Source organism: Gallinula chloropus (genome assembly GCF_964237585.1).
Source record: "Gallinula chloropus genome assembly, chromosome: 5".
NCBI lineage: Eukaryota > Metazoa > Chordata > Aves > Gruiformes > Rallidae > Gallinula > Gallinula chloropus.
The window spans coordinates 27397741-27468233 of record NC_140090.1 but is presented as its reverse complement, the minus strand read 5'-3'; positions in this window follow the sequence as shown (position 1 = coordinate 27468233).

Genomic DNA, 70493 nt, shown 5'->3' with positions numbered 1-70493 from the left:
TTTCCATTCCCTCCTTGGTGCCAGCTGGGGCTGGGTATCGTGGAGAGACTCCACCAGCACCTCCAGTGCAAAGAAAGGAGCCGTTGGAAGAGCGAGTGCCCAGAGAGGAGGGGCAGGAGTAAAGCACAGGCTCCTGTCAGAAAGGAGGAGCGGGGACCTGGGGAACCCACACGAGCACATCCACTGGGTATACCCAAACTAGGGAAACAACAACAGGGAACAGAACTTTTGGTTGATGTGGGCGGCCTCTCCAGACCCGCCGGGCTCTGTCAGAACCGACTGCGGTGGTTTGGCCCCGATTGGTGGCCCTTTCCAACCGGACAGGGGAGGAAATAAATACTGAGGCTGAGGAGTGAGATAAGGGCTCTCTCAACATCTCACACTATAAATTGGGGCATGGCAGCCGTGGGGCTGCCAGAAGCCAAAGACCAGCCACAGCAGCAGGAGCCATGGCCGGGTACCACAGCAGCCACAGCTGGAGCCACCGCCAGTGGGGACCTCACTCCAGGCGCACCAGGAGTACCCAGAGAAGGCGGAGGTAGCCCCAGGAACCGCCATCCACAGGTGTAGACGCCCAGGCAGGTGATGAAAACGGGGGCCCGTCCTCAGGTGCCATGGGACGTCCTGGGGCTGCAGGCAGAAGGGCAGCCAGGCAGCAGGGAGCGGGGCAGGGGACTCACAGACTCCCTGTTCCCCCAGGTCACTGCTCCGTCCTTTTGGGGTCAGAATGGGCACAGCAGCTGTGTGGGATGGGGCTGGGATCAGGCCCACAGCATCGGGGCAACCCCATGGGAGGCAGAGACTGGCCCTACGTGTGCGGGCTCAGAGCAGAGCCCAAGTCTGGCATGTCGGGGGCTTGAAACCCAGTTCCCGGGACCAGTCCTGGAGCTCGGAACAGAGACTGGAGTCCTGCCTGTCGGGGCTCCAAGCCGCACTCAGGGCTCAGCCTGTCGCAGCTTTGCGTAGCTGGGTACTGGCAGAGAGTGGGGGGGCTGCATGGGTGGCTGCTGCAAGGAGCAGCCAGAAGCTCTCTGCAGGCTCCACAGAGCAAACACTAGCTGGCTCAAGGCCTGTGCCTTGCTTCTGGCCAGGCCAGAGTTAACCTCCCCAAGCAGCCAGCACTGGTGAGCTGAGTTAGCCTGGGCTAACTCATAACTGGGGAGTCAGGGAGTGATTGGTAGAAACCGCTCACAATGTGGCGAGTGAAGAAGTCCAATGGAGAGTGGAGGCTGACAGTGGGCTATCGTGGCCTAAGTGAAGTCACACCTCCTATGAGTGCTGCAGTGTCAGGTATGTTAGAACTCCAGTAGGAACTGGAGTCAAAAGCGGCCACGTGGTACGCCACAATGGACATTGCAAATGCTTTCTTCTCCATTCCTTTGGTGGCAGAGTGCAGGCCACAGTTTGCCTTCACTTGGAAGTGTCACGATCCGCAACCAGACAGACTGCTTTGGCAGACGTTAAGCCCCCTTGCATTCCAAGTGACCTCAGATTGCTCTGGGTGGCTGGGGGCGGCTGGGCTTAACCCCTGAGTGATGTCCAATTAGGTGCTTTACCGTGAGGAGGTCTTCACAATTCTTGGGGACAGAATTGAGACTCAAAACGGAGTCAAGGTTTAAGTCAGTTTATTTAGCCTGCAACAAGTGTGCAGGAGAAGGGGGGGAAGAAAGAGAGAAGAGTGAGAAAGAGAGTGAGAGAGTGAGAGAGAGAGAGAGATTGCAGTATCTACCACCACGGAGCTGAGACATCCCATCAGTCCAAATTGACTTCATGTCAGGTGGGGTATTCCATTAGTTGCTGGCTGTCATGGTTCAGCGCTGGGTGCATGGGGCATTGCTCCACTGCCGATGTGCACAGGAACGTGGCAGTTCTTGGTTGTGGACAGTTCAATGATACTTATTCATTAGGTTACCTCATACACCTATACATATTAATAACCTGTCCTGCTTCATACTAAAATGAGTTCCAAGAAGTGATTTCCATCAACTCCTCCCAACTGCGCCTGCGCACTGCTGTTTGGTGCTGGTCGTTGAGGGTCGTGGGGATAAAGTCCCCACGGACGTTATTAATAAAAGAACAGCCATGTCTCCTCCGACCAAGAAACAGGAGACACAAGCTTTCCTAGACACTGTGGGTTTCTGGCAAATGCGTATCCCCAACTACAGTCTCATTGGCAGCCCTCTCTACCACGGAACCCAGAAGAAGGAGGATTTCCAGTGGGGCCCTAAACAGCGACAAACTTTCAAACAGATCAAACGGGACAGTCCATGCAGCAGCCCTTGCACCTGTCTGCAAAAAACATGCTTTGCACTGCAGCCCGGGAGAATGGCTCTACTTGGAGTCTCTGGCAGACAGCACCAGAGGAGACTGGAGGCAGAGCGCTGGGGCTTTGGAGTCAGGGCTACAGAGGACCCCAGGCTCATTACACTCCAACAGAAAAGGAAACAGTGTCAGCATATGAAGGGGTTCGAGCCGCTTCAGAAGTGATTGGGACTGAAGCCCAGCTACTCCTGGCATCCTGACTGCTGGTGCTGGGCTGGATGTTCAAAGGGAGACCCTGGTGGGTGACAGGTTGGCCATGAGCCGGCACTGTGCCCTGGGAGCTAAGAGGGCCAGTGGGATCCTGGGGGGGGACAAGAGGAGCGTGGCCAGCAGGTCAAAGGAGGTGATCCTCCCCTCTGCCCTGGTCAAGTCCCCACTGGAAAGCTCCAAAGGCCACAGATGGCACACAGAGAGAGAGAGGCAGACAGGCTCTGCCTGCGAGCTGCTGTTCCTGCCCCTCGCTCCTTACCCTCTTCCATGCCAGATGCTCGCAGCCCCTGGACCCTCTTGCAGCCATGCCCGTTTACACCGGGGGATGAGCAGACAGTGCAACTCATTAAACTGCACCTTTCCCCACCTCTAGTTACGGGGAGGGGTGACCTAAGGGACGTTTTGCGTCACCGCTGCCTGGAACTGATGCGTTCAGACCAGCAGAGTCACAAAACACAGTTATCCAGCACAGAAACGTGACTGCAGGAGAGTGACAGGTTGGGGCAACTCGGGAGAAAACCAGGGATGAGTCAGAGGGGAAAAGCACCCAGCCTGCAGCTGGGAAATCACTGCACTTTGAGGGCTATTTTCAAGCCTTGCCCAAGTTTGGCCACGCTGGCATGGGCTGCCCCAGGACCTGCCCTGAGAGCAGCAGAGCTGTGGGCACCCAGGCTCGCCCCAGCATCCATCCTGGCCGCAGAGGCTGTGGCACAGGCAAGAGGAACATCACACCCTCAGACTGAGCAGAACAAAAAGCTTTTGCAAACCCGACCCTCCCAGCCAGTCTGGCAGAACCCAGGATGAAATGGCAGCGCTCAGGTCCCACAAAACCTGGTTTAGTGCGTGCCAGTCCCCAGCAAGCCATCACTTCGGCCCTGCTGTCCCTGCTAGGACCAAACAACTGCACCTTCCTGAGCTCCCTGTCACCTCCTGACACCTGAGAATCAGCCGTGGGCAGGAGAGACGGCTTCCCCAGCTCCCACCCCTGCAAGCACATTATTCCCTGTCAGATACTGGCAGACCCACCTTTAAGAAAAGGAGGAAAAACAGTCTTGGGAATGGGATGGAGCTCCTTTTCCTCACATTTCTAGCTGAAACAGGAGCCCCTCCTTTACTGCTATGCCTATTCTCTTAAAAAATAGTAATTTAAGAAAAAAAAAAAGAAGAGTCCTGTGTCTGCTGCAGATGGACTAATAAAACTCTGGAGTTTGACAGGATCTTGAATGTCCTGGCTTTGTCCCCATCTGAAAGACGAGTGTCCTGGTTTTCCGCCTCCTGCCCCCCTGTCTCTAGCCAACCAACTGTTGCTAAGCAAACACCCAATAGAGGTCTAGAACAGCAACGGTTGCCAGGGACCTCTGGTGATCAAGCAGTAGACATCTCTGGCAGAGGGGCATCACTTGGGAGGTCACTTCTCAGAGTGGAAGCACCTCTAGTCTTGTCTGGAGAGATCACCTCTAGTCTTGTTGGGGGAGATCACCTCTAGTCTTGTGAGGGGAGATCACCTCTTGTTGGGGGAGATCACCTCTTGTCAGGGGAGATCACCTCTAGTCTTGTTGGGGGAGATCACCTCTAGTCTTCTCGGGGGAGATCACCTCTTGTCAGGGGAGATCACCTCTAGTCTTGTCGGGGGAGATCACCTCTAGTCTTGTTAGGGGAGATCACCTCTAATCTTGTCGGGGGAGATCACCTCTAGTCTTGTTGGTGGAGATCACCTCGAGCAGGTCACACACGACAGCGTCCAGGTAGGTTTTGAATCCCTCCAGAGAAGGGGACTCCCCAGCCTCCCTGGGCAGCCTGGGAGGAATGTCCTTTTCTTATCTTTTTCATTTCTTAAGTTCTCTCTTTGATGGCTCAGCTGGGTGATGGTAGAGATGGTAAAGCCAGTATTTACTCAGTCTGCCCTTTCTCCAGACTTTATCCTACCTCCCGGGTCTGGGATTCCTCAGGGCCCCTCCCAGACAGGTGGATCCTGTGCCTCTCCAATGGGTTGGAGTCACCAAAGAACATCCCCTTGTCGTCAAAGCCAAACCCCTGGCCTTAGTACCAGCCGTGTAGCCCGGAGTTGAGCGGCTTGAGATTTCCCAGCCCGTTCAGAAAAAGGAGGAAAAGCCAACTTGGGCAGCAGTGTTTTGCACTGCCGCCCCCAGAGCTTTCTAGTCTTCCTTGATTCTGCCTGGTGAAATTGTTTGAACTGTAAAGGTGAAGTCAGGTGACATCCAGAAGTCTAGTGGTGCGAAATGTCCAGCTATCCCCAGTCTTAGGTGAGGAACTTGTTGTGTGCTCTCTGGTAGGGACGTGAATTTAAGGGGCGGCTGGAAAAGGACCCTGTTGGTGCCTTCAGGCATTTAGGAACCTTCAGCCTTTGTGTTACTTTCCCGGTGACGATTGTAAGGTGCTTTCTTGTTTCTCCTCCCAGCTGTAATCGCTGAGGCTGTGTGAAATGGCTGGGCGCTTCCACAGAGTCCTCCTGTGTGCCATACCTGGAGTGCTGGCACTTGCTGGCTGCTGGTGGCTGTACTCCCAAAGGAAAAAGTCTGACAGCTCTAGTGGAGAAGAAGAAACAGCCACTGAAGAGCAGCAGGAAGAAGCCCCAGCAGCGAGCGTTGAGGCGAGAGAGGCAGTCGAAAACATGGATTCTGCGGGCAGTGGCTGTGCCATGCGGAAGACGGTGACTCGCCAGAACTCGAAGCCTGAAGAAATCTCCAGCAAGCCCGACTTGCTTAGCTGGGGAATAGAGGTAAGCAGCTGCTGGCCTGCTCGCACATCCTGCCCTGTGCTCTGTACCCATCTCTTGGTTCTTCCAGGCTGGTACTGGCTCAGTGCCATCCCAGGGAGATCAACAGAAAATAACAAGCATGCAGAAGGCTGTGAGGCCACACAGTTACGAAGCACTGGCAACGAGCTGCTTGGGTTTTTTTCTTGAGTTCTTCTGGTGTACTCTTGGCTCCCTAGTTTTCTGCCTGTGCTTTTGTGGAGCAACCACGCGGTTCATCTCCAGATACCGCTGCCTTTCTTTGCAGGCCAGCAATGGACTGTGGTATATGATGGAGGATGTGTCTGTGGAACGCTGCAGCATCAATGCAGTTTGCAGGAAGCAGGCCTATTTCCTGTTCTATGTCAGGTAAGAATCAGCATCAAAATAGCCTCAGAAAAAGTTTCCTTTGTTTGTGGTTTTGCGGTTTTTCTTCCCATCCCTTCAGTGTTTCTCTTTCTGCCACAGCAGACCGTTACTGCCCGCATCACTCAGTGCTGTCAAACCTGACCTACCCCACATCAGCTCTTACCCATCCTTGCTGGGCTTTAAGCTATGCTACTTGTCTGCTCTCTGAAACTGGTCTGTGTAGAGAAGAGGACTTAAAGGGGGCCTCCAGGACAGATGAAGCACGACTCTTTATCAGGGCGTGTAGCGATAGGACGAGGGGACTGCTTTGAAAGTGAGAGAAGGGAGCTTTAGTTTAGATCTGAAGAAGAAATTCTTTTGTGTGAGGGTGTTGAGGCTCTGGGAGAGGTTGCCTAGAGAGGTGGTGGATGCCCCTGGCTCCCTGGAAGTCTTCAAGGCTTGGCTGGATGGGGTGTTGGGCAACCTGGTCAAGTGGAGAGCATCCCTGCCTGTGGCGGTGGCAGGGGGGAGTGGAACTCGGTGATCTTTGAGGTCCCTTCCAAGCCAAATCATGATAGAATGTGCTCCTGGAAAACAACTGAAGGCCAGAGGAGGCTGCAAGAATAGCCCTAACCGGGGATCACTCCTTTTTTTCTCCAGGCAGTCTGAGTTGAAGATCGGAGACAAGGCAGCTTCCTCACCAGCCCCAATGAGGGACCTGCCTAGGGACGCTTCAGTTCAGGTCACTGGCTGCAGGGAATGTCAGAGTCTGCTACTGCCAGGGGAAAGAGGCAAAGGCTTCACCTGTATGAGGTGTGAGCAGGTGGATGACCTGCTTTGCTGGGTTGCTAATCTAGAAGATGAGCTCGCAAGGCTGAGAGCCATCCGGGAAAGTGAGCGTGAAGAGCTCGAACGGCTGAGAGCCATCCGGGAATACGAGCGAGAAGAGCTCGAAAGTCTGAGAACTATCCGGGAATGCGAGCGACAGATCGACGGGTGCTGCAGCTCCCTGGCATCCAAGAAGGAAGAGTGCAAGGAAGACCCCACGCTACTGAAAGTGGTCGCCCTGCCCTGTCCTAGCCAGGTAAATGGGAGTGACCCAAAGCCTGAGGAGGTCTGGAAGGCAGTCCCTACTCGTCGCCGTAGACGCTCCCCCCGCCTACCTACCCCACTCCCCCAGGTTTCCATTAGCAACAGGTTTGGGGCCCTGGAAGTTGATGAGGAGGTATGTGAAGAGATGAATACAGCCCCTCTACCTCAGAGGAAGCGCAAGCCCAGAGCGAGACGAGTATCTGCACGCCTTGAGACGGCCTCAGTGAAGCAAGAAAGAAGGGTAGTTGTGGTTGGGGATTCCCTCCTCAGTGGGACGGAGGGCCCCATATGTAGGCCAGACCCTACACGCAGGGAGGTGTGCTGCCTTCCTGGAGCCCGGGTCAGGGATATTACCAAAAGGCTCCCAGGGCTGGTTAGTTCCTCTGATTATTATCCACTATTGATAGTTCAAGCAGGCAAGGATGCAATCACGAAGTGTAGCCTGCGCGCGCTATCAAGAGAGAATTCCGTGACCTAGGGCACTTTGTTGGGGGGGCAGGAGCCCAAATAATAATTTCTTCTATCCCCACTTGTGGGAGGTGGGGCTCAGAGCAGGTCAGGAGAACCCATGAACTGAATCATTGGCTGAAAGGCTGGTGCCTGCACAAGAACTTTGGGTTTTTTGACCAGGGGATGGTGTACTCTGCTCCGGGCATGAGTACTGCTAATGGGGCTCACCTGTCCCAAAGAGGAAAGCGGATTCTTGCTCAGGAGATGGCAGGGCTCATTGATAGGGCTTTAAACTAGTTAGGAAGGGGGAAGGGGATATTACAAAGGCTGCTGGGGTCAGGCAGGTGCTTTGGGAATCACAGCACGAGTTGATGGTGGCAATAGGTAAATGCCAACAGCACAATGGTAGACTTGGAGATGTTGCTGCACGTGAGAGTAGGGATAACTCTGTGAATTACCCTGTGAACTCCTTAGTGGAGCCAATTTTGCCCGTCCCCTATCGAAAATCTCACTGTGAGCTGTTGGGGATACCTGCTTCTGCTGCCCCACTAAAATGCCTTTATACAAACGCACGTAGCATGGGGAACAAACAAGAAGAATTAGAGATCTTCGTGCGGTCGCAGGGCCACGATCTCATAGCAATGACAGAGACGTGGTGGGGCAGCCTGGACGACTGGCACGCTACCATGGATGGCTATGTGCTTTTTAGGAAAGATAGGTTAGGGAGGCGAGGTGGAGGAGTTGCTCTTTATGTTAGAGAGTACCTAGAATGTATTGACCTCCACCTGGGTAGGGATGAACCCTTCATTGAGAGCTTGTGGGTAAGAATTAAAGGGCAGGCTAGTACATGTGACATTATTGTGGGTGTGTACTACAGGCCCCCTGATCAAGAGGAGCGGGTGGATAGTGCATTTAATAAGCAGCCATCATCTGCCCGTTCCCTCCTCGGTCAGCAGGGGGGCGACTGCACACAGGCGGGTTCTGTGGGACCAGTGGCTCTGCCTCCGAAGACTGAGGTGGCTGACGGTTCCAGAGGGACAGGGGATGGGTTTCCTTCTGGGACTGACATTGCTCTCTTTGCCCTCCCACATGGCAGGTTTCTTCACAGCCGCAGGGCTGCTCCCTCTCCAAGCGTGGAGTCAAACCTTCCTCCCGCTGCCAGGGGAGAAGGGTCAGGGAGAGGACTCCGAGCAGAGCCCCACAGAGGGGCAGTGATGTCTGCAGCTGGTCCCTTGTCACCACGGACTGTGACCCCTCAGCTGGCAAGAGGAGGAGAACTCTGCCACACTGCTACCAAGAACCAAGGGATGATGGCGCTCCAGGGCCCTCCAGTGCCAGCTCCAAGCCAGCTCCCACAACCACGGCTGCTGGGAAGCAAAGCATGCCAAGGCAGAGGGAGCAAAGCAGACTCCCACAGCAGGGCAGCAAAGTCCATGGCTGGTTCATGGGTACCACCAGCTATGAGGCTTCAGCTGGGAGGAAAAGGAGAGCCGTCCTTCCTGCACCGCACAGGATGCCGCAGCGTCCGGGCCCTCCAGTGCCAGCTCCCAGTTGGGTCCTGCACCCTGGGCTCCACAGGCAATAAAGCAGATCAACAAAGCAGGGCAATGAGGTCTGCACTTGGTTTTTTGAAGTCATGGACATTGAGCCTTGAGCAGGGGGGAGGAGGGTTTCAGCACCCCAGGGACATATTTCACACAAACGCTGAGACATTGTGATCATGATGGGGGCAGATTGTGATCCCGGATGGAGATGAAGCACAGCATCTTTCTTCTTCTGTGCCAGAGGAGCAGGAGAAGAACAGGGAGGAGGGGGAAGCCATGAAGCAGCAGCCCTGCCCCTAGCAGGGGCCAAGCTGCACAGGAAACACCTGCAGCCCACCCTGTCCCTCCTCCCAATGCTGCTTCTGGTCAGGAAGAGCTCAGAGAGACCTTCTAGAGACACCCGCAGCTCAGCTGGCTGGCCCACCTGCCCAAGGGCCCTCAAGGAAGAGCATAAACCCTCTTCAGCTCTTTGGATCACCTCACCAGAGCCAAAATTGAAAGCACTTTTTGCCCTTGCAGATGTAATTCTCTGTTTTCTTGGTAATTTTTGAGGCACTTGGTGGCAATACCCAGGGTGGGAGGTTTATGACTTGGGATTTTGAAATATGCCCCAGGAGCCCATGGGGAGACCCCAGCTCTGGGGTCTGTCTCAGCATAACACCACTGTCCCCAGCTTGGGAAGATCTGAGAAGGTCCCTGCCGCTGGCTGGCAGTTCCCCCCCTTGACGTCACCCTCACGTGGCTGTGCCAAACACCCTGGTGCCATCAAGGGGGCAGAAAAAGACACAAAACCCCACCCCGTAGGCATCTTGTGCTGAGCTGCTTTCCATTCCCTCCTTGGTGCCAGCTGGGGCTGGGTATCGTGGAGAGACTCCACCAGCACCTCCAGTGCAAAGAAAGGAGCCGTTGGAAGAGCGAGTGCCCAGAGAGGAGGGGCAGGAGTAAAGCACAGGCTCCTGTCAGAAAGGAGGAGCGGGGACCTGGGGAACCCACACGAGCACATCCACTGGGTATACCCAAACTAGGGAAACAACAACAGGGAACAGAACTTTTGGTTGATGTGGGCGGCCTCTCCAGACCCGCCGGGCTCTGTCAGAACCGACTGCGGTGGTTTGGCCCCGATTGGTGGCCCTTTCCAACCGGACAGGGGAGGAAATAAATACTGAGGCTGAGGAGTGAGATAAGGGCTCCCTCAACATCTCACACTATAAATTGGGGCATGGCAGCCGTGGGGCTGCCAGAAGCCAAAGACCAGCCACAGCAGCAGGAGCCATGGCCGGGTACCACAGCAGCCACAGCTGGAGCCACCGTCAGTGGGGACCTCACTCCAGGCGCACCAGGAGTACCCAGAGAAGGCGGAGGTAGCCCCAGGAACCGCCATCCACAGGTGTAGACGCCCAGGCAGGTGATGAAAACGGGGGCCCGTCCTCAGGTGCCATGGGACGTCCTGGGGCTGCAGGCAGAAGGGCAGCCAGGCAGCAGGGAGCGGGGCAGGGGACTCACAGACTCCCTGTTCCCCCAGGTCACTGCTCCGTCCTTTTGGGGTCAGAATGGGCACAGCAGCTGTGTGGGATGGGGCTGGGATCAGGCCCACAGCATCGGGGCAACCCCATGGGAGGCAGAGACTGGCCCTACGTGTGCGGGCTCAGAGCAGAGCCCAAGTCTGGCATGTCGGGGGCTTGAAACCCAGCTCCTGGGGCCAGTCCTGGAGCTCGGAACAGAGACTGGAGTCCTGCCTGTCGGGGCTCCAAGCCGCACTCAGGGCTCAGCCTGTCGCAGCTTTGCGTAGCTGGGTACTGGCAGAGAGTGGGGGGGCTGCATGGGTGGCTGCTGCAAGGAGCAGCCAGAAGCTCTCTGCAGGCTCCACAGAGCAAACACTAGCTGGCTCAAGGCCTGTGCCTTGCTTCTGGCCAGGCCAGAGTTAACCTCCCCAAGCAGCCAGCACTGGTGAGCTGAGTTAGCCTGGGCTAACTCATAACTGGGGAGTCAGGGAGTGATTGGTAGAAACCGCTCACAATGTGGCGAGTGAAGAAGTCCAATGGAGAGTGGAGGCTGACAGTGGGCTATCGTGGCCTAAGTGAAGTCACACCTCCTATGAGTGCTGCAGTGTCAGGTATGTTAGAACTCCAGTAGGAACTGGAGTCAAAAGCGGCCACGTGGTACGCCACAATGGACATTGCAAATGCTTTCTTCTCCATTCCTTTGGTGGCAGAGTGCAGGCCACAGTTTGCCTTCACTTGGAAGTGTCACGATCCGCAACCAGACAGACTGCTTTGGCAGACGTTAAGCCCCCTTGCATTCCAAGTGACCTCAGATTGCTCTGGGTGGCTGGGGGCGGCTGGGCTTAACCCCTGAGTGATGTCCAATTAGGTGCTTTACCGTGAGGAGGTCTTCACAATTCTTGGGGACAGAATTGAGACTCAAAACGGAGTCAAGGTTTAAGTCAGTTTATTTAGCCTGCAACAAGTGTGCAGGAGAAGGGGGGGAAGAAAGAGAGAAGAGTGAGAAAGAGAGTGAGAGAGTGAGAGAGAGAGAGAGATTGCAGTATCTACCACCACGGAGCTGAGGCATCCCATCAGTCCAAATTGACTTCATGTCAGGTGGGGTATTCCATTAGTTGCTGGCTGTCATGGTTCAGCGCTGGGTGCCCGGAGCATTGCTCCACTGCCGATGTGCACAGGAACGTGGCAGTTCTTGGTTGTGGACAGTTCAATGATACTTATTCATTAGGTTACCTCATACACCTATACATATTAATAACCTGTCCTGCTTCATATTAAAATGAGTTCCAAGAAGTGATTTCCATCAACTCCTCCCAACTGCGCCTGCGCACTGCTGTTTGGTGCTGGTCGTTGAGGGTCGTGGGGATAAAGTCCCCACGGACGTTATTAATAAAAGAACAGCCATGTCTCCTCCGACCAAGAAACAGGAGACACAAGCTTTCCTAGACACTGTGGGTTTCTGGCAAATGCGTATCCCCAACTACAGTCTCATTGGCAGCCCTCTCTACCACGGAACCCAGAAGAAGGAGGATTTCCAGTGGGGCCCTAAACAGCGACAAACTTTCAAACAGATCAAACGGGACAGTCCATGCAGCAGCCCTTGCACCTGTCTGCAAAAAACATGCTTTGCACTGCAGCCCGGGAGAATGGCTCTACTTGGAGTCTCTGGCAGACAGCACCAGAGGAGACTGGAGGCAGAGCGCTGGGGCTTTGGAGTCGGGGCTACAGAGGACCCCAGGCTCATTACACTCCAACAGAAAAGGAAACAGTGTCAGCATATGAAGGGGTTCGAGCCGCTTCAGAAGTGATTGGGACTGAAGCCCAGCTACTCCTGGCATCCTGACTGCTGGTGCTGGGCTGGATGTTCAAAGGGAGACCCTGGTGGGTGACAGGTTGGCCATGAGCCGGCACTGTGCCCTGGGAGCTAAGAGGGCCAGTGGGATCCTGGGGGGGGACAAGAGGAGCGTGGCCAGCAGGTCAAAGGAGGTGATCCTCCCCTCTGCCCTGGTCAAGTCCCCACTGGAAAGCTCCAAAGGCCACAGATGGCACACAGAGAGAGAGAGGCAGACAGGCTCTGCCTGCGAGCTGCTGTTCCTGCCCCTCGCTCCTTACCCTCTTCCATGCCAGATGCTCGCAGCCCCTGGACCCTCTTGCAGCCATGCCCGTTTACACCGGGGGATGAGCAGACAGTGCAACTCATTAAACTGCACCTTTCCCCACCTCTAGTTACGGGGAGGGGTGACCTAAGGGACGTTTTGCGTCACCGCTGCCTGGAACTGATGCGTTCAGACCAGCAGAGTCACAAAACACAGTTATCCAGCACAGAAACGTGACTGCAGGAGAGTGACAGGTTGGGGCAACTCGGGAGAAAACCAGGGATGAGTCAGAGGGGAAAAGCACCCAGCCTGCAGCTGGGAAATCACTGCACTTTGAGGGCTATTTTCAAGCCTTGCCCAAGTTTGGCCACGCTGGCATGGGCTGCCCCAGGACCTGCCCTGAGAGCAGCAGAGCTGTGGGCACCCAGGCTCGCCCCAGCATCCATCCTGGCCGCAGAGGCTGTGGCACAGGCAAGAGGAACATCACACCCTCAGACTGAGCAGAACAAAAAGCTTTTGCAAACCCGACCCTCCCAGCCAGTCTGGCAGAACCCAGGATGAAATGGCAGCGCTCAGGTCCCACAAAACCTGGTTTAGTGCGTGCCAGTCCCCAGCAAGCCATCACTTCGGCCCTGCTGTCCCTGCTAGGACCAAACAACTGCACCTTCCTGAGCTCCCTGTCACCTCCTGACACCTGAGAATCAGCCGTGGGCAGGAGAGACGGCTTCCCCAGCTCCCACCCCTGCAAGCACATTATTCCCTGTCAGATACTGGCAGACCCACCTTTAAGAAAAGGAGGAAAAACAGTCTTGGGAATGGGATGGAGCTCCTTTTCCTCACATTTCTAGCTGAAACAGGAGCCCCTCCTTTACTGCTATGCCTATTCTCTTAAAAAATAGTAATTTAAGAAAAAAAAAAAGAAGAGTCCTGTGTCTGCTGCAGATGGACTAATAAAACTCTGGAGTTTGACAGGATCTTGAATGTCCTGGCTTTGTCCCCATCTGAAAGACGAGTGTCCTGGTTTTCCGCCTCCTGCCCCCCTGTCTCTAGCCAACCAACTGTTGCTAAGCAAACACCCAATAGAGGTCTAGAACAGCAACGGTTGCCAGGGACCTCTGGTGATCAAGCAGTAGACATCTCTGGCAGAGGGGCATCACTTGGGAGGTCACTTCTCAGAGTGGAAGCACCTCTAGTCTTGTCTGGAGAGATCACCTCTAGTCTTGTTGGGGGAGATCACCTCTAGTCTTGTGAGGGGAGATCACCTCTTGTTGGGGGAGATCACCTCTTGTCAGGGGAGATCACCTCTAGTCTTGTTGGGGGAGATCACCTCTAGTCTTCTCGGGGGAGATCACCTCTTGTCAGGGGAGATCACCTCTAGTCTTGTCGGGGGAGATCACCTCTAGTCTTGTTAGGGGAGATCACCTCTAATCTTGTCGGGGGAGATCACCTCTAGTCTTGTTGGTGGAGATCACCTCGAGCAGGTCACACACGACAGCGTCCAGGTAGGTTTTGAATCCCTCCAGAGAAGGGGACTCCCCAGCCTCCCTGGGCAGCCTGGGAGGAATGTCCTTTTCTTATCTTTTTCATTTCTTAAGTTCTCTCTTTGATGGCTCAGCTGGGTGATGGTAGAGATGGTAAAGCCAGTATTTACTCAGTCTGCCCTTTCTCCAGACTTTATCCTACCTCCCGGGTCTGGGATTCCTCAGGGCCCCTCCCAGACAGGTGGATCCTGTGCCTCTCCAATGGGTTGGAGTCACCAAAGAACATCCCCTTGTCGTCAAAGCCAAACCCCTGGCCTTAGTACCAGCCGTGTAGCCCGGAGTTGAGCGGCTTGAGATTTCCCAGCCCGTTCAGAAAAAGGAGGAAAAGCCAACTTGGGCAGCAGTGTTTTGCACTGCCGCCCCCAGAGCTTTCTAGTCTTCCTTGATTCTGCCTGGTGAAATTGTTTGAACTGTAAAGGTGAAGTCAGGTGACATCCAGAAGTCTAGTGGTGCGAAATGTCCAGCTATCCCCAGTCTTAGGTGAGGAACTTGTTGTGTGCTCTCTGGTAGGGACGTGAATTTAAGGGGCGGCTGGAAAAGGACCCTGTTGGTGCCTTCAGGCATTTAGGAACCTTCAGCCTTTGTGTTACTTTCCCGGTGACGATTGTAAGGTGCTTTCTTGTTTCTCCTCCCAGCTGTAATCGCTGAGGCTGTGTGAAATGGCTGGGCGCTTCCACAGAGTCCTCCTGTGTGCCATACCTGGAGTGCTGGCACTTGCTGGCTGCTGGTGGCTGTACTCCCAAAGGAAAAAGTCTGACAGCTCTAGTGGAGAAGAAGAAACAGCCACTGAAGAGCAGCAGGAAGAAGCCCCAGCAGCGAGCGTTGAGGCGAGAGAGGCAGTCGAAAACATGGATTCTGCGGGCAGTGGCTGTGCCATGCGGAAGACGGTGACTCGCCAGAACTCGAAGCCTGAAGAAATCTCCAGCAAGCCCGACTTGCTTAGCTGGGGAATAGAGGTAAGCAGCTGCTGGCCTGCTCGCACATCCTGCCCTGTGCTCTGTACCCATCTCTTGGTTCTTCCAGGCTGGTACTGGCTCAGTGCCATCCCAGGGAGATCAACAGAAAATAACAAGCATGCAGAAGGCTGTGAGGCCACACAGTTACGAAGCACTGGCAACGAGCTGCTTGGGTTTTTTTCTTGAGTTCTTCTGGTGTACTCTTGGCTCCCTAGTTTTCTGCCTGTGCTTTTGTGGAGCAACCACGCAGTTCATCTCCAGATACCGCTGCCTTTCTTTGCAGGCCAGCAATGGACTGTGGTATATGATGGAGGATGTGTCTGTGGAACGCTGCAGCATCAATGCAGTTTGCAGGAAGCAGGCCTATTTCCTGTTCTATGTCAGGTAAGAATCAGCATCAAAATAGCCTCAGAAAAAGTTTCCTTTGTTTGTGGTTTTGCGGTTTTTCTTCCCATCCCTTCAGTGTTTCTCTTTCTGCCACAGCAGACCGTTACTGCCCGCATCACTCAGTGCTGTCAAACCTGACCTACCCCACATCAGCTCTTACCCATCCTTGCTGGGCTTTAAGCTATGCTACTTGTCTGCTCTCTGAAACTGGTCTGTGTAGAGAAGAGGACTTAAAGGGGGCCTCCAGGACAGATGAAGCACGACTCTTTATCAGGGCGTGTAGCGATAGGACGAGGGGACTGCTTTGAAAGTGAGAGAAGGGAGCTTTAGTTTAGATCTGAAGAAGAAATTCTTTTGTGTGAGGGTGTTGAGGCTCTGGGAGAGGTTGCCTAGAGAGGTGGTGGATGCCCCTGGCTCCCTGGAAGTCTTCAAGGCTTGGCTGGATGGGGTGTTGGGCAACCTGGTCAAGTGGAGAGCATCCCTGCCTGTGGCGGTGGCAGGGGGGAGTGGAACTCGGTGATCTTTGAGGTCCCTTCCAAGCCAAATCATGATAGAATGTGCTCCTGGAAAACAACTGAAGGCCAGAGGAGGCTGCAAGAATAGCCCTAACCGGGGATCACTCCTTTTTTTCTCCAGGCAGTCTGAGTTGAAGATCGGAGACAAGGCAGCTTCCTCACCAGCCCCAATGAGGGACCTGCCTAGGGACGCTTCAGTTCAGGTCACTGGCTGCAGGGAATGTCAGAGTCTGCTACTGCCAGGGGAAAGAGGCAAAGGCTTCACCTGTATGAGGTGTGAGCAGGTGGATGACCTGCTTTGCTGGGTTGCTAATCTAGAAGATGAGCTCGCAAGGCTGAGAGCCATCCGGGAAAGTGAGCGTGAAGAGCTCGAACGGCTGAGAGCCATCCGGGAATACGAGCGAGAAGAGCTCGAAAGTCTGAGAACTATCCGGGAATGCGAGCGACAGATCGACGGGTGCTGCAGCTCCCTGGCATCCAAGAAGGAAGAGTGCAAGGAAGACCCCACGCTACTGAAAGTGGTCCCCCTGCCCTGTCCTAGCCAGGTAAATGGGAGTGACCCAAAGCCTGAGGAGGTCTGGAAGGCAGTCCCTACTCGTCGCCGTAGACGCTCCCCCCGCCTACCTACCCCACTCCCCCAGGTTTCCATTAGCAACAGGTTTGGGGCCCTGGAAGTTGATGAGGAGGTATGTGAAGAGATGAATACAGCCCCTCTACCTCAGAGGAAGCGCAAGCCCAGAGCGAGACGAGTATCTGCACGCCTTGAGACGGCCTCAGTGAAGCAAGAAAGAAGGGTAGTTGTGGTTGGGGATTCCCTCCTCAGTGGGACGGAGGGCCCCATATGTAGGCCAGACCCTACACGCAGGGAGGTGTGCTGCCTTCCTGGAGCCCGGGTCAGGGATATTACCAAAAGGCTCCCAGGGCTGGTTAGTTCCTCTGATTATTATCCACTATTGATAGTTCAAGCAGGCAAGGATGCAATCACGAAGTGTAGCCTGCGCGCGCTATCAAGAGAGAATTCCGTGACCTAGGGCACTTTGTTGGGGGGGCAGGAGCCCAAATAATAATTTCTTCTATCCCCACTTGTGGGAGGTGGGGCTCAGAGCAGGTCAGGAGAACCCATGAACTGAATCATTGGCTGAAAGGCTGGTGCCTGCACAAGAACTTTGGGTTTTTTGACCAGGGGATGGTGTACTCTGCTCCGGGCATGAGTACTGCTAATGGGGCTCACCTGTCCCAAAGAGGAAAGCGGATTCTTGCTCAGGAGATGGCAGGGCTCATTGATAGGGCTTTAAACTAGTTAGGAAGGGGGAAGGGGATATTACAAAGGCTGCTGGGGTCAGGCAGGTGCTTTGGGAATCACAGCACGAGTTGATGGTGGCAATAGGTAAATGCCAACAGCACAATGGTAGACTTGGAGATGTTGCTGCACGTGAGAGTAGGGATAACTCTGTGAATTACCCTGTGAACTCCTTAGTGGAGCCAATTTTGCCCGTCCCCTATCGAAAATCTCACTGTGAGCTGTTGGGGATACCTGCTTCTGCTGCCCCACTAAAATGCCTTTATACAAACGCACATAGCATGGGGAACAAACAAGAAGAATTAGAGATCTTCGTGCGGTCGCAGGGCCACGATCTCATAGCAATGACAGAGACGTGGTGGGGCAGCCTGGACGACTGGCACGCTACCATGGATGGCTATGTGCTTTTTAGGAAAGATAGGTTAGGGAGGCGAGGTGGAGGAGTTGCTCTTTATGTTAGAGAGTACCTAGAATGTATTGACCTCCACCTGGGTAGGGATGAACCCTTCATTGAGAGCTTGTGGGTAAGAATTAAAGGGCAGGCTAGTACATGTGACATTATTGTGGGTGTGTACTACAGGCCCCCTGATCAAGAGGAGCGGGTGGATAGTGCATTTAATAAGCAGCCATCATCTGCCCGTTCCCTCCTCGGTCAGCAGGGGGGCGACTGCACACAGGCGGGTTCTGTGGGACCAGTGGCTCTGCCTCCGAAGACTGAGGTGGCTGACGGTTCCAGAGGGACAGGGGATGGGTTTCCTTCTGGGACTGACATTGCTCTCTTTGCCCTCCCACATGGCAGGTTTCTTCACAGCCGCAGGGCTGCTCCCTCTCCAAGCGTGGAGTCAAACCTTCCTCCCGCTGCCAGGGGAGAAGGGTCAGGGAGAGGACTCCGAGCAGAGCCCCACAGAGGGGCAGTGATGTCTGCAGCTGGTCCCTTGTCACCACGGACTGTGACCCCTCAGCTGGCAAGAGGAGGAGAACTCTGCCACACTGCTACCAAGAACCAAGGGATGATGGCGCTCCAGTGCCCTCCAGTGCCAGCTCCAAGCCAGCTCCCACAACCACGGCTGCTGGGAAGCAAAGCATGCCAAGGCAGAGGGAGCAAAGCAGACTCCCACAGCAGGGCAGCAAAGTCCATGGCTGGTTCATGGGTACCACCAGCTATGAGGCTTCAGCTGGGAGGAAAAGGAGAACCGTCCTTCCTGCACCGCACAGGATGCCGCAGCGTCCGGGCCCTCCAGTGCCAGCTCCCAGTTGGGTCCTGCACCCTGGGCTCCACAGGCAATAAAGCAGATCAACAAAGCAGGGCAATGAGGTCTGCACTTGGTTTTTTGAAGTCATGGACATTGAGCCTTGAGCAGGGGGGAGGAGGGTTTCAGCACCCCAGGGACATATTTCACACAAACGCTGAGACATTGTGATCATGATGGGGGCAGATTGTGATCCCGGATGGAGATGAAGCACAGCATCTTTCTTCTTCTGTGCCAGAGGAGCAGGAGAAGAACAGGGAGGAGGGGGAAGCCATGAAGCAGCAGCCCTGCCCCTAGCAGGGGCCAAGCTGCACAGGAAACACCTGCAGCCCACCCTGTCCCTCCTCCCAATGCTGCTTCTGGTCAGGAAGAGCTCAGAGAGACCTTCTAGAGACACCCGCAGCTCAGCTGGCTGGCCCACCTGCCCAAGGGCCCTCAAGGAAGAGCATAAACCCTCTTCAGCTCTTTGGATCACCTCACCAGAGCCAAAATTGAAAGCACTTTTTGCCCTTGCAGATGTAATTCTCTGTTTTCTTGGTAATTTTTGAGGCACTTGGTGGCAATACCCAGGGTGGGAGGTTTATGACTTGGGATTTTGAAATATGCCCCAGGAGCCCATGGGGAGACCCCAGCTCTGGGGTCTGTCTCAGCATAACACCACTGTCCCCAGCTTGGGAAGATCTGAGAAGGTCCCTGCCGCTGGCTGGCAGTTCCCCCCCTTGACGTCACCCTCACGTGGCTGTGCCAAACACCCTGGTGCCATCAAGGGGGCAGAAAAAGACACAAAACCCCACCCCGTAGGCATCTTGTGCTGAGCTGCTTTCCATTCCCTCCTTGGTGCCAGCTGGGGCTGGGTATCGTGGAGAGACTCCACCAGCACCTCCAGTGCAAAGAAAGGAGCCGTTGGAAGAGCGAGTGCCCAGAGAGGAGGGGCAGGAGTAAAGCACAGGCTCCTGTCAGAAAGGAGGAGCGGGGACCTGGGGAACCCACACGAGCACATCCACTGGGTATACCCAAACTAGGGAAACAACAACAGGGAACAGAACTTTTGGTTGATGTGGGCGGCCTCTCCAGACCCGCCGGGCTCTGTCAGAACCGACTGCGGTGGTTTGGCCCCGATTGGTGGCCCTTTCCAACCGGACAGGGGAGGAAATAAATACTGAGGCTGAGGAGTGAGATAAGGGCTCCCTCAACATCTCACACTATAAATTGGGGCATGGCAGCCGTGGGGCTGCCAGAAGCCAAAGACCAGCCACAGCAGCAGGAGCCATGGCCGGGTACCACAGCAGCCACAGCTGGAGCCACCGTCAGTGGGGACCTCACTCCAGGCGCACCAGGAGTACCCAGAGAAGGTGGAGGTAGCCCCAGGAACCGCCATCCACAGGTGTAGACGCCCAGGCAGGTGATGAAAACGGGGGCCCGTCCTCAGGTGCCATGGGACGTCCTGGGGCTGCAGGCAGAAGGGCAGCCAGGCAGCAGGGAGCGGGGCAGGGGACTCACAGACTCCCTGTTCCCCCAGGTCACTGCTCCGTCCTTTTGGGGTCAGAATGGGCACAGCAGCTGTGTGGGATGGGGCTGGGATCAGGCCCACAGCATCGGGGCAACCCCATGGGAGGCAGAGACTGGCCCTACGTGTGCGGGCTCAGAGCAGAGCCCAAGTCTGGCATGTCGGGGGCTTGAAACCCAGCTCCTGGGGCCAGTCCTGGAGCTCGGAACAGAGACTGGAGTCCTGCCTGTCGGGGCTCCAAGCCGCACTCAGGGCTCAGCCTGTCGCAGCTTTGCGTAGCTGGGTACTGGCAGAGAGTGGGGGGGCTGCATGGGTGGCTGCTGCAAGGAGCAGCCAGAAGCTCTCTGCAGGCTCCACAGAGCAAACACTAGCTGGCTCAAGGCCTGTGCCTTGCTTCTGGCCAGGCCAGAGTTAACCTCCCCAAGCAGCCAGCACTGGTGAGCTGAGTTAGCCTGGGCTAACTCATAACTGGGGAGTCAGGGAGTGATTGGTAGAAACCGCTCACAATGTGGCGAGTGAAGAAGTCCAATGGAGAGTGGAGGCTGACAGTGGGCTATCGTGGCCTAAGTGAAGTCACGCCTCCTGTGAGTGCTGCAGTGTCAGGTATGTTAGAACTCCAGTAGGAACTGGAGTCAAAAGCGGCCACGTGGTACGCCACAATGGACATTGCAAATGCTTTCTTCTCCATTCCTTTGGTGGCAGAGTGCAGGCCACAGTTTGCCTTCACTTGGAAGTGTCACGATCCGCAACCAGACAGACTGCTTTGGCAGACGTTAAGCCCCCTTGCATTCCAAGTGACCTCAGATTGCTCTGGGTGGCTGGGGGCGGCTGGGCTTAACCCCTGAGTGATGTCCAATTAGGTGCTTTACCGTGAGGAGGTCTTCACAATTCTTGGGGACAGAATTGAGACTCAAAACGGAGTCAAGGTTTAAGTCAGTTTATTTAGCCTGCAACAAGTGTGCAGGAGAAGGGGGGGAAGAAAGAGAGGAGAGTGAGAGAGTGAGAGAGAGAGAGAGATTGCAGTATCTACCACCACGGAGCTGAGGCATCCCATCAGTCCAAATTGACTTCATGTCAGGTGGGGTATTCCATTAGTTGCTGGCTGTCATGGTTCAGCGCTGGGTGCCCGGAGCATTGCTCCACTGCCGATGTGCACAGGAACGTGGCAGTTCTTGGTTGTGGACAGTTCAATGATACTTATTCATTAGGTTACCTCATACACCTATACATATTAATAACCTGTCCTGCTTCATATTAAAATGAGTTCCAAGAAGTGATTTCCATCAACTCCTCCCAACTGCGCCTGCGCACTGCTGTTTGGTGCTGGTCGTTGAGGGTCGTGGGGATAAAGTCCCCACGGACGTTATTAATAAAAGAACAGCCATGTCTCCTCCGACCAAGAAACAGGAGACACAAGCTTTCCTAGACACTGTGGGTTTCTGGCAAATGCGTATCCCCAACTACAGTCTCATTGGCAGCCCTCTCTACCACGGAACCCAGAAGAAGGAGGATTTCCAGTGGGGCCCTAAACAGCGACAAACTTTCAAACAGATCAAACGGGACAGTCCATGCAGCAGCCCTTGCACCTGTCTGCAAAAAACATGCTTTGCACTGCAGCCCGGGAGAATGGCTCTACTTGGAGTCTCTGGCAGACAGCACCAGAGGAGACTGGAGGCAGAGCGCTGGGGCTTTGGAGTCGGGGCTACAGAGGACCCCAGGCTCATTACACTCCAACAGAAAAGGAAACAGTGTCAGCATATGAAGGGGTTCGAGCCGCTTCAGAAGTGATTGGGACTGAAGCCCAGCTACTCCTGGCATCCTGACTGCTGGTGCTGGGCTGGATGTTCAAAGGGAGACCCTGGTGGGTGACAGGTTGGCCATGAGCCGGCACTGTGCCCTGGGAGCTAAGAGGGCCAGTGGGATCCTGGGGGGGGACAAGAGGAGCGTGGCCAGCAGGTCAAAGGAGGTGATCCTCCCCTCTGCCCTGGTCAAGTCCCCACTGGAAAGCTCCAAAGGCCACAGATGGCACACAGAGAGAGAGAGGCAGACAGGCTCTGCCTGCGAGCTGCTGTTCCTGCCCCTCGCTCCTTACCCTCTTCCATGCCAGATGCTCGCAGCCCCTGGACCCTCTTGCAGCCATGCCCGTTTACACCGGGGGATGAGCAGACAGTGCAACTCATTAAACTGCACCTTTCCCCACCTCTAGTTACGGGGAGGGGTGACCTAAGGGACGTTTTGCGTCACCGCTGCCTGGAACTGATGCGTTCAGACCAGCAGAGTCACAAAACACAGTTATCCAGCACAGAAACGTGACTGCAGGAGAGTGACAGGTTGGGGCAACTCGGGAGAAAACCAGGGATGAGTCAGAGGGGAAAAGCACCCAGCCTGCAGCTGGGAAATCACTGCACTTTGAGGGCTATTTTCAAGCCTTGCCCAAGTTTGGCCACGCTGGCATGGGCTGCCCCAGGACCTGCCCTGAGAGCAGCAGAGCTGTGGGCACCCAGGCTCGCCCCAGCATCCATCCTGGCCGCAGAGGCTGTGGCACAGGCAAGAGGAACATCACACCCTCAGACTGAGCAGAACAAAAAGCTTTTGCAAACCCGACCCTCCCAGCCAGTCTGGCAGAACCCAGGATGAAATGGCAGCGCTCAGGTCCCACAAAACCTGGTTTAGTGCGTGCCAGTCCCCAGCAAGCCATCACTTCGGCCCTGCTGTCCCTGCTAGGACCAAACAACTGCACCTTCCTGAGCTCCCTGTCACCTCCTGACACCTGAGAATCAGCCGTGGGCAGGAGAGACGGCTTCCCCAGCTCCCACCCCTGCAAGCACATTATTCCCTGTCAGATACTGGCAGACCCACCTTTAAGAAAAGGAGGAAAAACAGTCTTGGGAATGGGATGGAGCTCCTTTTCCTCACATTTCTAGCTGAAACAGGAGCCCCTCCTTTACTGCTATGCCTATTCTCTTAAAAAATAGTAATTTAAGAAAAAAAAAAAGAAGAGTCCTGTGTCTGCTGCAGATGGACTAATAAAACTCTGGAGTTTGACAGGATCTTGAATGTCCTGGCTTTGTCCCCATCTGAAAGACGAGTGTCCTGGTTTTCCGCCTCCTGCCCCCCTGTCTCTAGCCAACCAACTGTTGCTAAGCAAACACCCAATAGAGGTCTAGAACAGCAACGGTTGCCAGGGACCTCTGGTGATCAAGCAGTAGACATCTCTGGCAGAGGGGCATCACTTGGGAGGTCACTTCTCAGAGTGGAAGCACCTCTAGTCTTGTCTGGAGAGATCACCTCTAGTCTTGTTGGGGGAGATCACCTCTAGTCTTGTGAGGGGAGATCACCTCTTGTTGGGGGAGATCACCTCTTGTCAGGGGAGATCACCTCTAGTCTTGTTGGGGGAGATCACCTCTAGTCTTCTCGGGGGAGATCACCTCTTGTCAGGGGAGATCACCTCTAGTCTTGTCGGGGGAGATCACCTCTAGTCTTGTTAGGGGAGATCACCTCTAATCTTGTCGGGGGAGATCACCTCTAGTCTTGTTGGTGGAGATCACCTCGAGCAGGTCACACACGACAGCGTCCAGGTAGGTTTTGAATCCCTCCAGAGAAGGGGACTCCCCAGCCTCCCTGGGCAGCCTGGGAGGAATGTCCTTTTCTTATCTTTTTCATTTCTTAAGTTCTCTCTTTGATGGCTCAGCTGGGTGATGGTAGAGATGGTAAAGCCAGTATTTACTCAGTCTGCCCTTTCTCCAGACTTTATCCTACCTCCCGGGTCTGGGATTCCTCAGGGCCCCTCCCAGACAGGTGGATCCTGTGCCTCTCCAATGGGTTGGAGTCACCAAAGAACATCCCCTTGTCGTCAAAGCCAAACCCCTGGCCTTAGTACCAGCCGTGTAGCCCGGAGTTGAGCGGCTTGAGATTTCCCAGCCCGTTCAGAAAAAGGAGGAAAAGCCAACTTGGGCAGCAGTGTTTTGCACTGCCGCCCCCAGAGCTTTCTAGTCTTCCTTGATTCTGCCTGGTGAAATTGTTTGAACTGTAAAGGTGAAGTCAGGTGACATCCAGAAGTCTAGTGGTGCGAAATGTCCAGCTATCCCCAGTCTTAGGTGAGGAACTTGTTGTGTGCTCTCTGGTAGGGACGTGAATTTAAGGGGCGGCTGGAAAAGGACCCTGTTGGTGCCTTCAGGCATTTAGGAACCTTCAGCCTTTGTGTTACTTTCCCGGTGACGATTGTAAGGTGCTTTCTTGTTTCTCCTCCCAGCTGTAATCGCTGAGGCTGTGTGAAATGGCTGGGCGCTTCCACAGAGTCCTCCTGTGTGCCATACCTGGAGTGCTGGCACTTGCTGGCTGCTGGTGGCTGTACTCCCAAAGGAAAAAGTCTGACAGCTCTAGTGGAGAAGAAGAAACAGCCACTGAAGAGCAGCAGGAAGAAGCCCCAGCAGCGAGCGTTGAGGCGAGAGAGGCAGTCGAAAACATGGATTCTGCGGGCAGTGGCTGTGCCATGCGGAAGACGGTGACTCGCCAGAACTCGAAGCCTGAAGAAATCTCCAGCAAGCCCGACTTGCTTAGCTGGGGAATAGAGGTAAGCAGCTGCTGGCCTGCTCGCACATCCTGCCCTGTGCTCTGTACCCATCTCTTGGTTCTTCCAGGCTGGTACTGGCTCAGTGCCATCCCAGGGAGATCAACAGAAAATAACAAGCATGCAGAAGGCTGTGAGGCCACACAGTTACGAAGCACTGGCAACGAGCTGCTTGGGTTTTTTTCTTGAGTTCTTCTGGTGTACTCTTGGCTCCCTAGTTTTCTGCCTGTGCTTTTGTGGAGCAACCACGCAGTTCATCTCCAGATACCGCTGCCTTTCTTTGCAGGCCAGCAATGGACTGTGGTATATGATGGAGGATGTGTCTGTGGAACGCTGCAGCATCAATGCAGTTTGCAGGAAGCAGGCCTATTTCCTGTTCTATGTCAGGTAAGAATCAGCATCAAAATAGCCTCAGAAAAAGTTTCCTTTGTTTGTGGTTTTGCGGTTTTTCTTCCCATCCCTTCAGTGTTTCTCTTTCTGCCACAGCAGACCGTTACTGCCCGCATCACTCAGTGCTGTCAAACCTGACCTACCCCACATCAGCTCTTACCCATCCTTGCTGGGCTTTAAGCTATGCTACTTGTCTGCTCTCTGAAACTGGTCTGTGTAGAGAAGAGGACTTAAAGGGGGCCTCCAGGACAGATGAAGCACGACTCTTTATCAGGGCGTGTAGCGATAGGACGAGGGGACTGCTTTGAAAGTGAGAGAAGGGAGCTTTAGTTTAGATCTGAAGAAGAAATTCTTTTGTGTGAGGGTGTTGAGGCTCTGGGAGAGGTTGCCTAGAGAGGTGGTGGATGCCCCTGGCTCCCTGGAAGTCTTCAAGGCTTGGCTGGATGGGGTGTTGGGCAACCTGGTCAAGTGGAGAGCATCCCTGCCTGTGGCGGTGGCAGGGGGGAGTGGAACTCGGTGATCTTTGAGGTCCCTTCCAAGCCAAATCATGATAGAATGTGCTCCTGGAAAACAACTGAAGGCCAGAGGAGGCTGCAAGAATAGCCCTAACCGGGGATCACTCCTTTTTTTCTCCAGGCAGTCTGAGTTGAAGATCGGAGACAAGGCAGCTTCCTCACCAGCCCCAATGAGGGACCTGCCTAGGGACGCTTCAGTTCAGGTCACTGGCTGCAGGGAATGTCAGAGTCTGCTACTGCCAGGGGAAAGAGGCAAAGGCTTCACCTGTATGAGGTGTGAGCAGGTGGATGACCTGCTTTGCTGGGTTGCTAATCTAGAAGATGAGCTCGCAAGGCTGAGAGCCATCCGGGAAAGTGAGCGTGAAGAGCTCGAACGGCTGAGAGCCATCCGGGAATACGAGCGAGAAGAGCTCGAAAGTCTGAGAACTATCCGGGAATGCGAGCGACAGATCGACGGGTGCTGCAGCTCCCTGGCATCCAAGAAGGAAGAGTGCAAGGAAGACCCCACGCTACTGAAAGTGGTCGCCCTGCCCTGTCCTAGCCAGGTAAATGGGAGTGACCCAAAGCCTGAGGAGGTCTGGAAGGCAGTCCCTACTCGTCGCCGTAGACGCTCCCCCCGCCTACCTACCCCACTCCCCCAGGTTTCCATTAGCAACAGGTTTGGGGCCCTGGAAGTTGATGAGGAGGTATGTGAAGAGATGAATACAGCCCCTCTACCTCAGAGGAAGCGCAAGCCCAGAGCGAGACGAGTATCTGCACGCCTTGAGACGGCCTCAGTGAAGCAAGAAAGAAGGGTAGTTGTGGTTGGGGATTCCCTCCTCAGTGGGACGGAGGGCCCCATATGTAGGCCAGGCCCTACACGCAGGGAGGTGTGCTGCCTTCCTGGAGCCCGGGTCAGGGATATTACCAAAAGGCTCCCAGGGCTGGTTAGTTCCTCTGATTATTATCCACTATTGATAGTTCAAGCAGGCAAGGATGCAATCACGAAGTGTAGCCTGCGCGCGCTATCAAGAGAGAATTCCGTGACCTAGGGCACTTTGTTGGGGGGGCAGGAGCCCAAATAATAATTTCTTCTATCCCCACTTGTGGGAGGTGGGGCTCAGAGCAGGTCAGGAGAACCCATGAACTGAATCATTGGCTGAAAGGCTGGTGCCTGCACAAGAACTTTGGGTTTTTTGACCAGGGGATGGTGTACTCTGCTCCGGGCATGAGTACTGCTAATGGGGCTCACCTGTCCCAAAGAGGAAAGCGGATTCTTGCTCAGGAGATGGCAGGGCTCATTGATAGGGCTTTAAACTAGTTAGGAAGGGGGAAGGGGATATTACAAAGGCTGCTGGGGTCAGGCAGGTGCTTTGGGAATCACAGCACGAGTTGATGGTGGCAATAGGTAAATGCCAAGAGCACAATGGTAGACTTGGAGATGTTGCTGCACGTGAGAGTAGGGATAACTCTGTGAATTACCCTGTGAACTCCTTAGTGGAGCCAATTTTGCCCATCCCCTATCGAAAATCTCACTGTGAGCTGTTGGGGATACCTGCTTCTGCTGCCCCACTAAAATGCCTTTATACAAACGCACGTAGCATGGGGAACAAACAAGAAGAATTAGAGATCTTCGTGCGGTCGCAGGGCCACGATCTCATAGCAATGACAGAGACGTGGTGGGGCAGCCTGGACGACTGGCACGCTACCATGGATGGCTATGTGCTTTTTAGGAAAGATAGGTTAGGGAGGCGAGGTGGAGGAGTTGCTCTTTATGTTAGAGAGTACCTAGAATGTATTGACCTCCACCTGGGTAGGGATGAACCCTTCATTGAGAGCTTGTGGGTAAGAATTAAAGGGCAGGCTAGTACATGTGACATTATTGTGGGTGTGTACTACAGGCCCCCTGATCAAGAGGAGCGGGTGGATAGTGCATTTAATAAGCAGCCATCATCTGCCCGTTCCCTCCTCGGTCAGCAGGGGGGCGACTGCACACAGGCGGGTTCTGTGGGACCAGTGGCTCTGCCTCCGAAGACTGAGGTGGCTGACGGTTCCAGAGGGACAGGGGATGGGTTTCCTTCTGGGACTGACATTGCTCTCTTTGCCCTCCCACATGGCAGGTTTCTTCACAGCCGCAGGGCTGCTCCCTCTCCAAGCGTGGAGTCAAACCTTCCTCCCGCTGCCAGGGGAGAAGGGTCAGGGAGAGGACTCCGAGCAGAGCCCCACAGAGGGGCAGTGATGTCTGCAGCTGGTCCCTTGTCACCAAGGACTGTGACCCCTCAGCTGGCAAGAGGAGGAGAACTCTGCCACACTGCTACCAAGAACCAAGGGATGATGGCGCTCCAGTGCCCTCCAGTGCCAGCTCCAAGCCAGCTCCCACAACCACGGCTGCTGGGAAGCAAAGCATGCCAAGGCAGAGGGAGCAAAGCAGACTCCCACAGCAGGGCAGCAAAGTCCATGGCTGGTTCATGGGTACCACCAGCTATGAGGCTTCAGCTGGGAGGAAAAGGAGAGCCGTCCTTCCTGCACCGCACAGGATGCCGCAGCGTCCGGGCCCTCCAGTGCCAGCTCCCAGTTGGGTCCTGCACCCTGGGCTCCACAGGCAATAAAGCAGATCAACAAAGCAGGGCAATGAGGTCTGCACTTGGTTTTTTGAAGTCATGGACATTGAGCCTTGAGCAGGGGGGAGGAGGGTTTCAGCACCCCAGGGACATATTTCACACAAACGCTGAGACATTGTGATCATGATGGGGGCAGATTGTGATCCCGGATGGAGATGAAGCACAGCATCTTTCTTCTTCTGTGCCAGAGGAGCAGGAGAAGAACAGGGAGGAGGGGGAAGCCATGAAGCAGCAGCCCTGCCCCTAGCAGGGGCCAAGCTGCACAGGGAACACCTGCAGCCCACCCTGTCCCTCCTCCCAATGCTGCTTCTGGTCAGGAAGAGCTCAGAGAGACCTTCTAGAGACACCCGCAGCTCAGCTGGCTGGCCCACCTGCCCAAGGGCCCTCAAGGAAGAGCATAAACCCTCTTCAGCTCTTTGGATCACCTCACCAGAGCCAAAATTGAAAGCACTTTTTGCCCTTGCAGATGTAATTCTCTGTTTTCTTGGTAATTTTTGAGGCACTTGGTGGCAATACCCAGGGTGGGAGGTTTATGACTTGGGATTTTGAAATATGCCCCAGGAGCCCATGGGGAGACCCCAGCTCTGGGGTCTGTCTCAGCATAACACCACTGTCCCCAGCTTGGGAAGATCTGAGAAGGTCCCTGCCGCTGGCTGGCAGTTCCCCCCCTTGACGTCACCCTCACGTGGCTGTGCCAAACACCCTGGTGCCATCAAGGGGGCAGAAAAAGACACAAAACCCCACCCCGTAGGCATCTTGTGCTGAGCTGCTTTCCATTCCCTCCTTGGTGCCAGCTGGGGCTGGGTATCGTGGAGAGACTCCACCAGCACCTCCAGTGCAAAGAAAGGAGCCGTTGGAAGAGCGAGTGCCCAGAGAGGAGGGGCAGGAGTAAAGCACAGGCTCCTGTCAGAAAGGAGGAGCGGGGACCTGGGGAACCCACACGAGCACATCCACTGGGTATACCCAAACTAGGGAAACAACAACAGGGAACAGAACTTTTGGTTGATGTGGGCGGCCTCTCCAGACCCGCCGGGCTCTGTCAGAACCGACTGCGGTGGTTTGGCCCCGATTGGTGGCCCTTTCCAACCGGACAGGGGAGGAAATAAATACTGAGGCTGAGGAGTGAGATAAGGGCTCCCTCAACATCTCACACTATAAATTGGGGCATGGCAGCCGTGGGGCTGCCAGAAGCCAAAGACCAGCCACAGCAGCAGGAGCCATGGCCGGGTACCACAGCAGCCACAGCTGGAGCCACCGTCAGTGGGGACCTCACTCCAGGCGCACCAGGAGTACCCAGAGAAGGCGGAGGTAGCCCCAGGAACCGCCATCCACAGGTGTAGACGCCCAGGCAGGTGATGAAAACGGGGGCCCGTCCTCAGGTGCCATGGGACGTCCTGGGGCTGCAGGCAGAAGGGCAGCCAGGCAGCAGGGAGCGGGGCAGGGGACTCACAGACTCCCTGTTCCCCCAGGTCACTGCTCCGTCCTTTTGGGGTCAGAATGGGCACAGCAGCTGTGTGGGATGGGGCTGGGATCAGGCCCACAGCATCGGGGCAACCCCATGGGAGGCAGAGACTGGCCCTACGTGTGCGGGCTCAGAGCAGAGCCCAAGTCTGGCATGTCGGGGGCTTGAAACCCAGCTCCTGGGGCCAGTCCTGGAGCTCGGAACAGAGACTGGAGTCCTGCCTGTCGGGGCTCCAAGCCGCACTCAGGGCTCAGCCTGTCGCAGCTTTGCGTAGCTGGGTACTGGCAGAGAGTGGGGGGGCTGCATGGGTGGCTGCTGCAAGGAGCAGCCAGAAGCTCTCTGCAGGCTCCACAGAGCAAACACTAGCTGGCTCAAGGCCTGTGCCTTGCTTCTGGCCAGGCCAGAGTTAACCTCCCCAAGCAGCCAGCACTGGTGAGCTGAGTTAGCCTGGGCTAACTCATAACTGGGGAGTCAGGGAGTGATTGGTAGAAACCGCTCACAATGTGGCGAGTGAAGAAGTCCAATGGAGAGTGGAGGCTGACAGTGGGCTATCGTGGCCTAAGTGAAGTCACACCTCCTATGAGTGCTGCAGTGTCAGGTATGTTAGAACTCCAGTAGGAACTGGAGTCAAAAGCGGCCACGTGGTACGCCACAATGGACATTGCAAATGCTTTCTTCTCCATTCCTTTGGTGGCAGAGTGCAGGCCACAGTTTGCCTTCACTTGGAAGTGTCACGATCCGCAACCAGACAGACTGCTTTGGCAGACGTTAAGCCCCCTTGCATTCCAAGTGACCTCAGATTGCTCTGGGTGGCTGGGGGCGGCTGGGCTTAACCCCTGAGTGATGTCCAATTAGGTGCTTTACCGTGAGGAGGTCTTCACAATTCTTGGGGACAGAATTGAGACTCAAAACGGAGTCAAGGTTTAAGTCAGTTTATTTAGCCTGCAACAAGTGTGCAGGAGAAGGGGGGGAAGAAAGAGAGAAGAGTGAGAAAGAGAGTGAGAGAGTGAGAGAGAGAGAGAGATTGCAGTATCTACCACCACGGAGCTGAGGCATCCCATCAGTCCAAATTGACTTCATGTCAGGTGGGGTATTCCATTAGTTGCTGGCTGTCATGGTTCAGCGCTGGGTGCCCGGAGCATTGCTCCACTGCCGATGTGCACAGGAACGTGGCAGTTCTTGGTTGTGGACAGTTCAATGATACTTATTCATTAGGTTACCTCATACACCTATACATATTAATAACCTGTCCTGCTTCATATTAAAATGAGTTCCAAGAAGTGATTTCCATCAACTCCTCCCAACTGCGCCTGCGCACTGCTGTTTGGTGCTGGTCGTTGAGGGTCGTGGGGATAAAGTCCCCACGGACGTTATTAATAAAAGAACAGCCATGTCTCCTCCGACCAAGAAACAGGAGACACAAGCTTTCCTAGACACTGTGGGTTTCTGGCAAATGCGTATCCCCAACTACAGTCTCATTGGCAGCCCTCTCTACCACGGAACCCAGAAGAAGGAGGATTTCCAGTGGGGCCCTAAACAGCGACAAACTTTCAAACAGATCAAACGGGACAGTCCATGCAGCAGCCCTTGCACCTGTCTGCAAAAAACATGCTTTGCACTGCAGCCCGGGAGAATGGCTCTACTTGGAGTCTCTGGCAGACAGCACCAGAGGAGACTGGAGGCAGAGCGCTGGGGCTTTGGAGTCGGGGCTACAGAGGACCCCAGGCTCATTACACTCCAACAGAAAAGGAAACAGTGTCAGCATATGAAGGGGTTCGAGCCGCTTCAGAAGTGATTGGGACTGAAGCCCAGCTACTCCTGGCATCCTGACTGCTGGTGCTGGGCTGGATGTTCAAAGGGAGACCCTGGTGGGTGACAGGTTGGCCATGAGCCGGCACTGTGCCCTGGGAGCTAAGAGGGCCAGTGGGATCCTGGGGGGGGACAAGAGGAGCGTGGCCAGCAGGTCAAAGGAGGTGATCCTCCCCTCTGCCCTGGTCAAGTCCCCACTGGAAAGCTCCAAAGGCCACAGATGGCACACAGAGAGAGAGAGGCAGACAGGCTCTGCCTGCGAGCTGCTGTTCCTGCCCCTCGCTCCTTACCCTCTTCCATGCCAGATGCTTGCAGCCCCTGGACCCTCTTGCAGCCATGCCCGTTTACACCGGGGGATGAGCAGACAGTGCAACTCATTAAACTGCACCTTTCCCCACCTCTAGTTACGGGGAGGGGTGACCTAAGGGACGTTTTGTGTCACCGCTGCCTGGAACTGATGCGTTCAGACCAGCAGAGTCACAAAACACAGTTATCCAGCACAGAAACGTGACTGCAGGAGAGTGACAGGTTGGGGCAACTCGGGAGAAAACCAGGGATGAGTCAGAGGGGAAAAGCACCCAGCCTGCAGCTGGGAAATCACTGCACTTTGAGGGCTATTTTCAAGCCTTGCCCAAGTTTGGCCACGCTGGCATGGGCTGCCCCAGGACCTGCCCTGAGAGCAGCAGAGCTGTGGGCACCCAGGCTCGCCCCAGCATCCATCCTGGCCGCAGAGGCTGTGGCACAGGCAAGAGGAACATCACACCCTCAGACTGAGCAGAACAAAAAGCTTTTGCAAACCCGACCCTCCCAGCCAGTCTGGCAGAACCCAGGATGAAATGGCAGCGCTCAGGTCCCACAAAACCTGGTTTAGTGCGTGCCAGTCCCCAGCAAGCCATCACTTCGGCCCTGCTGTCCCTGCTAGGACCAAACAACTGCACCTTCCTGAGCTCCCTGTCACCTCCTGACACCTGAGAATCAGCCGTGGGCAGGAGAGACGGCTTCCCCAGCTCCCACCCCTGCAAGCACATTATTCCCTGTCAGATACTGGCAGACCCACCTTTAAGAAAAGGAGGAAAAACAGTCTTGGGAATGGGATGGAGCTCCTTTTCCTCACATTTCTAGCTGAAACAGGAGCCCCTCCTTTACTGCTATGCCTATTCTCTTAAAAAATAGTAATTTAAGAAAAAAAAAAAGAAGAGTCCTGTGTCTGCTGCAGATGGACTAATAAAACTCTGGAGTTTGACAGGATCTTGAATGTCCTGGCTTTGTCCCCATCTGAAAGACGAGTGTCCTGGTTTTCCGCCTCCTGCCCCCCTGTCTCTAGCCAACCAACTGTTGCTAAGCAAACACCCAATAGAGGTCTAGAACAGCAACGGTTGCCAGGGACCTCTGGTGATCAAGCAGTAGACATCTCTGGCAGAGGGGCATCACTTGGGAGGTCACTTCTCAGAGTGGAAGCACCTCTAGTCTTGTCTGGAGAGATCACCTCTAGTCTTGTTGGGGGAGATCACCTCTAGTCTTGTGAGGGGAGATCACCTCTTGTTGGGGGAGATCACCTCTTGTCAGGGGAGATCACCTCTAGTCTTGTTGGGGGAGATCACCTCTAGTCTTCTCGGGGGAGATCACCTCTTGTCAGGGGAGATCACCTCTAGTCTTGTCGGGGGAGATCACCTCTAGTCTTGTTAGGGGAGATCACCTCTAATCTTGTCGGGGGAGATCACCTCTAGTCTTGTTGGTGGAGATCACCTCGAGCAGGTCACACACGACAGCGTCCAGGTAGGTTTTGAATCCCTCCAGAGAAGGGGACTCCCCAGCCTCCCTGGGCAGCCTGGGAGGAATGTCCTTTTCTTATCTTTTTCATTTCTTAAGTTCTCTCTTTGATGGCTCAGCTGGGTGATGGTAGAGATGGTAAAGCCAGTATTTACTCAGTCTGCCCTTTCTCCAGACTTTATCCTACCTCCCGGGTCTGGGATTCCTCAGGGCCCCTCCCAGACAGGTGGATCCTGTGCCTCTCCAATGGGTTGGAGTCACCAAAGAACATCCCCTTGTCGTCAAAGCCAAACCCCTGGCCTTAGTACCAGCCGTGTAGCCCGGAGTTGAGCGGCTTGAGATTTCCCAGCCCGTTCAGAAAAAGGAGGAAAAGCCAACTTGGGCAGCAGTGTTTTGCACTGCCGCCCCCAGAGCTTTCTAGTCTTCCTTGATTCTGCCTGGTGAAATTGTTTGAACTGTAAAGGTGAAGTCAGGTGACATCCAGAAGTCTAGTGGTGCGAAATGTCCAGCTATCCCCAGTCTTAGGTGAGGAACTTGTTGTGTGCTCTCTGGTAGGGACGTGAATTTAAGGGGCGGCTGGAAAAGGACCCTGTTGGTGCCTTCAGGCATTTAGGAACCTTCAGCCTTTGTGTTACTTTCCCGGTGACGATTGTAAGGTGCTTTCTTGTTTCTCCTCCCAGCTGTAATCGCTGAGGCTGTGTGAAATGGCTGGGCGCTTCCACAGAGTCCTCCTGTGTGCCATACCTGGAGTGCTGGCACTTGCTGGCTGCTGGTGGCTGTACTCCCAAAGGAAAAAGTCTGACAGCTCTAGTGGAGAAGAAGAAACAGCCACTGAAGAGCAGCAGGAAGAAGCCCCAGCAGCGAGCGTTGAGGCGAGAGAGGCAGTCAAAAACATGGATTCTGCGGGCAGTGGCTGTGCCATGCGGAAGACGGTGACTCGCCAGAACTCGAAGCCTGAAGAAATCTCCAGCAAGCCCGACTTGCTTAGCTGGGGAATAGAGGTAAGCAGCTGCTGGCCTGCTCGCACATCCTGCCCTGTGCTCTGTACCCATCTCTTGGTTCTTCCAGGCTGGTACTGGCTCAGTGCCATCCCAGGGAGATCAACAGAAAATAACAAGCATGCAGAAGGCTGTGAGGCCACACAGTTACGAAGCACTGGCAACGAGCTGCTTGGGTTTTTTTCTTGAGTTCTTCTGGTGTACTCTTGGCTCCCTAGTTTTCTGCCTGTGCTTTTGTGGAGCAACCACGCAGTTCATCTCCAGATACCGCTGCCTTTCTTTGCAGGCCAGCAATGGACTGTGGTATATGATGGAGGATGTGTCTGTGGAACGCTGCAGCATCAATGCAGTTTGCAGGAAGCAGGCCTATTTCCTGTTCTATGTCAGGTAAGAATCAGCATCAAAATAGCCTCAGAAAAAGTTTCCTTTGTTTGTGGTTTTGCGGTTTTTCTTCCCATCCCCTCAGTGTTTCTCTTTCTGCCAGAGCAGACCGTTACTGCCCGCATCACTCAGTGCTGTCAAACCTGACCTACCCCACATCAGCTCTTACCCATCCTTGCTGGGCTTTAAGCTATGCTACTTGTCTGCTCTCTGAAACTGGTCTGTGTAGAGAAGAGGACTTAAAGGGGGCCTCCAGGACAGATGAAGCACGACTCTTTATCAGGGCGTGTAGCGATAGGACGAGGGGACTGCTTTGAAAGTGAGAGAAGGGAGCTTTAGTTTAGATCTGAAGAAGAAATTCTTTTGTGTGAGGGTGTTGAGGCTCTGGGAGAGGTTGCCTAGAGAGGTGGTGGATGCCCCTGGCTCCCTGGAAGTCTTCAAGGCTTGGCTGGATGGGGTGTTGGGCAACCTGGTCAAGTGGAGAGCATCCCTGCCTGTGGCGGTGGCAGGGGGGAGTGGAACTCGGTGATCTTTGAGGTCCCTTCCAAGCCAAATCATGATAGAATGTGCTCCTGGAAAACAACTGAAGGCCAGAGGAGGCTGCAAGAATAGCCCTAACCGGGGATCACTCCTTTTTTTCTCCAGGCAGTCTGAGTTGAAGATCGGAGACAAGGCAGCTTCCTCACCAGCCCCAATGAGGGACCTGCCTAGGGACGCTTCAGTTCAGGTCACTGGCTGCAGGGAATGTCAGAGTCTGCTACTGCCAGGGGAAAGAGGCAAAGGCTTCACCTGTATGAGGTGTGAGCAGGTGGATGACCTGCTTTGCTGGGTTGCTAATCTAGAAGATGAGCTCGCAAGGCTGAGAGCCATCCGGGAAAGTGAGCGTGAAGAGCTCGAACGGCTGAGAGCCATCCGGGAATACGAGCGAGAAGAGCTCGAAAGTCTGAGAACTATCCGGGAATGCGAGCGACAGATCGACGGGTGCTGCAGCTCCCTGGCATCCAAGAAGGAAGAGTGCAAGGAAGACCCCACGCTACTGAAAGTGGTCCCCCTGCCCTGTCCTAGCCAGGTAAATGGGAGTGACCCAAAGCCTGAGGAGGTCTGGAAGGCAGTCCCTACTCGTCGCCGTAGACGCTCCCCCCGCCTACCTACCCCACTCCCCCAGGTTTCCATTAGCAACAGGTTTGGGGCCCTGGAAGTTGATGAGGAGGTATGTGAAGAGATGAATACAGCCCCTCTACCTCAGAGGAAGCGCAAGCCCAGAGCGAGACGAGTATCTGCACGCCTTGAGACGGCCTCAGTGAAGCAAGAAAGAAGGGTAGTTGTGGTTGGGGATTCCCTCCTCAGTGGGACGGAGGGCCCCATATGTAGGCCAGACCCTACACGCAGGGAGGTGTGCTGCCTTCCTGGAGCCCGGGTCAGGGATATTACCAAAAGGCTCCCAGGGCTGGTTAGTTCCTCTGATTATTATCCACTATTGATAGTTCAAGCAGGCAAGGATGCAATCACGAAGTGTAGCCTGCGCGCGCTATCAAGAGAGAATTCCGTGACCTAGGGCACTTTGTTGGGGGGGCAGGAGCCCAAATAATAATTTCTTCTATCCCCACTTGTGGGAGGTGGGGCTCAGAGCAGGTCAGGAGAACCCATGAACTGAATCATTGGCTGAAAGGCTGGTGCCTGCACAAGAACTTTGGGTTTTTTGACCAGGGGATGGTGTACTCTGCTCCGGGCATGAGTACTGCTAATGGGGCTCACCTGTCCCAAAGAGGAAAGCGGATTCTTGCTCAGGAGATGGCAGGGCTCATTGATAGGGCTTTAAACTAGTTAGGAAGGGGGAAGGGGATATTACAAAGGCTGCTGGGGTCAGGCAGGTGCTTTGGGAATCACAGCACGAGTTGATGGTGGCAATAGGTAAATGCCAACAGCACAATGGTAGACTTGGAGATGTTGCTGCACGTGAGAGTAGGGATAACTCTGTGAATTACCCTGTGAACTCCTTAGTGGAGCCAATTTTGCCCGTCCCCTATCGAAAATCTCACTGTGAGCTGTTGGGGATACCTGCTTCTGCTGCCCCACTAAAATGCCTTTATACAAACGCACGTAGCATGGGGAACAAACAAGAAGAATTAGAGATCTTCGTGCGGTCGCAGGGCCACGATCTCATTGCAATGACAGAGACGTGGTGGGGCAGCGTGGACGACTGGCACGCTACCATGGATGGCTATGTGCTTTTTAGGAAAGATAGGTTAGGGAGGCGAGGTGGAGGAGTTGCTCTTTATGTTAGAGAGTACCTAGAATGTATTGACCTCCACCTGGGTAGGGATGAACCCTTCATTGAGAGCTTGTGGGTAAGAATTAAAGGGCAGGCTAGTACATGTGACATTATTGTGGGTGTGTACTACAGGCCCCCTGATCAAGAGGAGCGGGTGGATAGTGCATTTAATAAGCAGCCATCATCTGCCCGTTCCCTCCTCGGTCAGCAGGGGGGCGACTGCACACAGGCGGGTTCTGTGGGACCAGTGGCTCTGCCTCCGAAGACTGAGGTGGCTGACGGTTCCAGAGGGACAGGGGATGGGTTTCCTTCTGGGACTGACATTGCTCTCTTTGCCCTCCCACATGGCAGGTTTCTTCACAGCCGCAGGGCTGCTCCCTCTCCAAGCGTGGAGTCAAACCTTCCTCCCGCTGCCAGGGGAGAAGGGTCAGGGAGAGGACTCCGAGCAGAGCCCCACAGAGGGGCAGTGATGTCTGCAGCTGGTCCCTTGTCACCACGGACTGTGACCCCTCAGCTGGCAAGAGGAGGAGAACTCTGCCACACTGCTACCAAGAACCAAGGGATGATGGCGCTCCAGTGCCCTCCAGTGCCAGCTCCAAGCCAGCTCCCACAACCACGGCTGCTGGGAAGCAAAGCATGCCAAGGCAGAGGGAGCAAAGCAGACTCCCACAGCAGGGCAGCAAAGTCCATGGCTGGTTCATGGGTACCACCAGCTATGAGGCTTCAGCTGGGAGGAAAAGGAGAACCGTCCTTCCTGCACCGCACAGGATGCCGCAGCGTCCGGGCCCTCCAGTGCCAGCTCCCAGTTGGGTCCTGCACCCTGGGCTCCACAGGCAATAAAGCAGATCAACAAAGCAGGGCAATGAGGTCTGCACTTGGTTTTTTGAAGTCATGGACATTGAGCCTTGAGCAGGGGGGAGGAGGGTTTCAGCACCCCAGGGACATATTTCACACAAACGCTGAGACATTGTGATCATGATGGGGGCAGATTGTGATCCCGGATGGAGATGAAGCACAGCATCTTTCTTCTTCTGTGCCAGAGGAGCAGGAGAAGAACAGGGAGGAGGGGGAAGCCATGAAGCAGCAGCCCTGCCCCTAGCAGGGGCCAAGCTGCACAGGGAACACCTGCAGCCCACCCTGTCCCTCCTCCCAATGCTGCTTCTGGTCAGGAAGAGCTCAGAGAGACCTTCTAGAGACACCCGCAGCTCAGCTGGCTGGCCCACCTGCCCAAGGGCCCTCAAGGAAGAGCATAAACCCTCTTCAGCTCTTTGGATCACCTCACCAGAGCCAAAATTGAAAGCACTTTTTGCCCTTGCAGATGTAATTCTCTGTTTTCTTGGTAATTTTTGAGGCACTTGGTGGCAATACCCAGGGTGGGAGGTTTATGACTTGGGATTTTGAAATATGCCCCAGGAGCCCATGGGGAGACCCCAGCTCTGGGGTCTGTCTCAGCATAACACCACTGTCCCCAGCTTGGGAAGATCTGAGAAGGTCCCTGCCGCTGGCTGGCAGTTCCCCCCCTTGACGTCACCCTCACGTGGCTGTGCCAAACACCCTGGTGCCATCAAGGGGGCAGAAAAAGACACAAAACCCCACCCCGTAGGCATCTTGTGCTGAGCTGCTTTCCATTCCCTCCTTGGTGCCAGCTGGGGCTGGGTATCGTGGAGAGACTCCACCAGCACCTCCAGTGCAAAGAAAGGAGCCGTTGGAAGAGCGAGTGCCCAGAGAGGAGGGGCAGGAGTAAAGCACAGGCTCCTGTCAGAAAGGAGGAGCGGGGACCTGGGGAACCCACACGAGCACATCCACTGGGTATACCCAAACTAGGGAAACAACAACAGGGAACAGAACTTTTGGTTGATGTGGGCGGCCTCTCCAGACCCGCCGGGCTCTGTCAGAACCGACTGCGGTGGTTTGGCCCCGATTGGTGGCCCTTTCCAACCGGACAGGGGAGGAAATAAATACTGAGGCTGAGGAGTGAGATAAGGGCTCCCTCAACATCTCACACTATAAATTGGGGCATGGCAGCCGTGGGGCTGCCAGAAGCCAAAGACCAGCCACAGCAGCAGGAGCCATGGCCGGGTACCACAGCAGCCACAGCTGGAGCCACCGTCAGTGGGGACCTCACTCCAGGCGCACCAGGAGTACCCAGAGAAGGCGGAGGTAGCCCCAGGAACCGCCATCCACAGGTGTAGACGCCCAGGCAGGTGATGAAAACGGGGGCCCGTCCTCAGGTGCCATGGGACGTCCTGGGGCTGCAGGCAGAAGGGCAGCCAGGCAGCAGGGAGCGGGGCAGGGGACTCACAGACTCCCTGTTCCCCCAGGTCACTGCTCCGTCCTTTTGGGGTCAGAATGGGCACAGCAGCTGTGTGGGATGGGGCTGGGATCAGGCCCACAGCATCGGGGCAACCCCATGGGAGGCAGAGACTGGCCCTACGTGTGCGGGCTCAGAGCAGAGCCCAAGTCTGGCATGTCGGGGGCTTGAAACCCAGCTCCTGGGGCCAGTCCTGGAGCTCGGAACAGAGACTGGAGTCCTGCCTGTCGGGGCTCCAAGCCGCACTCAGGGCTCAGCCTGTCGCAGCTTTGCGTAGCTGGGTACTGGCAGAGAGTGGGGGGGCTGCATGGGTGGCTGCTGCAAGGAGCAGCCAGAAGCTCTCTGCAGGCTCCACAGAGCAAACACTAGCTGGCTCAAGGCCTGTGCCTTGCTTCTGGCCAGGCCAGAGTTAACCTCCCCAAGCAGCCAGCACTGGTGAGCTGAGTTAGCCTGGGCTAACTCATAACTGGGGAGTCAGGGAGTGATTGGTAGAAACCGCTCACAATGTGGCGAGTGAAGAAGTCCAATGGAGAGTGGAGGCTGACAGTGGGCTATCGTGGCCTAAGTGAAGTCACACCTCCTATGAGTGCTGCAGTGTCAGGTATGTTAGAACTCCAGTAGGAACTGGAGTCAAAAGCGGCCACGTGGTACGCCACAATGGACATTGCAAATGCTTTCTTCTCCATTCCTTTGGTGGCAGAGTGCAGGCCACAGTTTGCCTTCACTTGGAAGTGTCACGATCCGCAACCAGACAGACTGCTTTGGCAGACGTTAAGCCCCCTTGCATTCCAAGTGACCTCAGATTGCTCTGGGTGGCTGGGGGCGGCTGGGCTTAACCCCTGAGTGATGTCCAATTAGGTGCTTTACCGTGAGGAGGTCTTCACAATTCTTGGGGACAGAATTGAGACTCAAAACGGAGTCAAGGTTTAAGTCAGTTTATTTAGCCTGCAACAAGTGTGCAGGAGAAGGGGGGGAAGAAAGAGAGAAGAGTGAGAAAGAGAGTGAGAGAGTGAGAGAGAGAGAGAGATTGCAGTATCTACCACCACGGAGCTGAGGCATCCCATCAGTCCAAATTGACTTCATGTCAGGTGGGGTATTCCATTAGTTGCTGGCTGTCATGGTTCAGCGCTGGGTGCCCGGAGCATTGCTCCACTGCCGATGTGCACAGGAACGTGGCAGTTCTTGGTTGTGGACAGTTCAATGATACTTATTCATTAGGTTACCTCATACACCTATACATATTAATAACCTGTCCTGCTTCATATTAAAATGAGTTCCAAGAAGTGATTTCCATCAACTCCTCCCAACTGCGCCTGCGCACTGCTGTTTGGTGCTGGTCGTTGAGGGTCGTGGGGATAAAGTCCCCACGGACGTTATTAATAAAAGAACAGCCATGTCTCCTCCGACCAAGAAACAGGAGACACAAGCTTTCCTAGACACTGTGGGTTTCTGGCAAATGCGTATCCCCAACTACAGTCTCATTGGCAGCCCTCTCTACCACGGAACCCAGAAGAAGGAGGATTTCCAGTGGGGCCCTAAACAGCGACAAACTTTCAAACAGATCAAACGGGACAGTCCATGCAGCAGCCCTTGCACCTGTCTGCAAAAAACATGCTTTGCACTGCAGCCCGGGAGAATGGCTCTACTTGGAGTCTCTGGCAGACAGCACCAGAGGAGACTGGAGGCAGAGCGCTGGGGCTTTGGAGTCGGGGCTACAGAGGACCCCAGGCTCATTACACTCCAACAGAAAAGGAAACAGTGTCAGCATATGAAGGGGTTCGAGCCGCTTCAGAAGTGATTGGGACTGAAGCCCAGCTACTCCTGGCATCCTGACTGCTGGTGCTGGGCTGGATGTTCAAAGGGAGACCCTGGTGGGTGACAGGTTGGCCATGAGCCGGCACTGTGCCCTGGGAGCTAAGAGGGCCAGTGGGATCCTGGGGGGGGACAAGAGGAGCGTGGCCAGCAGGTCAAAGGAGGTGATCCTCCCCTCTGCCCTGGTCAAGTCCCCACTGGAAAGCTCCAAAGGCCACAGATGGCACACAGAGAGAGAGAGGCAGACAGGCTCTGCCTGCGAGCTGCTGTTCCTGCCCCTCGCTCCTTACCCTCTTCCATGCCAGATGCTTGCAGCCCCTGGACCCTCTTGCAGCCATGCCCGTTTACACCGGGGGATGAGCAGACAGTGCAACTCATTAAACTGCACCTTTCCCCACCTCTAGTTACGGGGAGGGGTGACCTAAGGGACGTTTTGCGTCACCGCTGCCTGGAACTGATGCGTTCAGACCAGCAGAGTCACAAAACACAGTTATCCAGCACAGAAACGTGACTGCAGGAGAGTGACAGGTTGGGGCAACTCGGGAGAAAACCAGGGATGAGTCAGAGGGGAAAAGCACCCAGCCTGCAGCTGGGAAATCACTGCACTTTGAGGGCTATTTTCAAGCCTTGCCCAAGTTTGGCCACGCTGGCATGGGCTGCCCCAGGACCTGCCCTGAGAGCAGCAGAGCTGTGGGCACCCAGGCTCGCCCCAGCATCCATCCTGGCCGCAGAGGCTGTGGCACAGGCAAGAGGAACATCACACCCTCAGACTGAGCAGAACAAAAAGCTTTTGCAAACCCGACCCTCCCAGCCAGTCTGGCAGAACCCAGGATGAAATGGCAGCGCTCAGGTCCCACAAAACCTGGTTTAGTGCGTGCCAGTCCCCAGCAAGCCATCACTTCGGCCCTGCTGTCCCTGCTAGGACCAAACAACTGCACCTTCCTGAGCTCCCTGTCACCTCCTGACACCTGAGAATCAGCCGTGGGCAGGAGAGACGGCTTCCCCAGCTCCCACCCCTGCAAGCACATTATTCCCTGTCAGATACTGGCAGACCCACCTTTAAGAAAAGGAGGAAAAACAGTCTTGGGAATGGGATGGAGCTCCTTTTCCTCACATTTCTAGCTGAAACAGGAGCCCCTCCTTTACTGCTATGCCTATTCTCTTAAAAAATAGTAATTTAAGAAAAAAAAAAAGAAGAGTCCTGTGTCTGCTGCAGATGGACTAATAAAACTCTGGAGTTTGACAGGATCTTGAATGTCCTGGCTTTGTCCCCATCTGAAAGACGAGTGTCCTGGTTTTCCGCCTCCTGCCCCCCTGTCTCTAGCCAACCAACTGTTGCTAAGCAAACACCCAATAGAGGTCTAGAACAGCAACGGTTGCCAGGGACCTCTGGTGATCAAGCAGTAGACATCTCTGGCAGAGGGGCATCACTTGGGAGGTCACTTCTCAGAGTGGAAGCACCTCTAGTCTTGTCTGGAGAGATCACCTCTAGTCTTGTTGGGGGAGATCACCTCTAGTCTTGTGAGGGGAGATCACCTCTTGTTGGGGGAGATCACCTCTAGTCTTCTCGGGGGAGATCACCTCTTGTCAGGGGAGATCACCTCTAGTCTTGTCGGGGGAGATCACCTCTAGTCTTGTTAGGGGAGATCACCTCTAATCTTGTCGGGGGAGATCACCTCTAGTCTTGTTGGTGGAGATCACCTCGAGCAGGTCACACACGACAGCGTCCAGGTAGGTTTTGAATCCCTCCAGAGAAGGGGACTCCCCAGCCTCCCTGGGCAGCCTGGGAGGAATGTCCTTTTCTTATCTTTTTCATTTCTTAAGTTCTCTCTTTGATGGCTCAGCTGGGTGATGGTAGAGATGGTAAAGCCAGTATTTACTCAGTCTGCCCTTTCTCCAGACTTTATCCTACCTCCCGGGTCTGGGATTCCTCAGGGCCCCTCCCAGACAGGTGGATCCTGTGCCTCTCCAATGGGTTGGAGTCACCAAAGAACATCCCCTTGTCGTCAAAGCCAAACCCCTGGCCTTAGTACCAGCCGTGTAGCCCGGAGTTGAGCGGCTTGAGATTTCCCAGCCCGTTCAGAAAAAGGAGGAAAAGCCAACTTGGGCAGCAGTGTTTTGCACTGCCGCCCCCAGAGCTTTCTAGTCTTCCTTGATTCTGCCTGGTGAAATTGTTTGAACTGTAAAGGTGAAGTCAGGTGACATCCAGAAGTCTAGTGGTGCGAAATGTCCAGCTATCCCCAGTCTTAGGTGAGGAACTTGTTGTGTGCTCTCTGGTAGGGACGTGAATTTAAGGGGCGGCTGGAAAAGGACCCTGTTGGTGCCTTCAGGCATTTAGGAACCTTCAGCCTTTGTGTTACTTTCCCGGTGACGATTGTAAGGTGCTTTCTTGTTTCTCCTCCCAGCTGTAATCGCTGAGGCTGTGTGAAATGGCTGGGCGCTTCCACAGAGTCCTCCTGTGTGCCATACCTGGAGTGCTGGCACTTGCTGGCTGCTGGTGGCTGTACTCCCAAAGGAAAAAGTCTGACAGCTCTAGTGGAGAAGAAGAAACAGCCACTGAAGAGCAGCAGGAAGAAGCCCCAGCAGCGAGCGTTGAGGCGAGAGAGGCAGTCGAAAACATGGATTCTGCGGGCAGTGGCTGTGCCATGCGGAAGACGGTGACTCGCCAGAACTCGAAGCCTGAAGAAATCTCCAGCAAGCCCGACTTGCTTAGCTGGGGAATAGAGGTAAGCAGCTGCTGGCCTGCTCGCACATCCTGCCCTGTGCTCTGTACCCATCTCTTGGTTCTTCCAGGCTGGTACTGGCTCAGTGCCATCCCAGGGAGATCAACAGAAAATAACAAGCATGCAGAAGGCTGTGAGGCCACACAGTTACGAAGCACTGGCAACGAGCTGCTTGGGTTTTTTTCTTGAGTTCTTCTGGTGTACTCTTGGCTCCCTAGTTTTCTGCCTGTGCTTTTGTGGAGCAACCACGCAGTTCATCTCCAGATACCGCTGCCTTTCTTTGCAGGCCAGCAATGGACTGTGGTATATGATGGAGGATGTGTCTGTGGAACGCTGCAGCATCAATGCAGTTTGCAGGAAGCAGGCCTATTTCCTGTTCTATGTCAGGTAAGAATCAGCATCAAAATAGCCTCAGAAAAAGTTTCCTTTGTTTGTGGTTTTGCGGTTTTTCTTCCCATCCCTTCAGTGTTTCTCTTTCTGCCACAGCAGACCGTTACTGCCCGCATCACTCAGTGCTGTCAAACCTGACCTACCCCACATCAGCTCTTACCCATCCTTGCTGGGCTTTAAGCTATGCTACTTGTCTGCTCTCTGAAACTGGTCTGTGTAGAGAAGAGGACTTAAAGGGGGCCTCCAGGACAGATGAAGCACGACTCTTTATCAGGGCGTGTAGCGATAGGACGAGGGGACTGCTTTGAAAGTGAGAGAAGGGAGCTTTAGTTTAGATCTGAAGAAGAAATTCTTTTGTGTGAGGGTGTTGAGGCTCTGGGAGAGGTTGCCTAGAGAGGTGGTGGATGCCCCTGGCTCCCTGGAAGTCTTCAAGGCTTGGCTGGATGGGGTGTTGGGCAACCTGGTCAAGTGGAGAGCATCCCTGCCTGTGGCGGTGGCAGGGGGGAGTGGAACTCGGTGATCTTTGAGGTCCCTTCCAAGCCAAATCATGATAGAATGTGCTCCTGGAAAACAACTGAAGGCCAGAGGAGGCTGCAAGAATAGCCCTAACCGGGGATCACTCCTTTTTTTCTCCAGGCAGTCTGAGTTGAAGATCGGAGACAAGGCAGCTTCCTCACCAGCCCCAATGAGGGACCTGCCTAGGGACGCTTCAGTTCAGGTCACTGGCTGCAGGGAATGTCAGAGTCTGCTACTGCCAGGGGAAAGAGGCAAAGGCTTCACCTGTATGAGGTGTGAGCAGGTGGATGACCTGCTTTGCTGGGTTGCTAATCTAGAAGATGAGCTCGCAAGGCTGAGAGCCATCCGGGAAAGTGAGCGTGAAGAGCTCGAACGGCTGAGAGCCATCCGGGAATACGAGCGAGAAGAGCTCGAAAGTCTGAGAACTATCCGGGAATGCGAGCGACAGATCGACGGGTGCTGCAGCTCCCTGGCATCCAAGAAGGAAGAGTGCAAGGAAGACCCCACGCTACTGAAAGTGGTCGCCCTGCCCTGTCCTAGCCAGGTAAATGGGAGTGACCCAAAGCCTGAGGAGGTCTGGAAGGCAGTCCCTACTCGTCGCCGTAGACGCTCCCCCCGCCTACCTACCCCACTCCCCCAGGTTTCCATTAGCAACAGGTTTGGGGCCCTGGAAGTTGATGAGGAGGTATGTGAAGAGATGAATACAGCCCCTCTACCTCAGAGGAAGCGCAAGCCCAGAGCGAGACGAGTATCTGCACGCCTTGAGACGGCCTCAGTGAAGCAAGAAAGAAGGGTAGTTGTGGTTGGGGATTCCCTCCTCAGTGGGACGGAGGGCCCCATATGTAGGCCAGGCCCTACACGCAGGGAGGTGTGCTGCCTTCCTGGAGCCCGGGTCAGGGATATTACCAAAAGGCTCCCAGGGCTGGTTAGTTCCTCTGATTATTATCCACTATTGATAGTTCAAGCAGGCAAGGATGCAATCACGAAGTGTAGCCTGCGCGCGCTATCAAGAGAGAATTCCGTGACCTAGGGCACTTTGTTGGGGGGGCAGGAGCCCAAATAATAATTTCTTCTATCCCCACTTGTGGGAGGTGGGGCTCAGAGCAGGTCAGGAGAACCCATGAACTGAATCATTGGCTGAAAGGCTGGTGCCTGCACAAGAACTTTGGGTTTTTTGACCAGGGGATGGTGTACTCTGCTCCGGGCATGAGTACTGCTAATGGGGCTCACCAGTCCCAAAGAGGAAAGCGGATTCTTGCTCAGGAGATGGCAGGGCTCATTGATAGGGCTTTAAACTAGTTAGGAAGGGGGAAGGGGATATTACAAAGGCTGCTGGGGTCAGGCAGGTGCTTTGGGAATCACAGCACGAGTTGATGGTGGCAATAGGTAAATGCCAACAGCACAATGGTAGACTTGGAGATGTTGCTGCACGTGAGAGTAGGGATAACTCTGTGAATTACCCTGTGAACTCCTTAGTGGAGCCAATTTTGCCCGTCCCCTATCGAAAATCTCACTGTGAGCTGTTGGGGATACCTGCTTCTGCTGCCCCACTAAAATGCCTTTATACAAACGCACGTAGCATGGGGAACAAACAAGAAGAATTAGAGATCTTCGTGCGGTCGCAGGGCCACGATCTCATAGCAATGACAGAGACGTGGTGGGGCAGCGTGGACGACTGGCACGCTACCATGGATGGCTATGTGCTTTTTAGGAAAGATAGGTTAGGGAGGCGAGGTGGAGGAGTTGCTCTTTATGTTAGAGAGTACCTAGAATGTATTGACCTCCACCTGGGTAGGGATGAACCCTTCATTGAGAGCTTGTGGGTAAGAATTAAAGGGCAGGCTAGTACATGTGACATTATCGTGGGTGTGTACTACAGGCCCCCTGATCAAGAGGAGCGGGTGGATAGTGCGTTTAATAAGCAGCCATCATCTGCCCGTTCCCTCCTCGGTCAGCAGGGGGGCGACTGCACACAGGCGGGTTCTGTGGGACCAGTGGCTCTGCCTCCGAAGACTGAGGTGGCTGACGGTTCCAGAGGGACAGGGGATGGGTTTCCTTCTGGGACTGACATTGCTCTCTTTGCCCTCCCACATGGCAGGTTTCTTCACAGCCGCAGGGCTGCTCCCTCTCCAAGCGTGGAGTCAAACCTTCCTCCCGCTGCCAGGGGAGAAGGGTCAGGGAGAGGACTCCGAGCAGAGCCCCACAGAGGGGCAGTGATGTCTGCAGCTGGTCCCTTGTCACCACGGACTGTGACCCCTCAGCTGGCAAGAGGAGGAGAACTCTGCCACACTGCTACCAAGAACCAAGGGATGATGGCGCTCCAGTGCCCTCCAGTGCCAGCTCCAAGCCAGCTCCCACAACCACGGCTGCTGGGAAGCAAAGCATGCCAAGGCAGAGGGAGCAAAGCAGACTCCCACAGCAGGGCAGCAAAGTCCATGGCTGGTTCATGGGTACCACCAGCTATGAGGCTTCAGCTGGGAGGAAAAGGAGAACCGTCCTTCCTGCACCGCACAGGATGCCGCAGCGTCCGGGCCCTCCAGTGCCAGCTCCCAGTTGGGTCCTGCACCCTGGGCTCCACAGGCAATAAAGCAGATCAACAAAGCAGGGCAATGAGGTCTGCACTTGGTTTTTTGAAGTCATGGACATTGAGCCTTGAGCAGGGGGGAGGAGGGTTTCAGCACCCCAGGGACATATTTCACACAAACGCTGAGACATTGTGATCATGATGGGGGCAGATTGTGATCCCGGATGGAGATGAAGCACAGCATCTTTCTTCTTCTGTGCCAGAGGAGCAGGAGAAGAACAGGGAGGAGGGGGAAGCCATGAAGCAGCAGCCCTGCCCCTAGCAGGGGCCAAGCTGCACAGGGAACACCTGCAGCCCACCCTGTCCCTCCTCCCAATGCTGCTTCTGGTCAGGAAGAGCTCAGAGAGACCTTCTAGAGACACCCGCAGCTCAGCTGGCTGGCCCACCTGCCCAAGGGCCCTCAAGGAAGAGCATAAACCCTCTTCAGCTCTTTGGATCACCTCACCAGAGCCAAAATTGAAAGCACTTTTTGCCCTTGCAGATGTAATTCTCTGTTTTCTTGGTAATTTTTGAGGCACTTGGTGGCAATACCCAGGGTGGGAGGTTTATGACTTGGGATTTTGAAATATGCCCCAGGAGCCCATGGGGAGACCCCAGCTCTGGGGTCTGTCTCAGCATAACACCACTGTCCCCAGCTTGGGAAGATCTGAGAAGGTCCCTGCCGCTGGCTGGCAGTTCCCCCCCTTGACGTCACCCTCACGTGGCTGTGCCAAACACCCTGGTGCCATCAAGGGGGCAGAAAAAGACACAAAACCCCACCCCGTAGGCATCTTGTGCTGAGCTGCTTTCCATTCCCTCCTTGGTGCCAGCTGGGGCTGGGTATCGTGGAGAGACTCCACCAGCACCTCCAGTGCAAAGAAAGGAGCCGTTGGAAGAGCGAGTGCCCAGAGAGGAGGGGCAGGAGTAAAGCACAGGCTCCTGTCAGAAAGGAGGAGCGGGGACCTGGGGAACCCACACGAGCACATCCACTGGGTATACCCAAACTAGGGAAACAACAACAGGGAACAGAACTTTTGGTTGATGTGGGCGGCCTCTCCAGACCCGCCGGGCTCTGTCAGAACCGACTGCGGTGGTTTGGCCCCGATTGGTGGCCCTTTCCAACCGGACAGGGGAGGAAATAAATACTGAGGCTGAGGAGTGAGATAAGGGCTCCCTCAACATCTCACACTATAAATTGGGGCATGGCAGCCGTGGGGCTGCCAGAAGCCAAAGACCAGCCACAGCAGCAGGAGCCATGGCCGGGTACCACAGCAGCCACAGCTGGAGCCACCGTCAGTGGGGACCTCACTCCAGGCGCACCAGGAGTACCCAGAGAAGGCGGAGGTAGCCCCAGGAACCGCCATCCACAGGTGTAGACGCCCAGGCAGGTGATGAAAACGGGGGCCCGTCCTCAGGTGCCATGGGACGTCCTGGGGCTGCAGGCAGAAGGGCAGCCAGGCAGCAGGGAGCGGGGCAGGGGACTCACAGACTCCCTGTTCCCCCAGGTCACTGCTCCGTCCTTTTGGGGTCAGAATGGGCACAGCAGCTGTGTGGGATGGGGCTGGGATCAGGCCCACAGCATCGGGGCAACCCCATGGGAGGCAGAGACTGGCCCTACGTGTGCGGGCTCAGAGCAGAGCCCAAGTCTGGCATGTCGGGGGCTTGAAACCCAGCTCCTGGGGCCAGTCCTGGAGCTCGGAACAGAGACTGGAGTCCTGCCTGTCGGGGCTCCAAGCCGCACTCAGGGCTCAGCCTGTCGCAGCTTTGCGTAGCTGGGTACTGGCAGAGAGTGGGGGGGCTGCATGGGTGGCTGCTGCAAGGAGCAGCCAGAAGCTCTCTGCAGGCTCCACAGAGCAAACACTAGCTGGCTCAAGGCCTGTGCCTTGCTTCTGGCCAGGCCAGAGTTAACCTCCCCAAGCAGCCAGCACTGGTGAGCTGAGTTAGCCTGGGCTAACTCATAACTGGGGAGTCAGGGAGTGATTGGTAGAAACCGCTCACAATGTGGCGAGTGAAGAAGTCCAATGGAGAGTGGAGGCTGACAGTGGGCTATCGTGGCCTAAGTGAAGTCACACCTCCTATGAGTGCTGCAGTGTCAGGTATGTTAGAACTCCAGTAGGAACTGGAGTCAAAAGCGGCCACGTGGTACGCCACAATGGACATTGCAAATGCTTTCTTCTCCATTCCTTTGGTGGCAGAGTGCAGGCCACAGTTTGCCTTCACTTGGAAGTGTCACGATCCGCAACCAGACAGACTGCTTTGGCAGACGTTAAGCCCCCTTGCATTCCAAGTGACCTCAGATTGCTCTGGGTGGCTGGGGGCGGCTGGGCTTAACCCCTGAGTGATGTCCAATTAGGTGCTTTACCGTGAGGAGGTCTTCACAATTCTTGGGGACAGAATTGAGACTCAAAACGGAGTCAAGGTTTAAGTCAGTTTATTTAGCCTGCAACAAGTGTGCAGGAGAAGGGGGGGAAGAAAGAGAGAAGAGTGAGAAAGAGAGTGAGAGAGTGAGAGAGAGAGAGAGATTGCAGTATCTACCACCACGGAGCTGAGGCATCCCATCAGTCCAAATTGACTTCATGTCAGGTGGGGTATTCCATTAGTTGCTGGCTGTCATGGTTCAGCGCTGGGTGCCCGGAGCATTGCTCCACTGCCGATGTGCACAGGAACGTGGCAGTTCTTGGTTGTGGACAGTTCAATGATACTTATTCATTAGGTTACCTCATACACCTATACATATTAATAACCTGTCCTGCTTCATATTAAAATGAGTTCCAAGAAGTGATTTCCATCAACTCCTCCCAACTGCGCCTGCGCACTGCTGTTTGGTGCTGGTCGTTGAGGGTCGTGGGGATAAAGTCCCCACGGACGTTATTAATAAAAGAACAGCCATGTCTCCTCCGACCAAGAAACAGGAGACACAAGCTTTCCTAGACACTGTGGGTTTCTGGCAAATGCGTATCCCCAACTACAGTCTCATTGGCAGCCCTCTCTACCACGGAACCCAGAAGAAGGAGGATTTCCAGTGGGGCCCTAAACAGCGACAAACTTTCAAACAGATCAAACGGGACAGTCCATGCAGCAGCCCTTGCACCTGTCTGCAAAAAACATGCTTTGCACTGCAGCCCGGGAGAATGGCTCTACTTGGAGTCTCTGGCAGACAGCACCAGAGGAGACTGGAGGCAGAGCGCTGGGGCTTTGGAGTCGGGGCTACAGAGGACCCCAGGCTCATTACACTCCAACAGAAAAGGAAACAGTGTCAGCATATGAAGGGGTTCGAGCCGCTTCAGAAGTGATTGGGACTGAAGCCCAGCTACTCCTGGCATCCTGACTGCTGGTGCTGGGCTGGATGTTCAAAGGGAGACCCTGGTGGGTGACAGGTTGGCCATGAGCCGGCACTGTGCCCTGGGAGCTAAGAGGGCCAGTGGGATCCTGGGGGGGGACAAGAGGAGCGTGGCCAGCAGGTCAAAGGAGGTGATCCTCCCCTCTGCCCTGGTCAAGTCCCCACTGGAAAGCTCCAAAGGCCACAGATGGCACACAGAGAGAGAGAGGCAGACAGGCTCTGCCTGCGAGCTGCTGTTCCTGCCCCTCGCTCCTTACCCTCTTCCATGCCAGATGCTCGCAGCCCCTGGACCCTCTTGCAGCCATGCCCGTTTACACCGGGGGATGAGCAGACAGTGCAACTCATTAAACTGCACCTTTCCCCACCTCTAGTTACGGGGAGGGGTGACCTAAGGGACGTTTTGCGTCACCGCTGCCTGGAACTGATGCGTTCAGACCAGCAGAGTCACAAAACACAGTTATCCAGCACAGAAACGTGACTGCAGGAGAGTGACAGGTTGGGGCAACTCGGGAGAAAACCAGGGATGAGTCAGAGGGGAAAAGCACCCAGCCTGCAGCTGGGAAATCACTGCACTTTGAGGGCTATTTTCAAGCCTTGCCCAAGTTTGGCCACGCTGGCATGGGCTGCCCCAGGACCTGCCCTGAGAGCAGCAGAGCTGTGGGCACCCAGGCTCGCCCCAGCATCCATCCTGGCCGCAGAGGCTGTGGCACAGGCAAGAGGAACATCACACCCTCAGACTGAGCAGAACAAAAAGCTTTTGCAAACCCGACCCTCCCAGCCAGTCTGGCAGAACCCAGGATGAAATGGCAGCGCTCAGGTCCCACAAAACCTGGTTTAGTGCGTGCCAGTCCCCAGCAAGCCATCACTTCGGCCCTGCTGTCCCTGCTAGGACCAAACAACTGCACCTTCCTGAGCTCCCTGTCACCTCCTGACACCTGAGAATCAGCCGTGGGCAGGAGAGACGGCTTCCCCAGCTCCCACCCCTGCAAGCACATTATTCCCTGTCAGATACTGGCAGACCCACCTTTAAGAAAAGGAGGAAAAACAGTCTTGGGAATGGGATGGAGCTCCTTTTCCTCACATTTCTAGCTGAAACAGGAGCCCCTCCTTTACTGCTATGCCTATTCTCTTAAAAAATAGTAATTTAAGAAAAAAAAAAAGAAGAGTCCTGTGTCTGCTGCAGATGGACTAATAAAACTCTGGAGTTTGACAGGATCTTGAATGTCCTGGCTTTGTCCCCATCTGAAAGACGAGTGTCCTGGTTTTCCGCCTCCTGCCCCCCTGTCTCTAGCCAACCAACTGTTGCTAAGCAAACACCCAATAGAGGTCTAGAACAGCAACGGTTGCCAGGGACCTCTGGTGATCAAGCAGTAGACATCTCTGGCAGAGGGGCATCACTTGGGAGGTCACTTCTCAGAGTGGAAGCACCTCTAGTCTTGTCTGGAGAGATCACCTCTAGTCTTGTTGGGGGAGATCACCTCTAGTCTTGTGAGGGGAGATCACCTCTTGTTGGGGGAGATCACCTCTAGTCTTGTTGGGGGAGATCACCTCTAGTCTTCTCGGGGGAGATCACCTCTTGTCAGGGGAGATCACCTCTAGTCTTGTCGGGGGAGATCACCTCTAGTCTTGTTAGGGGAGATCACCTCTAATCTTGTCGGGGGAGATCACCTCTAGTCTTGTTGGTGGAGATCACCTCGAGCAGGTCACACACGACAGCGTCCAGGTAGGTTTTGAATCCCTCCAGAGAAGGGGACTCCCCAGCCTCCCTGGGCAGCCTGGGAGGAATGTCCTTTTCTTATCTTTTTCATTTCTTAAGTTCTCTCTTTGATGGCTCAGCTGGGTGATGGTAGAGATGGTAAAGCCAGTATTTACTCAGTCTGCCCTTTCTCCAGACTTTATCCTACCTCCCGGGTCTGGGATTCCTCAGGGCCCCTCCCAGACAGGTGGATCCTGTGCCTCTCCAATGGGTTGGAGTCACCAAAGAACATCCCCTTGTCGTCAAAGCCAAACCCCTGGCCTTAGTACCAGCCGTGTAGCCCGGAGTTGAGCGGCTTGAGATTTCCCAGCCCGTTCAGAAAAAGGAGGAAAAGCCAACTTGGGCAGCAGTGTTTTGCACTGCCGCCCCCAGAGCTTTCTAGTCTTCCTTGATTCTGCCTGGTGAAATTGTTTGAACTGTAAAGGTGAAGTCAGGTGACATCCAGAAGTCTAGTGGTGCGAAATGTCCAGCTATCCCCAGTCTTAGGTGAGGAACTTGTTGTGTGCTCTCTGGTAGGGACGTGAATTTAAGGGGCGGCTGGAAAAGGACCCTGTTGGTGCCTTCAGGCATTTAGGAACCTTCAGCCTTTGTGTTACTTTCCCGGTGACGATTGTAAGGTGCTTTCTTGTTTCTCCTCCCAGCTGTAATCGCTGAGGCTGTGTGAAATGGCTGGGCGCTTCCACAGAGTCCTCCTGTGTGCCATACCTGGAGTGCTGGCACTTGCTGGCTGCTGGTGGCTGTACTCCCAAAGGAAAAAGTCTGACAGCTCTAGTGGAGAAGAAGAAACAGCCACTGAAGAGCAGCAGGAAGAAGCCCCAGCAGCGAGCGTTGAGGCGAGAGAGGCAGTCGAAAACATGGATTCTGCGGGCAGTGGCTGTGCCATGCGGAAGACGGTGACTCGCCAGAACTCGAAGCCTGAAGAAATCTCCAGCAAGCCCGACTTGCTTAGCTGGGGAATAGAGGTAAGCAGCTGCTGGCCTGCTCGCACATCCTGCCCTGTGCTCTGTACCCATCTCTTGGTTCTTCCAGGCTGGTACTGGCTCAGTGCCATCCCAGGGAGATCAACAGAAAATAACAAGCATGCAGAAGGCTGTGAGGCCACACAGTTACGAAGCACTGGCAACGAGCTGCTTGGGTTTTTTTCTTGAGTTCTTCTGGTGTACTCTTGGCTCCCTAGTTTTCTGCCTGTGCTTTTGTGGAGCAACCACGCAGTTCATCTCCAGATACCGCTGCCTTTCTTTGCAGGCCAGCAATGGACTGTGGTATAAGATGGAGGATGTGTCTGTGGAACGCTGCAGCATCAATGCAGTTTGCAGGAAGCAGGCCTATTTCCTGTTCTATGTCAGGTAAGAATCAGCATCAAAATAGCCTCAGAAAAAGTTTCCTTTGTTTGTGGTTTTGCGGTTTTTCTTCCCATCCCCTCAGTGTTTCTCTTTCTGCCAGAGCAGACCGTTACTGCCCGCATCACTCAGTGCTGTCAAACCTGACCTACCCCACATCAGCTCTTACCCATCCTTGCTGGGCTTTAAGCTATGCTACTTGTCTGCTCTCTGAAACTGGTCTGTGTAGAGAAGAGGACTTAAAGGGGGCCTCCAGGACAGATGAAGCACGACTCTTTATCAGGGCATGTAGCGATAGGACGAGGGGACTGCTTTGAAAGTGAGAGAAGGGAGCTTTAGTTTAGATCTGAAGAAGAAATTCTTTTGTGTGAGGGTGTTGAGGCTCTGGGAGAGGTTGCCTAGAGAGGTGGTGGATGCCCCTGGCTCCCTGGAAGTCTTCAAGGCTTGGCTGGATGGGGTGTTGGGCAACCTGGTCAAGTGGAGAGCATCCCTGCCTGTGGCGGTGGCAGGGGGGAGTGGAACTCGGTGATCTTTGAGGTCCCTTCCAAGCCAAATCATGATAGAATGTGCTCCTGGAAAACAACTGAAGGCCAGAGGAGGCTGCAAGAATAGCCCTAACCGGGGATCACTCCTTTTTTTCTCCAGGCAGTCTGAGTTGAAGATCGGAGACAAGGCAGCTTCCTCACCAGCCCCAATGAGGGACCTGCCTAGGGACGCTTCAGTTCAGGTCACTGGCTGCAGGGAATGTCAGAGTCTGCTACTGCCAGGGGAAAGAGGCAAAGGCTTCACCTGTATGAGGTGTGAGCAGGTGGATGACCTGCTTTGCTGGGTTGCTAATCTAGAAGATGAGCTCGCAAGGCTGAGAGCCATCCGGGAAAGTGAGCGTGAAGAGCTCGAACGGCTGAGAGCCATCCGGGAATACGAGCGAGAAGAGCTCGAAAGTCTGAGAACTATCCGGGAATGCGAGCGACAGATCGACGGGTGCTGCAGCTCCCTGGCATCCAAGAAGGAAGAGTGCAAGGAAGACCCCACGCTACTGAAAGTGGTCCCCCTGCCCTGTCCTAGCCAGGTAAATGGGAGTGACCCAAAGCCTGAGGAGGTCTGGAAGGCAGTCCCTACTCGTCGCCGTAGACGCTCCCCCCGCCTACCTACCCCACTCCCCCAGGTTTCCATTAGCAACAGGTTTGGGGCCCTGGAAGTTGATGAGGAGGTATGTGAAGAGATGAATACAGCCCCTCTACCTCAGAGGAAGCGCAAGCCCAGAGCGAGACGAGTATCTGCACGCCTTGAGACGGCCTCAGTGAAGCAAGAAAGAAGGGTAGTTGTGGTTGGGGATTCCCTCCTCAGTGGGACGGAGGGCCCCATATGTAGGCCAGGCCCTACACGCAGGGAGGTGTGCTGCCTTCCTGGAGCCCGGGTCAGGGATATTACCAAAAGGCTCCCAGGGCTGGTTAGTTCCTCTGATTATTATCCACTATTGATAGTTCAAGCAGGCAAGGATGCAATCACGAAGTGTAGCCTGCGCGCGCTATCAAGAGAGAATTCCGTGACCTAGGGCACTTTGTTGGGGGGGCAGGAGCCCAAATAATAATTTCTTCTATCCCCACTTGTGGGAGGTGGGGCTCAGAGCAGGTCAGGAGAACCCATGAACTGAATCATTGGCTGAAAGGCTGGTGCCTGCACAAGAACTTTGGGTTTTTTGACCAGGGGATGGTGTACTCTGCTCCGGGCATGAGTACTGCTAATGGGGCTCACCTGTCCCAAAGAGGAAAGCGGATTCTTGCTCAGGAGATGGCAGGGCTCATTGATAGGGCTTTAAACTAGTTAGAAAGGGGGAAGGGGATATTACAAAGGCTGCTGGGGTCAGGCAGGTGCTTTGGGAATCACAGCACGAGTTGATGGTGGCAATAGGTAAATGCCAACAGCACAATGGTAGACTTGGAGATGTTGCTGCACGTGAGAGTAGGGATAACTCTGTGAATTACCCTGTGAACTCCTTAGTGGAGCCAATTTTGCCCGTCCCCTATCGAAAATCTCACTGTGAGCTGTTGGGGATACCTGCTTCTGCTGCCCCACTAAAATGCCTTTATACAAACGCACGTAGCATGGGGAACAAACAAGAAGAATTAGAGATCTTCGTGCGGTCGCAGGGCCACGATCTCATAGCAATGACAGAGACGTGGTGGGGCAGCGTGGACGACTGGCACGCTACCATGGATGGCTATGTGCTTTTTAGGAAAGATAGGTTAGGGAGGCGAGGTGGAGGAGTTGCTCTTTATGTTAGAGAGTACCTAGAATGTATTGACCTCCACCTGGGTAGGGATGAACCCTTCATTGAGAGCTTGTGGGTAAGAATTAAAGGGCAGGCTAGTACATGTGACATTATCGTGGGTGTGTACTACAGGCCCCCTGATCAAGAGGAGCGGGTGGATAGTGCGTTTAATAAGCAGCCATCATCTGCCCGTTCCCTCCTCGGTCAGCAGGGGGGCGACTGCACACAGGCGGGTTCTGTGGGACCAGTGGCTCTGCCTCCGAAGACTGAGGTGGCTGACGGTTCCAGAGGGACAGGGGATGGGTTTCCTTCTGGGACTGACATTGCTCTCTTTGCCCTCCCACATGGCAGGTTTCTTCACAGCCGCAGGGCTGCTCCCTCTCCAAGCGTGGAGTCAAACCTTCCTCCCGCTGCCAGGGGAGAAGGGTCAGGGAGAGGACTCCGAGCAGAGCCCCACAGAGGGGCAGTGATGTCTGCAGCTGGTCCCTTGTCACCACGGACTGTGACCCCTCAGCTGGCAAGAGGAGGAGAACTCTGCCACACTGCTACCAAGAACCAAGGGATGATGGCGCTCCAGGGCCCTCCAGTGCCAGCTCCAAGCCAGCTCCCACAACCACGGCTGCTGGGAAGCAAAGCATGCCAAGGCAGAGGGAGCAAAGCAGACTCCCACAGCAGGGCAGCAAAGTCCATGGCTGGTTCATGGGTACCACCAGCTATGAGGCTTCAGCTGGGAGGAAAAGGAGAGCCGTCCTTCCTGCACCGCACAGGATGCCGCAGCGTCCGGGCCCTCCAGTGCCAGCTCCCAGTTGGGTCCTGCACCCTGGGCTCCACAGGCAATAAAGCAGATCAACAAAGCAGGGCAATGAGGTCTGCACTTGGTTTTTTGAAGTCATGGACATTGAGCCTTGAGCAGGGGGGAGGAGGGTTTCAGCACCCCAGGGACATATTTCACACAAACGCTGAGACATTGTGATCATGATGGGGGCAGATTGTGATCCCGGATGGAGATGAAGCACAGCATCTTTCTTCTTCTGTGCCAGAGGAGCAGGAGAAGAACAGGGAGGAGGGGGAAGCCATGAAGCAGCAGCCCTGCCCCTAGCAGGGGCCAAGCTGCACAGGGAACACCTGCAGCCCACCCTGTCCCTCCTCCCAATGCTGCTTCTGGTCAGGAAGAGCTCAGAGAGACCTTCTAGAGACACCCGCAGCTCAGCTGGCTGGCCCACCTGCCCAAGGGCCCTCAAGGAAGAGCATAAACCCTCTTCAGCTCTTTGGATCACCTCACCAGAGCCAAAATTGAAAGCACTTTTTGCCCTTGCAGATGTAATTCTCTGTTTTCTTGGTAATTTTTGAGGCACTTGGTGGCAATACCCAGGGTGGGAGGTTTATGACTTGGGATTTTGAAATATGCCCCAGGAGCCCATGGGGAGACCCCAGCTCTGGGGTCTGTCTCAGCATAACACCACTGTCCCCAGCTTGGGAAGATCTGAGAAGGTCCCTGCCGCTGGCTGGCAGTTCCCCCCCTTGACGTCACCCTCACGTGGCTGTGCCAAACACCCTGGTGCCATCAAGGGGGCAGAAAAAGACACAAAACCCCACCCCGTAGGCATCTTGTGCTGAGCTGCTTTCCATTCCCTCCTTGGTGCCAGCTGGGGCTGGGTATCGTGGAGAGACTCCACCAGCACCTCCAGTGCAAAGAAAGGAGCCGTTGGAAGAGCGAGTGCCCAGAGAGGAGGGGCAGGAGTAAAGCACAGGCTCCTGTCAGAAAGGAGGAGCGGGGACCTGGGGAACCCACACGAGCACATCCACTGGGTATACCCAAACTAGGGAAACAACAACAGGGAACAGAACTTTTGGTTGATGTGGGCGGCCTCTCCAGACCCGCCGGGCTCTGTCAGAACCGACTGCGGTGGTTTGGCCCCGATTGGTGGCCCTTTCCAACCGGACAGGGGAGGAAATAAATACTGAGGCTGAGGAGTGAGATAAGGGCTCCCTCAACATCTCACACTATAAATTGGGGCATGGCAGCCGTGGGGCTGCCAGAAGCCAAAGACCAGCCACAGCAGCAGGAGCCATGGCCGGGTACCACAGCAGCCACAGCTGGAGCCACCGTCAGTGGGGACCTCACTCCAGGCGCACCAGGAGTACCCAGAGAAGGCGGAGGTAGCCCCAGGAACCGCCATCCACAGGTGTAGACGCCCAGGCAGGTGATGAAAACGGGGGCCCGTCCTCAGGTGCCATGGGACGTCCTGGGGCTGCAGGCAGAAGGGCAGCCAGGCAGCAGGGAGCGGGGCAGGGGACTCACAGACTCCCTGTTCCCCCAGGTCACTGCTCCGTCCTTTTGGGGTCAGAATGGGCACAGCAGCTGTGTGGGATGGGGCTGGGATCAGGCCCACAGCATCGGGGCAACCCCATGGGAGGCAGAGACTGGCCCTACGTGTGCGGGCTCAGAGCAGAGCCCAAGTCTGGCATGTCGGGGGCTTGAAACCCAGCTCCTGGGGCCAGTCCTGGAGCTCGGAACAGAGACTGGAGTCCTGCCTGTCGGGGCTCCAAGCCGCACTCAGGGCTCAGCCTGTCGCAGCTTTGCGTAGCTGGGTACTGGCAGAGAGTGGGGGGGCTGCATGGGTGGCTGCTGCAAGGAGCAGCCAGAAGCTCTCTGCAGGCTCCACAGAGCAAACACTAGCTGGCTCAAGGCCTGTGCCTTGCTTCTGGCCAGGCCAGAGTTAACCTCCCCAAGCAGCCAGCACTGGTGAGCTGAGTTAGCCTGGGCTAACTCATAACTGTGGAGTCAGGGAGTGATTGGTAGAAACCGCTCACAATGTGGCGAGTGAAGAAGTCCAATGGAGAGTGGAGGCTGACAGTGGGCTATCGTGGCCTAAGTGAAGTCACGCCTCCTGTGAGTGCTGCAGTGTCAGGTATGTTAGAACTCCAGTAGGAACTGGAGTCAAAAGCGGCCACGTGGTACGCCACAATGGACATTGCAAATGCTTTCTTCTCCATTCCTTTGGTGGCAGAGTGCAGGCCACAGTTTGCCTTCACTTGGAAGTGTCACGATCCGCAACCAGACAGACTGCTTTGGCAGACGTTAAGCCCCCTTGCATTCCAAGTGACCTCAGATTGCTCTGGGTGGCTGGGGGCGGCTGGGCTTAACCCCTGAGTGATGTCCAATTAGGTGCTTTACCGTGAGGAGGTCTTCACAATTCTTGGGGACAGAATTGAGACTCAAAACGGAGTCAAGGTTTAAGTCAGTTTATTTAGCCTGCAACAAGTGTGCAGGAGAAGGGGGGGAAGAAAGAGAGAAGAGTGAGAAAGAGAGTGAGAGAGTGAGAGAGAGAGAGAGATTGCAGTATCTACCACCACGGAGCTGAGGCATCCCATCAGTCCAAATTGACTTCATGTCAGGTGGGGTATTCCATTAGTTGCTGGCTGTCATGGTTCAGCGCTGGGTGCCCGGAGCATTGCTCCACTGCCGATGTGCACAGGAACGTGGCAGTTCTTGGTTGTGGACAGTTCAATGATACTTATTCATTAGGTTACCTCATACACCTATACATATTAATAACCTGTCCTGCTTCATATTAAAATGAGTTCCAAGAAGTGATTTCCATCAACTCCTCCCAACTGCGCCTGCGCACTGCTGTTTGGTGCTGGTCGTTGAGGGTCGTGGGGATAAAGTCCCCACGGACGTTATTAATAAAAGAACAGCCATGTCTCCTCCGACCAAGAAACAGGAGACACAAGCTTTCCTAGACACTGTGGGTTTCTGGCAAATGCGTATCCCCAACTACAGTCTCATTGGCAGCCCTCTCTACCACGGAACCCAGAAGAAGGAGGATTTCCAGTGGGGCCCTAAACAGCGACAAACTTTCAAACAGATCAAACGGGACAGTCCATGCAGCAGCCCTTGCACCTGTCTGCAAAAAACATGCTTTGCACTGCAGCCCGGGAGAATGGCTCTACTTGGAGTCTCTGGCAGACAGCACCAGAGGAGACTGGAGGCAGAGCGCTGGGGCTTTGGAGTCGGGGCTACAGAGGACCCCAGGCTCATTACACTCCAACAGAAAAGGAAACAGTGTCAGCATATGAAGGGGTTCGAGCCGCTTCAGAAGTGATTGGGACTGAAGCCCAGCTACTCCTGGCATCCTGACTGCTGGTGCTGGGCTGGATGTTCAAAGGGAGACCCTGGTGGGTGACAGGTTGGCCATGAGCCGGCACTGTGCCCTGGGAGCTAAGAGGGCCAGTGGGATCCTGGGGGGGGACAAGAGGAGCGTGGCCAGCAGGTCAAAGGAGGTGATCCTCCCCTCTGCCCTGGTCAAGTCCCCACTGGAAAGCTCCAAAGGCCACAGATGGCACACAGAGAGAGAGAGGCAGACAGGCTCTGCCTGCGAGCTGCTGTTCCTGCCCCTCGCTCCTTACCCTCTTCCATGCCAGATGCTCGCAGCCCCTGGACCCTCTTGCAGCCATGCCCGTTTACACCGGGGGATGAGCAGACAGTGCAACTCATTAAACTGCACCTTTCCCCACCTCTAGTTACGGGGAGGGGTGACCTAAGGGACGTTTTGCGTCACCGCTGCCTGGAACTGATGCGTTCAGACCAGCAGAGTCACAAAACACAGTTATCCAGCACAGAAACGTGACTGCAGGAGAGTGACAGGTTGGGGCAACTCGGGAGAAAACCAGGGATGAGTCAGAGGGGAAAAGCACCCAGCCTGCAGCTGGGAAATCACTGCACTTTGAGGGCTATTTTCAAGCCTTGCCCAAGTTTGGCCACGCTGGCATGGGCTGCCCCAGGACCTGCCCTGAGAGCAGCAGAGCTGTGGGCACCCAGGCTCGCCCCAGCATCCATCCTGGCCGCAGAGGCTGTGGCACAGGCAAGAGGAACATCACACCCTCAGACTGAGCAGAACAAAAAGCTTTTGCAAACCCGACCCTCCCAGCCAGTCTGGCAGAACCCAGGATGAAATGGCAGCGCTCAGGTCCCACAAAACCTGGTTTAGTGCGTGCCAGTCCCCAGCAAGCCATCACTTCGGCCCTGCTGTCCCTGCTAGGACCAAACAACTGCACCTTCCTGAGCTCCCTGTCACCTCCTGACACCTGAGAATCAGCCGTGGGCAGGAGAGACGGCTTCCCCAGCTCCCACCCCTGCAAGCACATTATTCCCTGTCAGATACTGGCAGACCCACCTTTAAGAAAAGGAGGAAAAACAGTCTTGGGAATGGGATGGAGCTCCTTTTCCTCACATTTCTAGCTGAAACAGGAGCCCCTCCTTTACTGCTATGCCTATTCTCTTAAAAAATAGTAATTTAAGAAAAAAAAAAAGAAGAGTCCTGTGTCTGCTGCAGATGGACTAATAAAACTCTGGAGTTTGACAGGATCTTGAATGTCCTGGCTTTGTCCCCATCTGAAAGACGAGTGTCCTGGTTTTCCGCCTCCTGCCCCCCTGTCTCTAGCCAACCAACTGTTGCTAAGCAAACACCCAATAGAGGTCTAGAACAGCAACGGTTGCCAGGGACCTCTGGTGATCAAGCAGTAGACATCTCTGGCAGAGGGGCATCACTTGGGAGGTCACTTCTCAGAGTGGAAGCACCTCTAGTCTTGTCTGGAGAGATCACCTCTAGTCTTGTTGGGGGAGATCACCTCTAGTCTTGTGAGGGGAGATCACCTCTTGTTGGGGGAGATCACCTCTTGTCAGGGGAGATCACCTCTAGTCTTGTTGGGGGAGATCACCTCTAGTCTTCTCGGGGGAGATCACCTCTTGTCAGGGGAGATCACCTCTAGTCTTGTCGGGGGAGATCACCTCTAGTCTTGTTAGGGGAGATCACCTCTAATCTTGTCGGGGGAGATCACCTCTAGTCTTGTTGGTGGAGATCACCTCGAGCAGGTCACACACGACAGCGTCCAGGTAGGTTTTGAATCCCTCCAGAGAAGGGGACTCCCCAGCCTCCCTGGGCAGCCTGGGAGGAATGTCCTTTTCTTATCTTTTTCATTTCTTAAGTTCTCTCTTTGATGGCTCAGCTGGGTGATGGTAGAGATGGTAAAGCCAGTATTTACTCAGTCTGCCCTTTCTCCAGACTTTATCCTACCTCCCGGGTCTGGGATTCCTCAGGGCCCCTCCCAGACAGGTGGATCCTGTGCCTCTCCAATGGGTTGGAGTCACCAAAGAACATCCCCTTGTCGTCAAAGCCAAACCCCTGGCCTTAGTACCAGCCGTGTAGCCCGGAGTTGAGCGGCTTGAGATTTCCCAGCCCGTTCAGAAAAAGGAGGAAAAGCCAACTTGGGCAGCAGTGTTTTGCACTGCCGCCCCCAGAGCTTTCTAGTCTTCCTTGATTCTGCCTGGTGAAATTGTTTGAACTGTAAAGGTGAAGTCAGGTGACATCCAGAAGTCTAGTGGTGCGAAATGTCCAGCTATCCCCAGTCTTAGGTGAGGAACTTGTTGTGTGCTCTCTGGTAGGGACGTGAATTTAAGGGGCGGCTGGAAAAGGACCCTGTTGGTGCCTTCAGGCATTTAGGAACCTTCAGCCTTTGTGTTACTTTCCCGGTGACGATTGTAAGGTGCTTTCTTGTTTCTCCTCCCAGCTGTAATCGCTGAGGCTGTGTGAAATGGCTGGGCGCTTCCACAGAGTCCTCCTGTGTGCCATACCTGGAGTGCTGGCACTTGCTGGCTGCTGGTGGCTGTACTCCCAAAGGAAAAAGTCTGACAGCTCTAGTGGAGAAGAAGAAACAGCCACTGAAGAGCAGCAGGAAGAAGCCCCAGCAGCGAGCGTTGAGGCGAGAGAGGCAGTCGAAAACATGGATTCTGCGGGCAGTGGCTGTGCCATGCGGAAGACGGTGACTCGCCAGAACTCGAAGCCTGAAGAAATCTCCAGCAAGCCCGACTTGCTTAGCTGGGGAATAGAGGTAAGCAGCTGCTGGCCTGCTCGCACATCCTGCCCTGTGCTCTGTACCCATCTCTTGGTTCTTCCAGGCTGGTACTGGCTCAGTGCCATCCCAGGGAGATCAACAGAAAATAACAAGCATGCAGAAGGCTGTGAGGCCACACAGTTACGAAGCACTGGCAACGAGCTGCTTGGGTTTTTTTCTTGAGTTCTTCTGGTGTACTCTTGGCTCCCTAGTTTTCTGCCTGTGCTTTTGTGGAGCAACCACGCAGTTCATCTCCAGATACCGCTGCCTTTCTTTGCAGGCCAGCAATGGACTGTGGTATATGATGGAGGATGTGTCTGTGGAACGCTGCAGCATCAATGCAGTTTGCAGGAAGCAGGCCTATTTCCTGTTCTATGTCAGGTAAGAATCAGCATCAAAATAGCCTCAGAAAAAGTTTCCTTTGTTTGTGGTTTTGCGGTTTTTCTTCCCATCCCTTCAGTGTTTCTCTTTCTGCCACAGCAGACCGTTACTGCCCGCATCACTCAGTGCTGTCAAACCTGACCTACCCCACATCAGCTCTTACCCATCCTTGCTGGGCTTTAAGCTATGCTACTTGTCTGCTCTCTGAAACTGGTCTGTGTAGAGAAGAGGACTTAAAGGGGGCCTCCAGGACAGATGAAGCACGACTCTTTATCAGGGCGTGTAGCGATAGGACGAGGGGACTGCTTTGAAAGTGAGAGAAGGGAGCTTTAGTTTAGATCTGAAGAAGAAATTCTTTTGTGTGAGGGTGTTGAGGCTCTGGGAGAGGTTGCCTAGAGAGGTGGTGGATGCCCCTGGCTCCCTGGAAGTCTTCAAGGCTTGGCTGGATGGGGTGTTGGGCAACCTGGTCAAGTGGAGAGCATCCCTGCCTGTGGCGGTGGCAGGGGGGAGTGGAACTCGGTGATCTTTGAGGTCCCTTCCAAGCCAAATCATGATAGAATGTGCTCCTGGAAAACAACTGAAGGCCAGAGGAGGCTGCAAGAATAGCCCTAACCGGGGATCACTCCTTTTTTTCTCCAGGCAGTCTGAGTTGAAGATCGGAGACAAGGCAGCTTCCTCACCAGCCCCAATGAGGGACCTGCCTAGGGACGCTTCAGTTCAGGTCACTGGCTGCAGGGAATGTCAGAGTCTGCTACTGCCAGGGGAAAGAGGCAAAGGCTTCACCTGTATGAGGTGTGAGCAGGTGGATGACCTGCTTTGCTGGGTTGCTAATCTAGAAGATGAGCTCGCAAGGCTGAGAGCCATCCGGGAAAGTGAGCGTGAAGAGCTCGAACGGCTGAGAGCCATCCGGGAATACGAGCGAGAAGAGCTCGAAAGTCTGAGAACTATCCGGGAATGCGAGCGACAGATCGACGGGTGCTGCAGCTCCCTGGCATCCAAGAAGGAAGAGTGCAAGGAAGACCCCACGCTACTGAAAGTGGTCGCCCTGCCCTGTCCTAGCCAGGTAAATGGGAGTGACCCAAAGCCTGAGGAGGTCTGGAAGGCAGTCCCTACTCGTCGCCGTAGACGCTCCCCCCGCCTACCTACCCCACTCCCCCAGGTTTCCATTAGCAACAGGTTTGGGGCCCTGGAAGTTGATGAGGAGGTATGTGAAGAGATGAATACAGCCCCTCTACCTCAGAGGAAGCGCAAGCCCAGAGCGAGACGAGTATCTGCACGCCTTGAGACGGCCTCAGTGAAGCAAGAAAGAAGGGTAGTTGTGGTTGGGGATTCCCTCCTCAGTGGGACGGAGGGCCCCATATGTAGGCCAGGCCCTACACGCAGGGAGGTGTGCTGCCTTCCTGGAGCCCGGGTCAGGGATATTACCAAAAGGCTCCCAGGGCTGGTTAGTTCCTCTGATTATTATCCACTATTGATAGTTCAAGCAGGCAAGGATGCAATCACGAAGTGTAGCCTGCGCGCGCTATCAAGAGAGAATTCCGTGACCTAGGGCACTTTGTTGGGGGGGCAGGAGCCCAAATAATAATTTCTTCTATCCCCACTTGTGGGAGGTGGGGCTCAGAGCAGGTCAGGAGAACCCATGAACTGAATCATTGGCTGAAAGGCTGGTGCCTGCACAAGAACTTTGGGTTTTTTGACCAGGGGATGGTGTACTCTGCTCCGGGCATGAGTACTGCTAATGGGGCTCACCTGTCCCAAAGAGGAAAGCGGATTCTTGCTCAGGAGATGGCAGGGCTCATTGATAGGGCTTTAAACTAGTTAGAAAGGGGGAAGGGGATATTACAAAGGCTGCTGGGGTCAGGCAGGTGCTTTGGGAATCACAGCACGAGTTGATGGTGGCAATAGGTAAATGCCAACAGCACAATGGTAGACTTGGAGATGTTGCTGCACGTGAGAGTAGGGATAACTCTGTGAATTACCCTGTGAACTCCTTAGTGGAGCCAATTTTGCCCGTCCCCTATCGAAAATCTCACTGTGAGCTGTTGGGGATACCTGCTTCTGCTGCCCCACTAAAATGCCTTTATACAAACGCACGTAGCATGGGGAACAAACAAGAAGAATTAGAGATCTTCGTGCGGTCGCAGGGCCACGATCTCATAGCAATGACAGAGACGTGGTGGGGCAGCGTGGACGACTGGCACGCTACCATGGATGGCTATGTGCTTTTTAGGAAAGATAGGTTAGGGAGGCGAGGTGGAGGAGTTGCTCTTTATGTTAGAGAGTACCTAGAATGTATTGACCTCCACCTGGGTAGGGATGAACCCTTCATTGAGAGCTTGTGGGTAAGAATTAAAGGGCAGGCTAGTACATGTGACATTATTGTGGGTGTGTACTACAGGCCCCCTGATCAAGAGGAGCGGGTGGATAGTGCATTTAATAAGCAGCCATCATCTGCCCGTTCCCTCCTCGGTCAGCAGGGGGGCGACTGCACACAGGCGGGTTCTGTGGGACCAGTGGCTCTGCCTCCGAAGACTGAGGTGGCTGACGGTTCCAGAGGGACAGGGGATGGGTTTCCTTCTGGGACTGACATTGCTCTCTTTGCCCTCCCACATGGCAGGTTTCTTCACAGCCGCAGGGCTGCTCCCTCTCCAAGCGTGGAGTCAAACCTTCCTCCCGCTGCCAGGGGAGAAGGGTCAGGGAGAGGACTCCGAGCAGAGCCCCACAGAGGGGCAGTGATGTCTGCAGCTGGTCCCTTGTCACCACGGACTGTGACCCCTCAGCTGGCAAGAGGAGGAGAACTCTGCCACACTGCTACCAAGAACCAAGGGATGATGGCGCTCCAGTGCCCTCCAGTGCCAGCTCCAAGCCAGCTCCCACAACCACGGCTGCTGGGAAGCAAAGCATGCCAAGGCAGAGGGAGCAAAGCAGACTCCCACAGCAGGGCAGCAAAGTCCATGGCTGGTTCATGGGTACCACCAGCTATGAGGCTTCAGCTGGGAGGAAAAGGAGAGCCGTCCTTCCTGCACCGCACAGGATGCTGCAGCGTCCGGGCCCTCCAGTGCCAGCTCCCAGTTGGGTCCTGCACCCTGGGCTCCACAGGCAATAAAGCAGATCAACAAAGCAGGGCAATGAGGTCTGCACTTGGTTTTTTGAAGTCATGGACATTGAGCCTTGAGCAGGGGGGAGGAGGGTTTCAGCACCCCAGGGACATATTTCACACAAACGCTGAGACATTGTGATCATGATGGGGGCAGATTGTGATCCCGGATGGAGATGAAGCACAGCATCTTTCTTCTTCTGTGCCAGAGGAGCAGGAGAAGAACAGGGAGGAGGGGGAAGCCATGAAGCAGCAGCCCTGCCCCTAGCAGGGGCCAAGCTGCACAGGGAACACCTGCAGCCCACCCTGTCCCTCCTCCCAATGCTGCTTCTGGTCAGGAAGAGCTCAGAGAGACCTTCTAGAGACACCCGCAGCTCAGCTGGCTGGCCCACCTGCCCAAGGGCCCTCAAGGAAGAGCATAAACCCTCTTCAGCTCTTTGGATCACCTCACCAGAGCCAAAATTGAAAGCACTTTTTGCCCTTGCAGATGTAATTCTCTGTTTTCTTGGTAATTTTTGAGGCACTTGGTGGCAATACCCAGGGTGGGAGGTTTATGACTTGGGATTTTGAAATATGCCCCAGGAGCCCATGGGGAGACCCCAGCTCTGGGGTCTGTCTCAGCATAACACCACTGTCCCCAGCTTGGGAAGATCTGAGAAGGTCCCTGCCGCTGGCTGGCAGTTCCCCCCCTTGACGTCACCCTCACGTGGCTGTGCCAAACACCCTGGTGCCATCAAGGGGGCAGAAAAAGACACAAAACCCCACCCCGTAGGCATCTTGTGCTGAGCTGCTTTCCATTCCCTCCTTGGTGCCAGCTGGGGCTGGGTATCGTGGAGAGACTCCACCAGCACCTCCAGTGCAAAGAAAGGAGCCGTTGGAAGAGCGAGTGCCCAGAGAGGAGGGGCAGGAGTAAAGCACAGGCTCCTGTCAGAAAGGAGGAGCGGGGACCTGGGGAACCCACACGAGCACATCCACTGGGTATACCCAAACTAGGGAAACAACAACAGGGAACAGAACTTTTGGTTGATGTGGGCGGCCTCTCCAGACCCGCCGGGCTCTGTCAGAACCGACTGCGGTGGTTTGGCCCCGATTGGTGGCCCTTTCCAACCGGACAGGGGAGGAAATAAATACTGAGGCTGAGGAGTGAGATAAGGGCTCCCTCAACATCTCACACTATAAATTGGGGCATGGCAGCCGTGGGGCTGCCAGAAGCCAAAGACCAGCCACAGCAGCAGGAGCCATGGCCGGGTACCACAGCAGCCACAGCTGGAGCCACCGTCAGTGGGGACCTCACTCCAGGCGCACCAGGAGTACCCAGAGAAGGCGGAGGTAGCCCCAGGAACCGCCATCCACAGGTGTAGACGCCCAGGCAGGTGATGAAAACGGGGGCCCGTCCTCAGGTGCCATGGGACGTCCTGGGGCTGCAGGCAGAAGGGCAGCCAGGCAGCAGGGAGCGGGGCAGGGGACTCACAGACTCCCTGTTCCCCCAGGTCACTGCTCCGTCCTTTTGGGGTCAGAATGGGCACAGCAGCTGTGTGGGATGGGGCTGGGATCAGGCCCACAGCATCGGGGCAACCCCATGGGAGGCAGAGACTGGCCCTACGTGTGCGGGCTCAGAGCAGAGCCCAAGTCTGGCATGTCGGGGGCTTGAAACCCAGCTCCTGGGGCCAGTCCTGGAGCTCGGAACAGAGACTGGAGTCCTGCCTGTCGGGGCTCCAAGCCGCACTCAGGGCTCAGCCTGTCGCAGCTTTGCGTAGCTGGGTACTGGCAGAGAGTGGGGGGGCTGCATGGGTGGCTGCTGCAAGGAGCAGCCAGAAGCTCTCTGCAGGCTCCACAGAGCAAACACTAGCTGGCTCAAGGCCTGTGCCTTGCTTCTGGCCAGGCCAGAGTTAACCTCCCCAAGCAGCCAGCACTGGTGAGCTGAGTTAGCCTGGGCTAACTCATAACTGGGGAGTCAGGGAGTGATTGGTAGAAACCGCTCACAATGTGGCGAGTGAAGAAGTCCAATGGAGAGTGGAGGCTGACAGTGGGCTATCGTGGCCTAAGTGAAGTCACGCCTCCTGTGAGTGCTGCAGTGTCAGGTATGTTAGAACTCCAGTAGGAACTGGAGTCAAAAGCGGCCACGTGGTACGCCACAATGGACATTGCAAATGCTTTCTTCTCCATTCCTTTGGTGGCAGAGTGCAGGCCACAGTTTGCCTTCACTTGGAAGTGTCACGATCCGCAACCAGACAGACTGCTTTGGCAGACGTTAAGCCCCCTTGCATTCCAAGTGACCTCAGATTGCTCTGGGTGGCTGGGGGCGGCTGGGCTTAACCCCTGAGTGATGTCCAATTAGGTGCTTTACCGTGAGGAGGTCTTCACAATTCTTGGGGACAGAATTGAGACTCAAAACGGAGTCAAGGTTTAAGTCAGTTTATTTAGCCTGCAACAAGTGTGCAGGAGAAGGGGGGGAAGAAAGAGAGAAGAGTGAGAAAGAGAGTGAGAGAGTGAGAGAGAGAGAGAGATTGCAGTATCTACCACCACGGAGCTGAGGCATCCCATCAGTCCAAATTGACTTCATGTCAGGTGGGGTATTCCATTAGTTGCTGGCTGTCATGGTTCAGCGCTGGGTGCCCGGAGCATTGCTCCACTGCCGATGTGCACAGGAACGTGGCAGTTCTTGGTTGTGGACAGTTCAATGATACTTATTCATTAGGTTACCTCATACACCTATACATATTAATAACCTGTCCTGCTTCATATTAAAATGAGTTCCAAGAAGTGATTTCCATCAACTCCTCCCAACTGCGCCTGCGCACTGCTGTTTGGTGCTGGTCGTTGAGGGTCGTGGGGATAAAGTCCCCACGGACGTTATTAATAAAAGAACAGCCATGTCTCCTCCGACCAAGAAACAGGAGACACAAGCTTTCCTAGACACTGTGGGTTTCTGGCAAATGCGTATCCCCAACTACAGTCTCATTGGCAGCCCTCTCTACCACGGAACCCAGAAGAAGGAGGATTTCCAGTGGGGCCCTAAACAGCGACAAACTTTCAAACAGATCAAACGGGACAGTCCATGCAGCAGCCCTTGCACCTGTCTGCAAAAAACATGCTTTGCACTGCAGCCCGGGAGAATGGCTCTACTTGGAGTCTCTGGCAGACAGCACCAGAGGAGACTGGAGGCAGAGCGCTGGGGCTTTGGAGTCGGGGCTACAGAGGACCCCAGGCTCATTACACTCCAACAGAAAAGGAAACAGTGTCAGCATATGAAGGGGTTCGAGCCGCTTCAGAAGTGATTGGGACTGAAGCCCAGCTACTCCTGGCATCCTGACTGCTGGTGCTGGGCTGGATGTTCAAAGGGAGACCCTGGTGGGTGACAGGTTGGCCATGAGCCGGCACTGTGCCCTGGGAGCTAAGAGGGCCAGTGGGATCCTGGGGGGGGACAAGAGGAGCGTGGCCAGCAGGTCAAAGGAGGTGATCCTCCCCTCTGCCCTGGTCAAGTCCCCACTGGAAAGCTCCAAAGGCCACAGATGGCACACAGAGAGAGAGAGGCAGACAGGCTCTGCCTGCGAGCTGCTGTTCCTGCCCCTCGCTCCTTACCCTCTTCCATGCCAGATGCTCGCAGCCCCTGGACCCTCTTGCAGCCATGCCCGTTTACACCGGGGGATGAGCAGACAGTGCAACTCATTAAACTGCACCTTTCCCCACCTCTAGTTACGGGGAGGGGTGACCTAAGGGACGTTTTGCGTCACCGCTGCCTGGAACTGATGCGTTCAGACCAGCAGAGTCACAAAACACAGTTATCCAGCACAGAAACGTGACTGCAGGAGAGTGACAGGTTGGGGCAACTCGGGAGAAAACCAGGGATGAGTCAGAGGGGAAAAGCACCCAGCCTGCAGCTGGGAAATCACTGCACTTTGAGGGCTATTTTCAAGCCTTGCCCAAGTTTGGCCACGCTGGCATGGGCTGCCCCAGGACCTGCCCTGAGAGCAGCAGAGCTGTGGGCACCCAGGCTCGCCCCAGCATCCATCCTGGCCGCAGAGGCTGTGGCACAGGCAAGAGGAACATCACACCCTCAGACTGAGCAGAACAAAAAGCTTTTGCAAACCCGACCCTCCCAGCCAGTCTGGCAGAACCCAGGATGAAATGGCAGCGCTCAGGTCCCACAAAACCTGGTTTAGTGCGTGCCAGTCCCCAGCAAGCCATCACTTCGGCCCTGCTGTCCCTGCTAGGACCAAACAACTGCACCTTCCTGAGCTCCCTGTCACCTCCTGACACCTGAGAATCAGCCGTGGGCAGGAGAGACGGCTTCCCCAGCTCCCACCCCTGCAAGCACATTATTCCCTGTCAGATACTGGCAGACCCACCTTTAAGAAAAGGAGGAAAAACAGTCTTGGGAATGGGATGGAGCTCCTTTTCCTCACATTTCTAGCTGAAACAGGAGCCCCTCCTTTACTGCTATGCCTATTCTCTTAAAAAATAGTAATTTAAGAAAAAAAAAAAGAAGAGTCCTGTGTCTGCTGCAGATGGACTAATAAAACTCTGGAGTTTGACAGGATCTTGAATGTCCT